General features: G+C 39.0%; 2 protein-coding genes and 1 long non-coding RNA gene across 3 annotated transcripts; 1 reads left to right on the top strand and 2 right to left on the bottom strand.

The window, feature by feature from the left end:
* Window positions 1–17,308: 17,308 nt before the first annotated feature.
* Window positions 17,309–29,881, bottom strand: LOC116252808 (kinesin-like protein KIN-4A). The gene is made up of 26 exons (XM_031627356.2): window positions 29,308–29,881; window positions 28,746–28,892; window positions 28,475–28,624; window positions 27,677–27,927; window positions 26,435–26,622; window positions 26,218–26,342; window positions 26,028–26,064; window positions 25,362–25,453; window positions 25,137–25,247; window positions 24,907–25,020; window positions 24,316–24,520; window positions 24,092–24,207; window positions 23,254–23,352; window positions 23,067–23,180; window positions 22,868–22,984; window positions 22,677–22,757; window positions 21,505–21,576; window positions 20,693–20,786; window positions 20,271–20,302; window positions 19,817–19,920; window positions 19,606–19,707; window positions 19,273–19,494; window positions 18,893–19,058; window positions 18,468–18,623; window positions 18,082–18,367; window positions 17,309–17,622 (listed from the first exon to the last, which is right to left on the bottom strand). Exons 1-25 carry the CDS (start codon window positions 29,425–29,427, stop codon window positions 18,152–18,154), a joined length of 3,231 nt encoding a protein of 1,076 aa, XP_031483216.1. The 5' UTR covers window positions 29,428–29,881; the 3' UTR covers window positions 17,309–17,622; window positions 18,082–18,151.
* A 15,426-nt stretch (window positions 29,882–45,307) lies between these two features.
* On the top strand, window positions 45,308–48,859 carry LOC116253663 (SUMO-conjugating enzyme SCE1). The gene is made up of 5 exons (XM_031628598.2): window positions 45,308–45,479; window positions 45,605–45,688; window positions 47,871–48,023; window positions 48,303–48,416; window positions 48,498–48,859. Exons 1-5 carry the CDS (start codon window positions 45,411–45,413, stop codon window positions 48,558–48,560), a joined length of 483 nt encoding a protein of 160 aa, XP_031484458.1. The 5' UTR covers window positions 45,308–45,410; the 3' UTR covers window positions 48,561–48,859.
* A 1,390-nt stretch (window positions 48,860–50,249) lies between these two features.
* Window positions 50,250–51,909, bottom strand: LOC116253071 (uncharacterized). The gene is made up of 2 exons (XR_004172388.2): window positions 51,743–51,909; window positions 50,250–50,779 (listed from the first exon to the last, which is right to left on the bottom strand). It is a non-coding gene; the product is annotated as an uncharacterized LOC116253071 (long non-coding RNA).
* Window positions 51,910–52,124: the final 215 nt, after the last annotated feature.

Below are 52,124 nucleotides of genomic sequence, written 5' to 3'. Positions count from 1 at the left end.
ATTTTTTCTTTTTTGAATAAAAGAAATATTTCATCCTACCACCCAACAAAAGAGCTGAAACCCACACTTCTGTAATGTCTCAAATGTTTGGTCTCGTATCAAAGATTGTGAGAAAACTTCAAGAGATTATAAAGGAGGTCATTGATGAGAAGATTGTTTGATTTATAGCCTTTTTGAGGTTGGAGCCGAAATTGTTAGGAGGCGGGTTGGGATCCCCCGAACCAGGGGCCTGAGCCCGAAAGTGGGTCGGGTTGTTATACATTCTCTTTATCCCTGCCCCCATAGTATCAGGTCTGTTTCCGATGCTTCGAAGTGATGCCCTCACTTTACATCACAAAGAGTTGATGCCATAAGAGTTTTAAATTGATACTAACCACTACCAATCCTTGCCTCATCCGTTACACCAACCCACTTGGGGCTGGGTAACTGCCCAAACATGTGCCACTGTCCTAACCAAAGAAATTGGCTTTCATTTATGAAATGTTAGGAACGAGGCATACCAACCAATGTTTATTCTTGGGCACTCATTCACCTCCGATTGCTGGAAATCCCACTTTATCGTTGGCTTCCAGCCATGGATTGAATAAGACATATAGGTGCATGACTTACCAATGCCGATCGAGCGCCAACCCAGAAAAATCTGAACACCATACTTACGACACCAACTGCTTGATTGGCTCATCAAGAGAAGCCAAAGCTTGAGGACAAATGGCCTAAAGTAATAGATGATAGAAAGAAAGATAACAAGTAGGCTAATCGCCCATAGACTTGGAGGGTAAGACAGAAAATGACCTTCAAGTAGAAGAAAATGGCAACCAAAGCTACTGCAATTGAGGCCTAACCATCCACTACAGAACTTCACTTGCAGGTACAACAAAGGTAACCATTTATCATATAAATGTTTGAATGGGGGGGGGGGGAGGGGGGAGCATTAATCAAACAAGTGATTCCAGCTAAGCTGACGATATCTTAGCCGTCAATGAGAAATAGGAAGATCGGAAGAAGGGAGCACATCAAATACTTAATACCTTGAAAGATTGGTAAAGGGCCTAAAGGCAACCTTTGCGCCTTCAAGGGATTGATGTACATTGAACGGCGAGTCTCGCGAAGGCCATAGCTGTAGCTGTTATATGCTACTCTCTCTCATGAAGGCAATTACGAGATTTTGCTTCAACTTTGAGAGAAGCTAGAGGCTCCTGCATGAGGGTGATGAACTCACAAGATCTTCGTCTGTTGCATTATGTTTTCTTTTGTGCCGTCCAAATTTCGAGCATATAAATTTTGTTTCATAGATCCACGTTATTATTCAAGAAATGCGGAAAAGTTTTCAGAAGTTAATGGCCTTAACTTGCTTAACCTACAACATTCAATCTAAAACCTGAGCGCGACAAACTGCCAACTGTTATGGATGTTTACAGCATAATAATTATGGACTAAATTTCTACCATCCATCCTGCCTACATGACTGGACTTCTATATCTTCAATCCAAGCCATGAAATTCTAATAATGGGTATCAGGCCATTTGGCAACTTCCACTTACGCCACAAGAGACCGATACGAACATTGAAATACCATTTTCTACTTCAAATGAATCATCAAACTCGAAACCCAAAAAAAAGTGACTAAAGATGCTGCAACACGAGAAACTCAAATCCAACCTCAAGCATTGACCTCCATGGATCCGAATTCTAGCGCCAAGAAAACGATCTATATTCACAGGCACACTTACAGAGAGAGAGAGAGGGAGGGAGGGAGGGAGAGAGAGAGCAGCCAATCAGAGGGTGATGGTGGAGAGGGTATGCAAGGCTTCACTTTGAAGATGCAAAGCGGCAGGTGGCAGTGTTCTTCTGGTAGAGCTGCTTGGTGCCAACCTCAGCTCCTGCAGCAGCAAGCGGATGGCCCTCTCCCACCGGCTGATGCCGCTGCTGCTTCTGCCACCAGCACCTACCGGCGGATCGAGCATGATCCTGCGGAGGCGGAAGGCGAGGGTGGTGGTGGTGGAGGTGACAGCGGTGCACACGCTGGGAAGATGGCGGGCCAGTGGCAGGTAGAGGTTGAAGGGCCAGAACAGTGGAGACAACCCAAATAGCTGCAGCAGTAGCACCTTTGACATTGCAGCTCCCAAATGTACCACCACCATCTTTTGCTCTGATGATGCCAAATGAACACACACACACACACACACACACAGAGAGAGAGAGAGAGAGAGAGAGAGAGAGAGGAGTCCGTTGATTCTGATTGAGGGGAGTCCATTGATTCTGATTTATCAACGAGAAAGAAAGAGAATGAAAAAGATTGACATGGTTTTGATAGGACAAAGTAGGAAAGAGAGAAGGACGAGGGTAGGCAGAGAAGCACGGTAGATTGGTGGTTGGCGGGTTCTTTTCCTCTCAAATTGGCTTTCTCTCCAATGTAAGAATCAGAAATTTGAAAGGAGAATTACAGAATTTTGATTGTGTAATGGCTGCAAGGCGAAACGTGCTCCCATTTACTAAAATGACTTCCTGTGTCTTTTGGGTGGATCAAAATACCTAGGTTCATGTTCCATTGTTTGATAGTCGTGGAGGAAAAAATGTTGGGGTTTTTGGAATCTTAACCTATTTTAGAATTTATTAAAAAAAAGTGGGCTGACAACATAATTCTTTTAAAATCAGAAACCATCATTTCAAAAATTTATCTACAGTAATGGGTCAGAGTGAAAATGTTCCAAAATGTATGCCCGATTTTTCTTTCATTTCCGGCTTCTTTTTCGCTTTCTTCCTTCACCCTTTCCTGGTTTGAGTTCGCCTCTTATCTTTTTTGTCAACCCTCCGAGTATGAGGCTTTCTGTCATTCACCCAGACCCAGCTACTACCCTTGTCGCTAAGGCCTGCTTTAACTGCAAATCTTTTAGCCTTACTTTTGATTATTTTGGCCTTCTCATCTCTCCCTCCTCCCTACGCCCTCGAAGAGCACATGCTGGCCCATCCCCAAGGTTCGCAGAGCAAGCTGGTTTTCTTTTCGGCAATATCACTTCAGCTAAGCATTTCATGCCCTTCATTAATATGCATGCTCTTGCTCTTTATAAGTCTCTAACTCCCACTTTTCGCTGGCAAGATTGCATTTTCTACTAATTCCTTTGAAGCGGAGACCGTCCTTCCAACTGCCTTGTTCGATGGAAAGTTGTCACTTACCATCAATGAATATGAGATGTTGAGATTCCTGACCTTTGTGGTAGCAATTTAGCTCTGTGAACCTCTTGGTTGTGGCCTTTGATTACTATGATTCCCCTTTATTTGCCTCCATTTACTTCAAGTATGACATCTTCAAGTATGACATCCCCGCCCAATATAACTGATCTCACCTACCCTTACACCCATCAACTTTCAATTTTTTGACTGGCATTATTGACGTCCTCCCTTTCTTTCTTTTCTTTCTTTACCTCCTTTTAAGTGCCCTTAAGTGGCTTACCTTTTGTTACTTTGCTTTTTTTTTGGTCCTTTTGTTCATTGGCTTTCTTGTCGAGCTCTTTAGTTTGTTGGTCCTTTCTGTGCTGCTACTGCCTTTGCCTGTTTTCTTCTTGTAAGTCATATCATTGACTATCTCGAGAACCTGGACTCAGGGACAGAACCAAGATTTTTTTTAAGAACGGGCCGACAGCTCAACCTCTGGATCCGAGTAGAACCAAATTGAATTCAAATCCAAAAAATACATGGCGCAATTAAAAAAATTTATTTTTTTCAATGTAATTTTTTTTTTCCATTGTCATTCTTCAATTATCATTTCAACGATCAACTTCTGCCTGGACCTTTTTTTTTACCCATTGTCACTCTACCTTCCACCTTTCCACCTTTGGTCGTGTATTGGTGAAAGCTGATGTACATCTTACATTCTGTCTTGCGCGCAATTGCATTCAGCCACAACTTAGGCTTTAATTACACATGCACTCTGGGCTGCCATTTTTTGAGACTGGAAGAAAACCATCGGTCGTCGGCCTCTCCCTCCTTTCCTTTCTCTCTTCTGCCTCTGTCCCTCCTTTCCTTTCTCTCTTCTGCCTCTGTCTCCCTTTCTGGTTAGGTGGGCAATTGTCTGGTTCATTGATGCGCTAGAAGCAACAGCTAAATTTTTGGTTTAGAATTTTCATTCTGCCCCATGATAAAACAAAATTTCTAAAACATACTTCAGGAATTAGGCTCAACGGTGATTTTTTTTTTCATTCCCTTTGGAAAACGGACGGTTTCAAAATTTTGAATATTATTTTCAGTCTACAGTGAGATCAAACGTGCCCAAGAATAAAAAAAAGAGGAGGAGAATGTGTAGGACAAATGACCATTCAATTGATGTCCCCAACTCTTTATAATGCACAAGATGATGAGACCCTCCAAATCACATGATTTACGCTCAAGATGTTGACCCTTTGTCATGTTGATCGATATTGTTCATATAAAGACAGATAATGGAGATTGCAAATGTCTCCAAATCGGGTTGCTTATGTGATGTTTATTATTTAAACATGAATTTTACAAAGTACGGGGCGTTAGGTTTTCAACAGCAAAAACATCGGACGTCAAATCATCATTTTGGAGACATCCGTTACAAAAAAAGGGATAAAAATTAATAACCTAGACCTTGAAAAAATCTAAAAAAACGCCCAAGGTTTGAGCATATTACAAAACACAGCTTATGTTTCAAAGTTTTCCAAATCACCTGCCTAACGTTTTCATATATATATATATATATATATATATATATATATATATATATATATAGATACCTTTTTCCAATACACTTAACCACAAGATAACCACAAGATGCTCAATTGAAGTTGAAGTGCAATAGAAGGGACACTATAGTATCAAAAGCAAACCATACTCTTTGATAAAAGTAACCGTCTGCTAAAAAATGTAGTAAATTCATAAGATGCCACAACAAGTGTTTCATGCTTTATTTTTTTAGACAAATTCATGAAACATTTATTTTTTTAGACAAATTCATGAAAAAGTAACAGTACTGGAATTAATGGATTAGCCTAACCACACCTTCGTTGATGTCAGTTGTTCTCAAGCTCCACGCCAATTGTTGTCTGCAAGGAACAGAATGAAAAACAGAAGAAAGCTGACAGCTGCTTTGCTACTGCCTTTTCTGTCTTGTTCTTATTGGGCAGTAACAAAGTTTTGCTGGTCGTCGCTTGAGATGTCCAACATTGGGTTCCTGTGGCAGCTTCATAAGCAAATAGGACCGAAGAAGTATCAGCTTAGGCAAGAGTCCCCATTCAAGTCCATCACGAGCCCTGTTTAACCAGATGTACTCTGACTGGGAGCAGGAGCTACAAATTGCAGTTGCGTTGATCATGACTGACTTATTCCACTATCTGGCACAAGATATGGACGTGATGAATTGCTAAACGCGTCAAAGAGTAGACGGGACCGTCCTTTTGATATCATCCACTAATCACTGCTTTGATGTAAAGGACAATTGAAACGCTTTGATGACCTCCAGACGAGCACATTCGCAAGCTCCAAACTATGGAGTTGCAGCTCTCTGTCTCTGCCAAACTTTTCTCGATTCCACTTTGTAATCTGTGTAGGATAAAAGACATGAAAATCAATCAATTCCGTAGCATCGTCGGCGCCGGCGACTGTATGCTCTGTGAGAATGTGTGTGAGAGAGAGTGGGGTCATCCGATCGCCGGCGCTTCTACCCGGAGTTGCATCTGCTGGCCACCATATACCCTCTCCGTCTCCCTCATCATGCAATGCAGCACCAACCCAGTTGACGACGGAGAATTACTCTTTAGGTGAGATTATAAATTTGCTTTTATGGTTAACAACAATCCCCATTTTTCTCGGCAAATGCTGAAGAAGGTTATGTGTTCGCCTTCCAGCGCCAAAGGGAAAGAGTTCGGGTGCCTGAAATGGCTCATATGCCTCTCTTAAAGAGAAAAGAAAAAAAAAAAACTAACAAAAGAAAAATGCAATCTCATCTCCGTGTTCGTCATACACATCCACATAAAAACATGCCTTCTGGACACGTACAATGAGTCCTAAATGCAATAAAAATTTAACCCATTTATTTTCAAAATTTATCTAAACATCTAAAACGAAATCTTTAATGTTTTAGATGTAAAGATCACATTTATAAAGTAAAATGTAAAGAAGTAGAAAAAAATGGACTGATTGTACTAGTCAAATTTGTTGAACATAAACCTTTATATATATATATATATATATATATATATATATATATATATATATATATATATATATATATATATATATATATATATGTGTGTGTGTGTGTGTGTGTATGAACTTGATACGTGAAGTGGTCAGCAAGAATAGTTCTAAAGCACTATTCGCGTGGTAGTACATAAGCTATTCAATTTGATCCGATTCGGCAGCTGGGAGAAGTGCCCATGAGTTCTCATGTTCCAAGAGATCATAATGAGAGAGATCACAAGTGAAATGTAGACAAGACCTTATTACAAGATCACACTTGAGCAACCATGCACACCAAGAAAGCACACCAAGAAAACACTGTTAAGTGAAACCCCTCCGTTGCCCTTTGTTGGATAGTGGCCCTGAGCCCTATCATTCACTTCGTAACTGCAATTGGGCCAAATTGGAGTTACGAGATTAAGTTAAGAAAGAAAACTGATTTCCAAATTAAAGTTTTCATTAAACAAAATTAAAGTCTTATTTATTACCATTCACGAGATTGCCAAGCATTTCTCTGGCCATAACCGACGCTGAGATTTGGGAAATCCTGGGAGGTGGACTATAAAGACCCAGCTCACATCCATGAGAAGGTTGATCATGAGATCGACATTGGAGTGCCTCCCCAAAGTAAACCCAAAAATCCATTGCTCTTTTTGTTTCTTTCTTTCTTCTTCTCTTGTTCACAGGTGCTGTGCGCTTGAATCGCTACTGATGGTGGACTTGCTGCTTCCACGGTTGAACGACTTGCTGAGACGACGATCAGACCCTAAAGAGTCTTCCGCAGGTTTATTTTCCAACATTGGTATCAGAACCACAATTCTTTGTCTCCTAAGTAAGCCTGTTCCGATCTCTCCGCTGCCTCTGTGCATAAGTATATTGACATGAAAGCATGCTAGGTATCAAATAGATTATATGAAGCATGCTAGACGGAACAAATGAATGTTTTTTTGTTTTGATTTACATCGCTGCACTATGTGTACTGTATCTCTAAGTTTGAGAGAACCATAGATCAATATTGTGCTCTAGACGTCTTTCCATGATTTTGACGCTAGAGTTTTGAAAGAAAACACTGAGTATAATAAGAAATCGGAGATGATTACTTTCGAGTTGTCCTCTAGCTAGAAATTGCCTGCTATCTGAGCAACAGATTGCCGGCTCTACCGTGCAGCTGGAGGAGAGGCTCAATATAAAACAAAGATATAGAATATAAAAACGTGTACCTTCCATCTGTCTTAGCAAGAGAAAAGTTTTAATCTTTCGACCCATTTGTTTGCTTTCTTCCTCTGCCGTTTTATTTCATTTTTTGTTCCTAACCAGTAGACCCCTGCCTATCGCTCCGTTAAGGCCGACTGATGGCTCATCCGTTGCTCTGAACTCTAGAAGTTGTCGCTCGACCGGATGAAACTCTGACTTTTTTTATATATTGCTCAACCCAAGTTGTAGATGAAAAGGATTTACCATTCCCTCTTCTGATTGAGCCAGAGGATACACCGCTACAGTTTGGTAATGAACCAACTGAACATGATTCGTATGAAGATCAGTCTGGCAACGAACCGACTGGAGAACAGTTTGACAATGAACCAACTGCACATGATTCATATGAAGATCAGTCTGGCAATGAACCGACTGAGGAACAGTTTGGTAATGAACCAACTAAACATGATTCATATGAAGATCAGTTTGACAATGAACCGACTGAGGAACAGTTTGGTAATGAGCTAACTGAACAAGATTTGTCTGAGAATCAGTCCGGTAATGAACCGACCGAGTACTGAGTTCATTGATCATCTTGTGGATTGATTTATGGATCAGTTAGGGAAATAACCAACTGAGTCCAAATTCTTCTATTCTTTAGACATTGATAATAGTCACGAAAGTCAAGAGCTCCATGGTCATATTTGAAACATTGTTGCATGCAAAAGAACCGATTATTTATTTAATGATCAAGTTTGATCGATTGAATATGCTAATAAACGGTCATGTAATGAACCGACTGAGAATCAGTTTGGTAATGAACCAACTGAAGCTTATTAGTGATCTCAATGATCATCTTGTGAATACTTGAATTGAGATATTTGAATTATTGATGCATGCATTTGTTGGTGGAGCTATGTATATTGATGAAAATTATACAAGATGAAAAGTGCTTGTATAATAGACTATGAGTTAATTGCTCGTTTTGTTATAGTCATAATAAAGATTAGCCGTTGCTAATCAAGTTGATGGTTATGTAAACATTTGAAAAGTGGGAGCACACTTGAATATGCCATTTGCTTTGTTAGAAAACAAATACATGTTTTGTCATATGATTATGTAATGCATGAATTTAGAATGAAAGTTGTGGAACTCCTGTTGTTTAAGGAGTTAAGTAATTGTGGAAAACAATAAAAGAAAAATATACCATGTGCTTTCATGTATATTGGTTTGGGTGTTGGACATGTTACAAGCTATTAATTTGGCTTGTCAGTATATATTTTAAGAAAGTCCAGGTTGGCCTTGTTTTAAGACAATTAAATGTTTTTTAAATATATGATTGAACAAAGATATATTCATATGATTGTTAGCCTTTTTAACAAAAGGAATTCCAAATGATTTATTTGCCAAACATTTAGTTCGTATAGGACTAAGAACATCTTGGTTTGCCTCTTTGTGAGGAGGTTGAAAAGTATTCAGGTTGATTTTCATTTTTGAATAGGAACAAAATATATATGTGCATTTCAAATGCGTACCTGATTGTTAGCTTTATTATCAAGAGAATTCTTGATAATTTTTATGTAAAACTTGTGGTCTACATGTGATTAAGTTACAATGGAAGTACTTGTGCATGAAGAAAACCTCGTAACAACTATAGAATATATTGAGTACTTGAAAGGCTGCAATGGAAAACCGTTGAAAGGAAAGCCTCGCTACAAACATTGAACGAAAATTGAAGTTACAATGGACAAACCAATTATGGAAAACCTCGTAACTAGAAATCAAGGAAACCCACACATAGTGGAAGCAAACTGGCGGTCTCATGGCCAAGTGGGAGATGTTGGATAGTGGCCCTGAGCCCTATCATTCACTTCGTAACTGCAATTGGGCCAAATTGGAGTTACGAGATTAAGTTAAGAAAGAAAACTGATTTCGAAATTAAAGTTTTCATTAAACAGAATTAAAGTCTTATTTATTACCATTCACGAGATTGCCAAGCATTTCTCTGGCCATAACCGATGCTAGGATTTGGGAAATCCTGGGAGGTGGAATATAAAGACCCAGCTCACATCCATGAGAAGGTTGATCATGAGATCGACATTGGAGCGCCTCCCCGAAGTAAACCCGAAAATCCATTGCTCTTTTTGTTTCTTTCTTTCTTCTTCTCTTGTTCACAGGTGCTGTGCGCTTGAATCGCTACTGATGGTGGACTTGCTGCTTCCACGGTGGAACGACTTGCTGAGACGACGATCAGACCCTAAAGAGTCTTCAGCAGGTTTATTTTCCAACACCCTTCTCCCAAAAAAAAAAAGTTAGAGAGGGAGAGAGAGAGAGAGAGACTTTAGCTGCACAAAAACTTGCAGTTAAATATCTGAAAGATGGCTGCACAAGTTATTTTCCAAAAAAATTGCAGCTTTTTGAAAAACACTTTCATAAACTAAAACGAAGGCAGGCCCAAGCTGCTTTGTCTGCCCTGATTATCTCTAATGTAGGAGCAGAGCCATAAATTTTGGCTGCCGGAAACTAATCCAAAGAAATCCTAGGCCCTTCAAATATAGAATGAAATGATTCGGGGACACTAAGCACATGAATGGACATGAAAATAGTAAATGGTTGGAGATCATCAACATGTAAATAAATACATTTTGTAGGGCTGTATAACTGCCCACACATTTCTTTTGAGTAGAAAGAATCTTACGACAACAAAAAGAGCAGAAGCTCCAACCCTTCTTTGCGGCACTGCATAAAGTTTAAGCCAAGAACGCTAAACAAAAACTAGCCACCTACAGCTGCGGCCCTATCCATTGGGCTAATCCCAGAGATGGATAACAGCCCACACCTAATTAAACGTGTCATACCAACCAACGAGCATCGCATGATCGTTCTTGGATACACATTCACCTTCGATTGCTGGAAATCTCATAGCATGAAGATTCAAGTAGAGTGGTGCCGCTTTATGGTGGCTAGCAGCCATGGGTTGAATAAGAGATAGGGGTGCAAGACTTGGCAATCTGGAGCTTGATTAACACATTAAGGCAACCCAAAAAATCTGAACACCAGGCTTACCAACGCCAACTGCTTGATTGGCGTATGCATCAAGGCAAGCCAAACTTGAGTACCAATGGCCTAAAGCAATAATTATAACAAAACAGTTGATGATAGAAAGAAAGATGACTAGTAGGCCGATTGCCCGGAGAATGGGAGAACAAGACCGATAATGATCTTGATTTAGCAGAATATGGCAAACAAAGCTAGTGCAATTGAGGCCCAACATATTCCACTGCAGAACTAGACTTTCTGGTACTACAAAGGGAACCATTTATCAAATAATTGTTTGAATGATGCAGGGAAGCATTGATCAAACAAGTGGTTCTAACTAAGCCGATGATGTCATGCTATTCAACGAGAACAGAAGATCAGAGGATGGGAAATACTTCAAATATTCAATGCCTTAAAGGATTGGTAATGACAACCTTTGTGCCTTCAAGGGAGTTGATGTACAGTGAATGGCGAGTCTAACGAAGGCCATAGTTGTAGCAGTTATATGCTACTTTCTCTCAAGGAGGAGGCAATTACGAGATTTTGCTTCAACTTTGAGAGGAGAGGCTCCTACATGTGGGTGATGAACTCACAAGCTCTTCTTCTCCTACAACCAAGGGAATTAAGGACAATAAATCATATGCCTTTTACATTAGATTTTCTTTTGTGCGTTCCAAATTTCAAGCACTATAAATTTTGTTTTCATATGCCCAAGTAATTGCTTACACGATCCATCCTGCCTACATGGCTGGACTTTTGTTCTTCAATCCACACTATGAAATTTACAGCACAAGAGACCGATATGAATGTTGAAAATATCATGTCAACTTCAAATGGATCATCAAATTCGAAACCCAAAAAACAAAGGTGACAAAATATACTGCCACACAAGAGAAACTCAAATCCAACCATAAGCATCATCTCCAGGGATCAGATTCCAGCGCCAAGAACACGACCTATGTACACACACACACACAATCGAGAGAGAGAGAGAGAGAGCAGCCAATCAGAGGGTGATGGTGGAGAGGCTATGCAACGTTTCACTTTGAAGATGCAAAGCGGCAGGTGGCGGTGTTCTTCTGATAGAGCTGCTTGGTGCCAACCTCAGCAGCTGCAGCAGCAAGCGGATGGCCCTCTCCCACCGGCTGATGCCGCTGCTGCTTCTGCCACCAGCAGCCACCGGCTGGTCTAGCATGATCCTACGGAGGCGGAAGACGAGGATGGTGGTGGTGGAGGAGACAGCGTTGCACACGCTGGGGAGCTGGCGTGCCAATGGCACGTAGAGATTGAATGGCCAGAACAGTGGGGACAGCCCCAGTAGCTGAGGCAGCAGAAACTTTGATATCGCAGGTCCCAAATGTACCACCACCATCTTTTCCTGTTGATGATGCCAAACAGAGAGAGCGAGAGGCAGAGACAGAGACAGAGAAAGGAGAGAAAGAGTTGTACGGTGATGAAATTAATAGGGAGAGAGACAGAGAAGGGGAACGCTCGATGGTTTTGATACAACTAAGTAGGAAAAAGAGAAGAACATGGGAGGGCAGAGAAGCACAGTGGACTGGTAGTTGGCGCGTGTTCCTCACCTGTCAAATTGGCTTTCTCGCCATCGTATGAAGACGAATTTTGGAATGAGGATTTCATGATTTTGATTCTATAATGGCTGGAACCTTTCCATTTTCTAAAATGGCGTCGTATTTGTTTTGGGGGGATCAAAGTAACTGAAACCATATTCCATTATTTAATGGGCGTGAAGAGAAAAATGTTGTCTTGGGGGTTTTTACTTTTTAGAATGTGATCCTTTTTTCGAAATTTGTGAAAAATATATGGGGACTGATGATTTAAAACCATGTACCATCCTTTCAAAAATTTCTCAAAAATAGTGGCGCCGGAATGAAATTGTTGCTAAGCATACAAAGACCGTTGAACAAATTTTTTCCCTTGTTTTTATTTTTTTTTTCCCTCTCTTCCTCCGGCCTTCTCTCTTTCGTAGTTTACCGCGCTCCAGCGACCGGCAAATGCTGATGAGGATCAGTAGAAAAGACCTAACAATGTCGCAGGCGTTTTCTTGGTTTTGTTTTTGGTTCGTTTTTGTTGTTATTTCTATTTTTTAACACTTGATGCTTCCTCCGTGCATTGGTAATTGGCTGATGCTAATTGGAGGCCATGGTGGAAAACTTGGGAGAGAAAACTCAACACTGTTGCAAGTGGGTTTTCCTTTTTTTAAAAAAATTATTTGTTTTTCATTGTTTTAACACCAGAAAAAAGCAACGACCGGCACAACTGGCAGCAGCCGCCCGGCCTTTCGTCTTCCGGCCCTGGTCAGGAGTTGGAATCCCTCTGCCTTCAGTCGCCCTGCGTCCGTCTCCCTTCCGCGCGGCCCCTTACAGTTCGCCCACACTTTTCTCTCCCGTTTTTTTCTCTGTTTCGGTTAGCAGAGCCGCCGTCCCTACTTCCGCCGCTTGCCTTTCCACTGATGTCCCAGCTTGATGCCCCCTCTTCCTGATGGCCAGGCTTGGTGCCACTTCTCGAGTCTGTGGCCATCAGCGGCAAGATGCTCCCTGGTTTAGCCCATGGGGATGTTCCTAGGGAGCATCCTCCCTGTCCAAGAAGCTATTGTTGGTCGTGGAACCTGAATGCAGCTGGGCTACAACATTATTTCAAAGGGTTGGGGTTTCAAACACAATGTAATGCGAGTCTATCTGTTGGATATGTGCTCGAACTTGGCCATTTCCTCGAGCGCAGCAGCAAGGGTGGAATGTTCTCCCTTGCGGATGTCTGCTATTCTGTTTGTCGGGTAACTGCAGACGGCCTGGGCAGGTTTAATCTTTCCGCATCACTAGAACCTTCATTCTTCATTAAGTACGCGTGACGATTTAATTATCGTCTTCAGTACTGCCCTCTGGCCAACAGATTGCTAGATTTTTGCCATTGGCTTTTTTTGAGTTGGTCTTTAGGCTTTTCATTGATCTGGCCAAGTGTCAGCTTTAGCCTTCGTTCTTTCATGCTATCTTGCACCGCACTTTTTGCTGAAGTTGGTTTTAGTTGTAGCGTCTTTCCACTACCGTTTGACTATTATCTTCTGTCTCGCCGCTGCTCTCTTTTTGGGCGAATTTCCAGCTGTGGATGCTCACCCACCTGCAAGATTGGCAGGGCAATGTCTTCTCCCTCGCGGTAGAATCACTCTACTTCTGGTTGCTTCCGTTCAGCTCTATGCCCTTAGTCTTTGCAAGCCACCCACTGTCACTTTCACCCACTTGTAGTGTTTTCTTCAAAGAGGTGACTGCCACTTTAATTGTCATGTGAGGTTTGTTATTCCTAGGCTATGGGAGGTTCTGGTCATTGTCACAAAAAACACAGTTGTTTTTTAGCGTATTTAACATCAAAAACAGTTCTCCCTATTCTCGTTTTTTTTAAAAGAAACGTCAAAAAACAAAAAACACGTATAATACCCATTTAATACTCGTATTATACGTTATTTTCCCATTTTTTACCGTTATTTTTTCGTTTTTTTATTAATTATTATTTTTTATAATTTTTAAGATATATTAAATGTTTAATTTTTTTAAAAAAATTGCCGAACTTTTCCCGTTTTATTCCCAATATATAAAACTTTGCCGTATTATACCCGTTTTTTTCCTCGCCGTTTAATACCCGTCCCCGTTTTTTGTGACAATGGTTCTGGTATCCATGACCTCAAACGTACCAATATTGTATTTCTTTGCTCTTGGTTATTACATCCGACTACTTCTTACCAACCTCCATTCTCTTTTCTTTGTTCTAAATATGTTTTTATTGCTCCTCACACATGACACACCCTTAGACTAAATATGTTCTTTGTTCTAAATATGTCAGTTATGTTAGTCATGGCTCTTGCTGGCCACCAACACTTTAAACCATCTCGAGCGCCGATCTATCTAGCTAACCAGACCAATTTCGTCTTCTGCCTCATTTACCTTTGCCTCGTGTTATCATACTACTTTTGGACCACCTGTTTCATGGCTTTTGTTGGCCACCAACACTTTAAACCATCTCCAACACCTTGAGATCTATTTATCTCCAACTCTTTGGGATCTATCTAGCTAACCAGTGTCTTTTTTGCCTCTCTGTTGTAAAGTGAAGACACTATCTTTTTTTGTCAACTGCCATTTCTTTTATCACTTACTTGCCACCACTTGGTTTTTCCTTTCATACATTCTCCCCTCTTCTGAGGCAACTTGTTCTCTTTTCACCTTTACCTTCAGTCAGTAGTAGTCGACATTTTACAAGAAGAACGCAACAAACACTTGTTCAAGAACACAACAGCGCAGCAGCGAGTGTAGCTTCAGTTGGAGAAGGCAGATGTCCACCTTGCTCTTTGCATTAGCCTCAGGATAACTTCTGCCTCTGACTCGCTCGCTCCTTCTCTTTCTTTCTTCATTCTACTTCTTTTTCTTTCTGTTCATATTTTTGTTTCTTCATGTCCTTTGCCGTTGCTTTCTTACTAATTTTTCTCTCATGCCACTTTTACATTTTTCTTTTCATACGTTTGGTGACATCAATGAATTTCTATTTTGTTGGTGGCTCTTTCTCTCTCTTTTATATATATATATATATATATATACACATACACTCGCACACCTGCATAACCTACTGAAAAGGGTGAGAAGCAACAAATAACTTTTTAAACTTTGTAATTTTTGTCGCACCCCTCCTGATGAAAATTTTGAAAATATATTTTGGAAATGAACTTCAATAACGATTTTTTCATTCTTTATTTATTCATGAATTTGAATTGAAGCTTATTCTTTGGGGCTACGAATCAAACGTGTCCCAATAATTAAAAAAAAGGAAAATATGTTGACGTCAAATGACCATCCAGTTGGTTCCTCCGAGGTCCCCAACTCCTTTATTATGCACATGATGATGAGGCCGTCGAAATCACATTATTTACGCTCAAGATGATGACCCGTTTGTAATGGTGTCTGATATTGTTCATATAAAAATAGATGATGGAGGTCGAAAATCTTTCCAGATCAATCAAACGCATCAAACACATAGCTTACGTGATGTTTATTATTCAAAAAAAAAAACCTACAAAAGGGGCGATTAGGAAAAAATTCCGAAGTGTTCAAAAAACTTCTTAAAAACATCAGACGCCAAATCGTCCCTTCGGAGACATCCGACGGAGAATTTTGGAAAAATCTATAAAAACACGCCAATGATTTGAGCGTATTTCAAAACACAGCTTAAGTTTCAAAATTTTCGATATCACCGCCTAACGTTTTCAAACGTCTCAAGTGGATGTTTCACTTTACCACAGTTGTCGGTTGCTCTCAAGCTCCAAGCTAACTGTTGCTTGAAAGGGAACAGAAAGAAAAACAGAAGAAAACTGATAGCTGTGTTTTCTATCTTGTTCCTATTGGTCAGTACAAAGTTTTGCAGGTCCTCGGTTGTGATGTACAACATCGGGTTCCCGTCGCAGCAAATAGGACAGAAGAAGCATCAGTATGGGCAAGGCTCCCCATGCAAGGCCATCACGAGCCCTGTTAAGCAGATGCACTCTGACTGGAAACAGGAGCTAATCGTGGCTAGAGTTGGTCTTGAAAAGCAGAACTGTAATTGCAGTTGCATTGATCATGGCTGACTTATTCCACGATCTGGTAGAAGATATGGAGGTGCTGAATTGCTAACGTTACGCTTATAAGAGTAAACAGGAGTGTCTGCTTGATATCATCCACTAAGCAGTGCTTTGGTATAGCCGTATAGGGGACAACTTAGTACTCTGAAATGACCTCTCGATGAGCACATTCGCAAGCTCCAAACTGGGCTGCAGCTCTCTGTTAAGCTTTTCTCTATTCCATTTTGTAATCTGTGTAGGATGAAAGACATGAAAATCAATCAACTCCGTAGCATCGTCGGCGCCAGCGACCGTATACTCTGTATGTGTGAGCGAGAGAGGGTGGTCATCCGGTCGCCGGTGCTTCCTCACCAGCACCAACCCGGTTGGCAATGCAATGGAGTTTTACTCTTAAGGTGAAATTATAAATTTGCTTTCATGGTTAACAACAATCCCCACTTGTTATCGGCAAATGCTGAAGAAGGTTACGTGTTCGCCTGCCGGCGCCAAACAAAGGGAAAGAACAGAGTTCGGGTGCCTGAAATATCTCCTATGCCTCTCTTAAAGAAAAAAAAGAAAAAAAAAAGAATAGAAACATGCAATCTCATCCCCTTGTTCGTTACACACATATCCACACAAAAACATGTCTTCTGGACACGAAAAATGAGTCCTAAAAGGCAATAAAAATCCAACCCATTTGTTTTCAAAACTTATCTAAACATCTAAAACGAAATTTATAATGTTTTGGATGTAAAGATCACATTTATAAAGTAAACTGTAGAGAAATAGCAAAAAAATGTTAAGAGCGGGTATATATATATATATATATATATATATATATATGTATATATATATATATATATATATATGAATTTGATGTCATTAATTTGTAAAAGATTGCAATAGCCTATACATGCTTTGAGGACTATGGTGAACCACTCTGAATGTATTCCTTGCAACATCAATCGTACAATAATATTGCAGCCATCAAATTGTTTTGCAGAAGTTGCAAGAATGCTATGGATTCCAGTTTTTTATTCTTATTGCTACTCTAGTTGCCATTAGGTTTCCATTTGGATCAACTGAGCATATTGAACTGTACATGACGTTACGACTATCCGTGAAGTGGTGAAGTGAATGGCAAGAATAGTTCTAAACTCTAAAGCATTATTGGCCTGGTAATACATAAGCTAATTCAATTTGATCCGATTTGACATCTTATAGAAGTGCTCATGAGTTCTCATGTTGCAACTTGCTAGAGAGAATGACAGAGACCACAAGTAAAATAATAAACAAGATTTTATTACAAGATCACACTTGAGCAATCATACACACCAAAGAACACTGTTAAGTAAGTGAAACCCATCCCTTGCCCTTCTCCAAAAAAAAAAAGATGAGAGAGAGAGAGAGAGAGAGAGTAAAAAGTTCAGCTGCACAAAAACTTCCATATGGTGATCAAGGCTTTATCATTCTATCAATAGCTTCCAACATCCTCCCCACTGTACAAAGATGCTTCCACTACTATCGTCTCTTCAACAGGTAAACAAAATATCAAACAGCTTACTCTCTACAAAACCAGCCGATCCTGCACAAGTCTGTTGGTTAAATGAAGTTAGTATGTGTGTGTGTGTATGTGTGTGTGTGTGTGTGTGTGTCTATGTATATATATATATATATATGCAGAGAGAGAGAGAGAGAGAGAGAGAGAAATGTGCAGCAAATAAATATGAGGATCTAATACACTAAATTTGAGTTGGCCATCAACTTACTTGATAGTTCACAAAGTTGTTAATTGTTATATGTGGAATTACTTTTGAAAGTCAAAGAACTAGCTGACAATAATGTTTTCTGAAAAGGTAATTTTCTATGCGGCACCTTAAAAATTCAATCAAATTGATCAGACAGCTCATAATTAGTCCACATAGTTATCATATTTATTTAATCCACATATTTTAAGAATATATGTATATATGTGTGTGTGTGTCCATACACACACACCAAAGAGTGGCCACCCATGAAGTATATATGGAAGTAATGGAGGAAAAATCCCTTACAATTTTCTGTGCCTTGCTGCGGAATATTGCAGGTTTGTGGCTCCATGTGTTGAAGAAAAACAATAACAAATCATATTATCTTGGCCAAAAGTTGTGGACGTGGACGTGCTCTCAGGACAATCTCATTGTGCCTGATCCATTCTGACAGCCGCCATGGTTTCTGCCATTTCCATTTGAACTGAACAAGCCATTGCTGGTGGCTCCTCTTCCATCTCCAAAGTTTTCCGCCCTGTCCAACCATAGTTAACTTCCTCCCACCAGTTAATTGGCCGCCGCCTGTGGCCACCTGATTTTTTATTCGACTGAGCCTCTTAGTAATGGAAAGACATTGAAACAGTAATAATCAGAAAACTGAAGAGAGCAACGTAGCAGCAGGTTTGACATGCCTTTGGTTTCTGCCTTGGGAACAAAACAGTTCTTGAAACTGTGCCGTTTGCTATTCCAGCTGTGTACTTAAGTTGTTTTGTCACTGGTGAACTTGTTGGCGAGGATAATTCATTTGCATCATCTGCAGCGTGTTTTGTTGAACCTTGTTGATTTCCCTATGAATGGCATGATACAACCATTAGTATTTATAATTTTATGTTTTCATTAGAAGTTCATGGTTTTAAAAAGCAGCCACGAAAGCACATCATCTGCTTGTCGATGCTAGCAAAGAAAACTGAACGGAGATGTATATCAGTAACATAAGGACTATATTGGCATTTTATCACACAAAAAATTTGAGGAGCAGCAGCTGTCTTTAACCCAAATTATGTCTGAACTATATAAGAGATTGCATAAAAAGATCGAAACCAACGAAGAGACTCACCAATGACGAAGCAGACAAATTAGTTGTTGCAATAGCATGCTCTCTCAACCTAAGATGCTTTTCAGTTTCCTTTCTCCGTGCTTCACTCTGTCTTAGCAATCCAACAAGTTCATTTATTTGTTCTTTCATGTCTTTGTTCTCAATTTCTTTGTCCCGTAAACGGCATCTGATATGAACATTTTATAAAATAGTTAATAAAATAGGGTAATTGAACAGCTGCTCACAAAAATAATTTCACATGAAACATTAGAATTTAAATTAAGATTGATCTTATACCAGAATAAGTTTCAGGCTTCCTTGAAATGTTTGACATAAAACATGACAGAAAAAAAAAAAAAACCAGATAGATGCAACTTCAATGTCAAGCTCCCTAAGTTTACCTGGCATCAGCAGCAGTGTTAAAGATATACTGAAGTAAGTTCTTTGCATCTCCCATTGTGCGCAGTTGATTCCATCGACCACGCCCTGTAAATGCACGTTCTCTCTCCTCTGCTTCAGACAGTTGTGATGCCATTGCCACAAGTGTATTTGAAGATATATTCAACATATTTTCTAATGTTGTGATTCTTGATGACCTGGCATCTGGTGCCATTGAAGCTAGCCTGGTTCAAGAGGGGCCAAAAAAATTTAATTGTCCAATGAATGAGTATGTCTGGAGCTCCATCTCAAGCTCATACAAAGAGGAAAGTTGAATTTGATGTAGAAGGAGATACCTAATAAATGTTCCATTTTTTCCTTTGGGTGGACTAATACCTTTCGATATATTATCATCTATTTGTTTCAATATAGATAGTTCTTCAGCCATTGCTGCTCGACTGGAATAATGCACAATTAAAACAATTAGTCATATGTGAAGCAACTTTTTCATATGAGATAGATATATATATATATATATATATATAGAGAGAGAGAGAGAGCACATACACTTGACTTTGCTTCTCATATTCGGAACGGACCTCATGAATGTTCACCATCACTTCCAACTCATGATCAAGCCACCGTTGCAATGATTTGTCATTACTCTGAGGCTGCAGAAAATAGTCCATCTGATTTTTGAGGAAGCTAAATGAAATATCTAAGATGATGTGGCTGTGAAACGTCAAAAGCTGCAAATGGAATTCTCAAAGGAGATCTTTGATGCATAGGGATCTAATAGCTTTTGTTCACACTTGGGCATATTAAAAGTAAGTTCAGTCCCATGGACTTTCCAAAGGTCACATTAGTACATACAAAAGAGTCCAGGCATCCAAAAATTGAAGTGCATTCAAGAAATATGAGGCCCATGGCTTTTAGTTATCTGTAGGCCAGGGACTAAATCGACAAGATATAATGAACATCACAAAAGATACAAGCAATATAAACATTACTGATATGTTACCTGGACAGATGGCGCACTCGCATTTGCAAAGACTGGAAAAAAAAAATGAAGACATAAGAAAAAAAGAAGAAAAAAAGTTTAAATATAACTATTTCCTACAGGCATTGCTGAATACTGGACAGTCACTGTCAACAAAGCCAGCTTTTGTGACCCAGCCCAGAGAATGACCAATCAGTGGCTACGCTGCCCAGTCAAACATAGAATCAATTAAAAGGCTGGGTGGCTTCTAGGCTGCTCAGAGCAGAATAAATTTGTGAGTTCCTACTCTAGATCCTTGATCTGCTGCCTGGACTGAGTCAGCCAACCCTAGCAATTGATTTGGGCTGATATGCCCTACTAGAAGCTTCTTGGCAGGTTTCATTGCAGTATCATAGTTACAACAACTGGCGTACGTAAGTTTCACTTCATGTCACAAAAATTACCTGCATTATCCCGTGTTGAGGATTTACGAGCTTCTAGCAGCTCTTTAAGCCTCTTGGTGGCCATTGCAGCTTCTTCAGTCTTTCTCTGCAGTACCTAGAGAGAAGCATTTTTCTTTAGGTCAGTATGGATCTGTCTTAGTACAATGTAAATTACAGTTCAAAATAACTACAAATAGAGGTAATATACTTTACATACAAAGGACTTAATATACACTACCAATCAACCGCTACCACAGCTTGGAAATGTAAGGTTCCTTTATCTTGTCAGAAAAGTCATGAGTGAATGATAGCTCCTTAAGGTACAGAACTAATTCCACTCTATAATCCACTAAAGATTTAATTCTTGACATCTTGGATTCGTCAGTGTTCTGATAGTCAATTGCTCTTATGGAACTAATGAATGAGAGCAACATCAGAAAAATGTCTTAAGCACCGAAAAACGTAAAATTTTCAAACAACCTCACTTTCTCAACCTACTTTTAGCTAAATATTTTAGTGTATCAAAAAAGTTGTAGAAGCTGATGCGCAAGGACATGAAACAGGAACTAAAATGTAATCAAGTAGGCAGAGCAAGCCATCACCACAGACACAAAGGGTATGTCGAACACCTAAGAACTTATTCAGAATAATGAAGTATGACATATGCAAGTACATTTTTATCATATAACAATATGAATCAAAATATCATCATTTGCGAACAAAGTTAGACAAGGAAACAGAGAATTTATACAATTTTCTTATATTTTCTGCCCTTCCTTTAACTGGACCTTTAGCAAAGGAATATTAGGTCAAGGGATGACTTGAAATAGTACCATTTTTTGACGTTGATTTAGCGCTTGTAGCTTATGCCGCTCGTACTCGTTTCTCCTCCCCTCCTTCCTTAGCTGATCACGGCCATGAGATAATTTAGACTCATAAGGTCAGTAAAGGGACACTTATGATAATGAAATTAAGGACTGCAGAGAAACATATTAAGTCTGTAGATTATTGTACACATGTTTTTTTGAAGCAATAAGCATATGTGCTGTTTTATTTCTGCATATCTATCAAGGATGCATGCTCAAGATGGTTACACCAGTCCACAGGCTTGACCTGTTCTCAACCTTTTTCTTATTTAGATGTTCAATTTGCAAATGAAACTTGGGTACCCACATCAAAGTAAGAATTTATCATTCTGGCAGTCGAGAACCTTGTTTTTATTCAGATGTTCGATTTGCAAATGAAACTACATGGGTACCCACATCAAGATTAGATGCTATTGAAAACAGGAAATTTATTTTTCCAAAGGTGCCATATTTCATTGGAAAACAATTGAGATATACATTGGATGTAAGTTTGGTCAAATAGCAGTCGAGCTTACTCTTTTTCTACTAGAAATTTCTTATTACTTCCAATTGATTCTTATAAATGTATAATATTATATGCATGCATTAGGTACATGTAGATACTTCACCTATCACCTATGGGCATTGTGGGACAACCAAATCCCGACTAGGACTTTGTATCATGTGGAAGATATAATGCACAAAGTTCAAGTGGCTCCTGATGAATGTTGACAGTCAATCTTCTCTGTCAAGAGTCCTGGGGCAATGTCGTGCAATAACCAAGAGGCTATTCACTTGGTGCACGTTAATTTATGAATACGTGCATGACTTTGTCAGAGATCTTATTTCTTCTTCTCTAGAGGCAAAATGTCTACAGCTCGAGGCATGCCACAACATATGTAGAGCTTGTGGATGTTACAGTGGGCCTGAAACAGGTAAAAACTGACAGACAACGTGCCAGCCTAAGGAAATCAAATTTATTGGCCAGAGCAATGGTCTAATGGAATTGAATTATATAATTTGCCAATGGTTTCTAACTTTCTACACTATCATTAAGTTTTAATATGCACGTTGAAGTAAGTACCACTAGGAGTATTTTTCTACCAAAAAAGGGTCATGTGATCTTACTTACAAAACCATAAAAAGACTACAGAATTTACCTGCAATAGTTCCTTTTCCCGGGAGGCCTTCCACATGCGAAACTGTTCAGCTTCCTGCTTTATTTTGTTTTGCAGTTGAACCTAGTATTGGAAGATTAATAAGCATAACATAATAAAGCTCTTTTGGTGGTACAAAATGTGAAAAAAAGAATAAGGAATTAATGTGTTTGTACTGTTGCTAGGTTGCCAACCTTCTGGGCCTTTATAGATTGTATTTCTTCTTGTAGCCGTCTGGCTGCTTCATCACTTTTTTGCTTCTGTTTTAAAAGATGGACATGGCTTTCCTGTTTCTTTTTAAGATCTAAAATCTGCACAAGTGTGTGTAACTACCTCTATCATATAATAGGAATCAAAATCCTATACGTTAACAGATCGATAAGACTACTGAACCTGTGCTTCAAGAGCTTTCAGTTTCTGCAAATGCATATCCTGCAATTTTTGTGAATGTCCATCTGAAGAAGCAGAAAGGTTTTCAACTTCAGCAGACAGGCGGTCCCTCTCTTGCTGCCACCAACAAAAGACATGTAAGTAAACCTGGAAGAACATGAGGACCGAGACATAAGTGAAATGATACTACCTCGACTGCCCTTTTTTCATCCTCAAGCTCCATAAGCTTCTTTCCAAAATGCTGCTTCAGGGACTCGGTGTCAAACCCACCGATCATCTTCATCTCCGACTGAAAATGGAACAACAAAATTCAATTAAGGATGAAGTCTTCTAAACAAACAGACCAAATATCTAATGCCACAAATATCTCAACGCTAGTTTCAAGCCACCAGAATTTGTCAATTTACTGGTTGTTATTGCCATAACTATTTGACACAATGCAGAACAGGCTAAACTTGCCCTCAGAGACAAAATTTCTATGTTACTGGAGACCACGGTTTTCTGGTGAATGAAGCAAAGAGAAGTAGTGGGTTTAAGTTAAGAACTTCCAGCTCCCATGTGCAGCTTAAAGTAACATCTAGAAAGGGATAGGGATATTTGGTACTGACAACTTAATATCTATAAAGTTTGATTAGCTTTTTAATATCTTGTTGATTTTTTGTTGTCAATGTCCAATACTTTGTAATCTCCATAGCCAATCTAGCAAGAGAAATGCAACCGTATAAATCATTTGAGTTTTGAGAGATTTTAAAGAAAATGATGTCTGTACTGAGTTTTAACAATTTGAAAAATCAAATGTCCATAAATTCACCAAAACTTATAAACAGAGTTACAAAAACAAGCTAAACTAAAGAACACATCTAGGGTGTAAACAGGGAACTATTACAACTATGATCTGCTGCTAAGTAGCATCACATATAGCAGGTGACCAAGCTTTGACTTATAACAGATCATATGAAACTTTTAGGTCACTTTGTTTCTAGATTCAAAATTTAAACGGAGGTCATCTGTCATGAATGTTAATTTACCTGTTTCTGCTCCAAACGTTTGTTTAGCTCGTTCAACTCTTTGTCCATGGTATCTTGCAGAAGAGCATGTTCCCATTCTTTTGTTGATTCTTCATCCATTTCCTTGGAATTATCAACTGATGAAGATGAAAGGCATAAAAGTGCAACATAAATACTACAATGCTAATATAAATCTTTTGGAGGTAAAATAGAAAATGTAAACAGGATCAGTGTTATTAAGTCACCAGAAGTGATAGTTGCCCTTCCTATTTCCATTGGCACCAAATTGTCGGAATAAGTTCTGATAGATGACTGAAATGTTTTAGAGGGATTATCATGACATGAAAGATGGGTTCCATTAGCAACAGGCTCAACCGTATATTCAGATGAATCTATTCCTTGTACTCCACTCTTGAAACCATCTGGCTTTTCAAAACGGCAGCCACTTTTCTGCAGTGTAGCATATAACTATGTGAGTTTCTAATCTCACTAATAAAACAATTGCTAAAACCATTTCAATAACCTAAGTAAAATAACTCATGCTAAAATGAGTAAAACAGCTTGGTGTAATGACTTCCTTACGGATATTGAGAGTACAATTTAGACCATAAATGATGAATCTACCTAGACTTTCAATATAGATTTACTGAATGTAATTAGTGGAAAACTTCTTTTTAAATATTCGACATGGAAAACTTCATTTTTAATACTCACAGAGTGAAAAAAAAAAAACTTAACTATCATAAAAAACCACCTAAAGCAGAGTCACCATTTATGCTTTAAATTGGAGAAAAATATTTCCACTTTATGGTTCTGAATCTGCTGCAAATATGGACCTGAACATTTGTTGCACTCTGCTCTATAGGCAGGAATCTGCTCCGATACTCATTTAGTGTCCGACAAAGCTCCTCATTGTTTGCCTCAAGCCAAGAGATCCTTTCCTTAAGAGCCTAAAGAAAAACCATATTCAAAATCCAAATTCACTTAAGCAAAGAACTTTCAAATGAAAACAATATAATCTTAACCTGAGAAAGACAAAAGACTTGCTATCAGTAGACAATGTTACCTGTACTTCATCTGATGAAGACCCTGTACGAGCAGAAAGTAGCTCTGCCTGCAAATATTCAAGTTGTTGGCGCATTTTTTGGATTTCATTTGACACTGGATCTCTGTTCACCTGAATAATCAAACAGGTTCACATTTGTGAGAAAATCTAAAATGGAAAAGCACTCTACACCATACACAGAAATTAAAGAATGCCAGCCAAAAGATTAGAATCAACAAATCTTACAATAGGTTTATTTTGAATATTTCTTGCACGATTTGCGTACTTGAGAGTATTTAGACTTTCCTCCGCATTAATATCAGCTGGACTAATGCAAGCTGCAAAAGCATGTATTCAACATCAAGACGACAGAAAATAAAACATGTTATGCAGACAACAAGATCACATGATAAATGAAGCATGATAACTACATCAATAGGGTTCCTGGAACTATATCAGTAGAGGTGACACAATTAAAGAGGAGACAAATGTCTCAAAACAGTCTTAAATGAAACAGAATGAATAGAATCCAGAGTCTTAGGGAAAGGGTTAGATAACTTAGATTTGTATTGAACTTCCTGAAGTGCATGTTTGTTGTTTTTTATGAATGAGTTCACCGTCCTATTTTTCATTTTATCCTCTATTTTTTAACATAGAAAATCTAAGACTTGAAATAGTGTCTCGTGGCTGCTAAAGCAGAACAAATTGAAACACAAATAATTATTGTACTAGAAAAACTTGACACAAACCTAACTGAACTCTATTGTCACAATGAATTATAGAACAACTAAAGGTTGATGATGAATGAAGCATGCATGGATTAAAAAATTATACTAGTTCTGACAAAGTGTTTTATTTGTAATGGATTAATCCTGGGTAATCCTGGGAAAGAGTAGCTTTATGATGCTTTACCTATCATAACAGTTCTGCTGTTTCCTCCAAGAGAATCCTGCAGGCATGTTAAAATCAATATGAGAAAAAAAAAGGAAACTATGACTTTGTGCTAGTGCAGCTGTGAAAATCTAGAACCTGAATGTTAATCAGGTTATCAAGATCAAGAAACTTGCATAGGTTCAGATTACAATCAAAAGCACAACCAAACCTGCAAGAGGCGAGTAAGTTTGCTGTCCCTGTAAGGAACATGTGCACCTTCTTTTCGCTTTTTCTCATCTCCAAGTGCACTTATGACATTGCCAAGGGCAAGAAGCCCTCTGTTTATGTGCACACCTGCAATTGAAAAGTGGAAAGTACATCATAAAGATTCTGTGAATTATCATTAACTCTATGCAAATCTAAATATCAAGCAAGCAGGTATTTACCTTCCTTAAAACGAAGGCCATCAGAGCCTGTCCTTTTAGCACGTTCTGAACCAGCAAGATCCACCAAGTGGAGTTTTGCACAAAGATAATCTTCACCAGTCTCCTCTCCTTGCTGTCCTTCAGCAGAAAATGCTAGATCTACTTTACGGATCTGCTCCATGGTGATTGTGAAAATGGCATGTGAACGACTGTTAAAAATATGGCAAAAGAGGGGAAAAAAGGAAAACGTAAGCAACAGAGGGTGAAAATTGACTGATCACAGCACTTAAATTGAAATCATTGCATGTGACAAATTAAAGTGAGAATATCCTATGTCTGTTGCAATTGCGAAACAGAGAAACTCACATCACTGAGTACAACTAAACCTACAGGAATACACAGAAGAGGAAAGTATAGAACATTAGTTACCGAGTAGTGACACATATATAGTATCTGACAAGGAAAGTTATGATATATTTGATGTCTCTACTTGAATGAAGGAATTTTAACTGGCAATGAGAAGAGGTGACAAATAGAAAAGGAAAATGCATTTTACCAGAAGTTATTCTTCTGTTAACATCTATGGCAATCAAATTCTAAATTATGTGCCTGTGGAACGGTGCTATTCCAAGATAGCAGCACAAGTATTAAGAAAGGATTCAGAATTGCTAAAGTACGGAACTATATTCCGGTCTGTACTTTCACGTAATGACACACATATGTACAGTACTGAACACACATAAATATTTATTTACATCGGTATGTATTGTGTAATTATGCATGTAATCTTACATTTATATGCAAATTCTTCTGCATGCTTATACATGAATTGCATTCTGAGAATGCTTTATCTTAGAGTTTGTTTTTGAATTTCAAAGAAACACCTCAAATGGGACAATACCATGACAAAGTTAAGTCGTCGGATAAAAAATGGCTGTTTTTTTAAGTTTCTTAAATTCTTAGTTGTGTTACTATTTCTTAGTGTATAAATCTCTGAGATTGCTTCAAGCAAATCACCTAGTTCTAAGGAAAAACCTAGCAAAGGCATTGCCAAGAATTATACTGGTGATGATAAATAACATATACAATTCCATAGTCCACACAAACAAGTATAGGTCTGGAGTGCCTACATACTTTCTGAGAGGGATTGAGATTAAAATATGCTGACTACGGTTGTGTAAGTGTATAAGACAGCTATATGCGTATAGATAAAGATGGGGAAGAAAGACTGGATTAGTCAACAGACTTAACACATAATTGTACCTTGATTGATTGTTCATATTTGTGCTCCCAGTTGCTCGGCTCAATGAACCTTGTTCCAGACATGCAGCCATTTCCGTTTTTGAGGTAACACCAATTTCTGTGGACCCTGCAAGCGTTATCACTCCACTTGAGTTTTCACGTATCTGTATGGGTGGCTTCCCATGAGCTGCTGCCTTCCCTGTTCCATTCAGAGCATCTGACTTCCCCAGGGTTCCAGGATCAAGCAAGTCAAGCACTTCCTCTTTTAAGATCTTCATATCAAAAAGTGACCATAGTTTCAAGCCGTTGTAGGCATACAAATATAAATTTCGAAAACGAGAAGCACATTATAAAAACTATCAAAACAGCATATGAAAGTGGAACAATATGTTTGTACACTTTTAGACAATCACTGATCAACTATGTCATTGTTGAATTAGGAACCGATAACAGATTGAGATTGCGCAGAGAGAGAGAGAGAGAGAGAGGACTAATTTCTCTTGGCTGTATTTACCATAATGAGTTACAAAACAGTTGTAGCTCTATTTTCCCATTTCTCTGCACTTGAAAAATAGAGGCACTTTATTTTCAGTATTTCAAGTATTTTGCTTCAACTATCTAAAATTTACCGCAAGACGAAGGGATGCTGTTATGTATTCCAAAACACAGCGTGCTACTTTACACATTTAAAATTTCGTATGATCATGCCGTCTTCCGGATGATCTGCAATTCAGCGGCTCAAAAAGAACCCAAAAACCGAACACCGAAGTTTTTAATTTTTATGCACAGGTAAAAGAAAGGCAAGGACAACCGACAAACCTCGATAAAGGAAACACGCAATTGGAATTCGACTTTCTGCGAGAAGGATTCGATCTTATCGAATAGTGCATCCATTACTTGAGGTATGATCCCAATTTGGCAGTCGTCCCTGTAACCAGTCCCCATCGTGTACGTCTTCCCTGATCCCGTCTGCCTCAAAGTTCCAGGAAGAAAATTAGAATTAAGCGGCATTCTTAACAGCCAAAACCTACAAATTAAGCGTGAATTTTATCAAGAATCCAGAAAGAACAACTCTAACGAATAAACTCACCTGCCCATAAGCAAGAACCGTCGCATTGTACCCCTGGAACAGGCCATCAACGAGAGGGGAGATGCATTCCTCGAAAATAGCGGAAGATGGGGAAGCACTGCTTCCATAGACATGATCAAACGTAAAAGAATGCGTACCAATTTGCACCTGAATAAGCAGAAAGAAAGATCTCAGTCAGAACTGTAACCTCCAAAAATGTCCAAAAATTAAGACCAACTGACCAAGCACAATTCACCTTCCATAAAAGGACCAACATCGTCAATTATAGAAAATGAGAAAGAACACTCCTCTAAACCAAACCAAATGCGCTCCACTCTCCACTTAAACTCCAAAACAAAGCTAAAATTAAGAGCTACCACACATATCCGAAATTACCAAAAGCACGATTTTGCGTGCGAAAATAAAGAAACATAGCAACAATGGAGATCCAGTAGACGGCAAGCCAAAGATCCATAATTTCCCATCAACCAAACTAAACCAAATCAAGGAAACCAAACACAAAAAACACAAAATTCAGAACTACAGATGGAAGGGAAGGAATGGCGAAGGAGGGGAGCAGTGCCTGAGGCGTGCCAGGGATGACTGTGACGCAATCCTTGCAGCCTTGAGCTCGCTCATCGGGGATGAGAGGACGAATATGCACTGCGACCTTCACACAGCAATCGTCCCCCCCAGACTCCATTCGAGCAGAAAACTACCACAACTGACTCTCCTCAATTCTCACATCACAATTCCACAGATCACATCCAAGAGAGAAAGAGAGAGAGAGAGAGCTAAAGGAAGTAGGGGGGAGGCTGACGGAGAGTGAATTGTGTTGTACGAGGGGAGAAGATGGGAGAGAGTAAAAAAGGGAGGAGGAGGCGTCTTCAAGAAGAGAGAGACTAGTGTGGGAGGTGAATGGGGTAATTAGAGAGAAAGAGGAGTAAAGCCAACAGCGGCAACAGCAACAACCACCACCACTCCTCTCTCCTCTTTTTGGTTTATAGTTGGGATTTTCAGATACGTTGGTGTTGCGATACGATGTTCCTCGGTGTACAGACCATCGTCCTTTAGCGAAGGGCGGGTGCTGCTGCTGCTGCTGGTGCTGCGCAACGAGGGCTATTTTGGGCATATAAAAAAAATCGATGATCGATCGAGAGAGGAGTTGCAGCAGCCTTGCACTTTCGCTGCTGTCTTAGGCTCCACGTAGTCCAGGGAAAGCAGCGTTGGCCCACCACCACATGGCCTCCAGTTCACTCCCTCAGACCACCACCGGTGGGCTCCTCCTCCTTTTCACAGTGAGAGGAGAGAGAAAAATTGAGGTTGACGAAATTACCTTCACGAAAACGGTCGCCTTAGAAATCTCTCTGAGGAGACAACAGTCGATAAATAAGACTCCAGTCGCATCTTGAGCCGCAGAATTAGACCTCCCGCTGATCAAACTCTCATAGTTCTCATGGCAGCTAAATCTGACTCACTAGACTAGTTTTTAGAGAAAGAGAAGCGTTGAATATGAAGAATGCTGTAGCTCTTATAGATTTCCAAAAATAAATTACAGGTGCGTTTCAAGATGTGCAGATCATTTTCTTTGGCAAATTTTCTGAGTTCAACCTTCAAATACAGTTTTCAGCTAAAAATAATCTTTCAGATGACAACAATTTTAGCTACTTCTGTGGAGAAGATCCCCAAGTTCAGACCCAGATCGTGGGGATGACTTGTACTCCTGTCAGTAGATGCACGATATATCAATATCGATTAAAAATGGTTTCCGATCTATTATGTCCGTCACATGTGCTTACATAGTTACATTCCAATTTAATTACGAGCCAAAAACTTACTGGAGCTTGGGTACGCGAAATGGCACATAAAGATTCGATATCAATGATTTAAATGCTGAAATTAATACTTCATTCATTCTTATGTGCAGCTCGATTTAGATGAATCAAAGAGGTTGAAACAAAATATATTAGAGGCTTGAGCAGATCGTTCTTCGTCTGCTCTCCTTGTTAAGAAAGCAGAACGCTCAGCAACAGGGCCCCTTCTGAGAGTGACTACCCTCTCTTACAGAACTCGACTCGATGGGTCCTTTTCTTTTTGTAGAAAAGAAAAGCAAGGGTCTTTCACTGTCATTTCCGTTCCGTTAAATTTGTAAGAAGAATATTGGAAGGCGAAAAGGGAAAATCTCCCGCAGCTACCAACGTTTCGTTCAATCGAGAAAACGAAATCGGTGAACTTGACAGACGAAGAAGTCTCTTTCAGTTGCTGACACCCAACTTTCCTGTTGGCGTGAAAGAAAGGCTGTAGCTCTTTTACAAACTTTACTGATTCCAATCTCATAAACATGACTGGTTCCCATAAAACAAAGTTTGAAGTAGCTTTTTCCGGTGCCAAGAATGAGAACATTATGTTCCGGATAGTTTTCTTCTGCATTTTACAGAGATTTGCTTTGGGCTGGTGCGGTTTCAACTTTCAATTACCCTGAAATGGAAGCGGGAAACCGACTGTTTCTAATTAAATTCTAGAAAACAGAGTGAAGTCGGAAGCAAATCGAATTTTGGCATTAAAAATATGAAAGTTGGTTCCCGGATTTCATTCGAGCTTTCGTTTTCCAAGTGGATTGTTTTTTTTTTTGTTTAAGAGAAATTTTGTCGTCTTCAACGGGAGTTTGTGGACGGCATGTGAACGAGGTACTTTCGTTCAATTGTCAACAAATCCAAGTCTTAAGATATGTTCAAGTCGCAACTATCTGCTCAAGAAACGCCAGCTGCTTTGTCGTGTTAAATTTCTCGTGACAAAACATGTTTCGAGTATTTATGAAAGTTCTGAACCATTAAGTTCATAACAGCGGTCAAAGCTCAGTCTGATTCTCTTCAGCTACGGACTTCTCTCTCTCTCAGAGAGGCTGACAGCATTCTGACTTATGCGTGAAGACGAAGAGTCCGAAGACAGAGGTGCCATCTAAGGGATCCCGTCTTCTTTCTAACGTGGGCTGTACGAGACGTTACACGAGGCAAACTGAAAATTTGGTGTGTGTGTGTGTGTGCGTGCGTGCGTGAGAGAATTGTTCCAACAGAACCAAGCAAGCAGCTTTGCTTGGGGATAGCATACAAGACAAGCAACCTAAGAAAGAGAGATCTGAAGTTTAATTTTCACGCACTTCCTTTGATAGAAAAAGGAAAAACTCACTGTTTTTCTTCTTTAATACTCCACTGCGGATGGTGAATGGGGTTAGATGGGATCTGTCAAACTGGTAATCAAAGCATGGTTGTTTTATGGAGCTCGGAACTTTTTTTTTTTTTTGTGGGGTTTTACATCCAAATCAAATCGGGTATTTGTGTGAAGTCGGTTGATCGATTGGGGATTGTTCTTTCCCTTTACAATAATTTGAATCTGCTAAAAATCCGGCTACCCAATTGCCCATTTAGCCGGATTTAGCAAAGTCTCTTCCAAAACTTAGGAATAAAAATGCACAGTACTCATTTGCTTTGATAGAAGGAAACGAGACCGATTGTTCTTTTCTTTTTAACATATTGAACTCCCCAATTTAAGAGTCTCAAATTCTCAATATTGTGTTTGTCCCGATGCCTTGTGAGCACATTTCCGACGTCTCGTTCTGTTTGTTTTCCAGTGCAAAGATCCACGGACACTCGTCTCTTGCTTGCCATGTGCAAGTATGCAACACCTGAACTGCCACAAAAAAGTATATATTTACGATTCTTTTTATACAAGTGGCAGTAAAGACAAGTTCTTTTACTTTTTTTTTTTCATATATATTTAAGTTTATTTGGAAGGCCTTCATATACCATCAATTGCATTCTGAAAGTAATTTAATATGTTGTTTGATAAGCGGAGACATTATATTTATGAAAAGAAGGAAAGACTCTTGCCCCTCTTAAACGTATGGATAAAAGATTTAATTGCAATAAACTTGTCTGATGTCATCAATCAAACACGCCTTCAGAAAAGCCAGTCCAACCTCAGGCTAAATTGTTTTTGTTGAACTGAAAATTGTAAAATGATGAAAAGGGGAATGGATTTCACGGATTCAGGTAAAAAAATGGGTGGGGAATTGAAATTTGATCTGCATAAGAATATAGGATTTAGGACCGTTAAATTCCCATCGAAAAGGACAAAAATGTCCTCAACCGACGGGAGCCAACGGAGAGGGTATGGCGGCCGTTGAGCTAGGATACGGATATGGATCCGGATCCGGACTCTCTGTTTCTTTACCAGTTACCGCCCCGTTACGCTTGCTTTTTGTTCCGTTAGGGGAGGGAGGGGACAGTTGCCGCCTCCGAGTGCGGGCCGGGATGTGGGAGGTGGGACCCGGCGCTTCTTCACCGGTGGCCGGCTTCAGCCTCACTCCCCAACAACCAGCTCTCCGATTGACATCTTGACGTCTCCGGCGTCCTCCCTCCCCGATGTCCACTTCTGGAGCTTCACTGAAAAAATTAAAACTTTGGATACAGCCACAGAGGAATTAGTTGATAGTTTCATGGTACTACTATTTTCTTTTTCTTTTTTTCAGTGATAGTTTTAAATTTTGTTAGTTATTATATATATATATATATATAAAACTGAAATAGTTGTATGCTAGATGTTGCCGAATGACACCCTTTATGACAGGGTTTAGCTATACAAAATAAAAAAATAATTATATGGCTACAGAGAATATATATATACAGTTGATTTCAATTCCTCTTAGGCTATTACAGACCTTTCTTTTTCTGCCGATAAAGGTTTGGCAGACCTTGACGGAATTGAGGCCTCTGAGTTAAATTAAAGTGAAGCGTCAAATTCCTTCTTTGAGCCTACAATCGCTAGAAGTGCAACTAAGAACGCTTCCCCTCTCAAAGTAAAATACATCAATACGTGACCAATGCCTTTTCCCTGCAAAACATTAGATCCGCGAAGGGAAGCTGGTTCTTGTGTGGGGCAATTAAGAAACGAAGATCAACTGAAACTTTCAAGATTCGAGTGGAACTTTTATAATCACGAAGAGGGCATGCAATTTTCTCTGGTAATAAACTTTTTAACTCGATCGGATAAATTTCACTTTACCAATTCAACAAACGTGTTGATCGACTAGGCTTTTGTACTTAGAAAGGTTTTTAATGAGATTGAATGCAAAAATGTTGATACTCCAAAGCACATAGCATAGCTGGCTGAGTAAGTGGTCACATGTAAGGCATGTCATCGGTTTGATTTTCATGAGATGCTATTATCCTGTAGTGTATATGGTGGGATCGCGACACTCAAGTTGACAAGAACACCATACCTCACAGAGGCCCCAACACAATATAGGTCCCTACGAGTAGAGAAAATAAGGGGTCTTCAAGCTTTTTTATGACCAGTTGCTCACCAGAAATTCAAAATGTGAGTGACCCAAAAAATTGCACGGTTGTATTTGTAGAATTGAACAGTTTTAATTTTTTTCGAATCGATCATGTAAATCAGATCTACGGGGTTAGATTTATGTAGCAAAACAATATATTGAGATTCAAAAGGTCATGTTATGTGTTGCAACCTGTTACTGGACCCCCCGAATGACGCCGAGATAAATGAACCTCATAAGAAACTCCTCAGCTCTCCCTGCCATGCAACAGAGACTTCCTAAAAGTGCTTGCCGGCTCCAATGGCTAATGCACAAATGTTTGCTACGGATGCCTGACATATTCATCCTTAACTATTTTCCACAAAGTTGTAACAAAATATACAGGTTTTACATGAGCATGCAAACTTGGAATCGAGACTCGGAAGGACAGCAATCTTACTTGTTAGGCCTTGGAGACATAGCCTATTTTAAGGGAGAAGAAACTAATACGGCCCTTCTTAGACCTCCATAGACACTAGCCCAGACCAGGGTTGGAGAAGGTAGAATTTGGGCTACTGCAACTATGGCGGAAGCAAATTAGGCCAATAAAAGAGCCATTCAAGACATCTCTCTCTCTCTCTCTCTCTCTCTCTCTCTCTATATATATATATATATATATATATATATATTACACGCACATACTTACTTTCTTCTCTACTTCCATGTTTTTCTTTGGCTGCAAGGCTTCGTGCCGGCTTTTGCCGAATGGGCACGATGGCATGTGGAACTTTGCCTCACATGCTGGCACATGCTTTTGAGCTACCACTTTATTCCATTCTTTCTTTCTGGACGATGCCTTTTTCTATCATCACCTTTTATTCCATCACTTCCACAGTTTTGCATTTGGATTATTATAACTGCATGCATTGACTAAACCCCCTAGAATCCCGTCCTCTCTAATTAGAAAGAATATTATTACCTATGCTTGGAAAGAGGTTATGCTAATACTTAGATAAAGTATATTTGGTGATCCCTTCTGTGCCAATTACGCCAAAGTAACGTGCATTGAATTTCATTAAGTACTCTTAAGGCACCCATCAAAAGAAGAAATGTAGTCATCCTCGGCTCGATAAGAATTTGCTAGTTAATTAATCCTTCCCTGAAAAGTATCCAATTTTGTCCTCATAAGGGTCTCCCTTTTATTTATTCATTTATTTTTCATTCTCTTCATTTTTTGGTCATTTAGCCCCCAAGCATTGACTTGAACTCTTGAGGCGGAACATTCGGGTTTCTTTCTAACGCATACCTGTTACATGGCACAACAAAGTTGGCAAACCCATAACTTGGACTCGGATCGGTTAATGACTAGGTCAGCGAGTTGACTTGTTGACTTGAACTCGTTGGCTCAATCCAGTTTTAAGATAATGAGTCAAGATGAGTCCAGGCCGAGTCAGGGGTGAGTTGGGCCGAACCAACCTTGACTTGTGGCCAGGTTGACTGGGGTGATTCCTGAGCCAACTCGGTGAGTCAGCCAACTATGTGGCACATGGAGCAAGCATACAAGAGTACAGACATGTTCGCTTGTACTCCACCCATTTTGCGGAATGGAAAAGCAAAACTCCCCCATCTATTCTTACCAAACATGCTCGAAGAATCACAAGATCATGATATGCCTATTTGAAGCTATAAATAATTTGTATTATTTGGCTTTTGCTGGTGACCACCTTGTCCGGGCAGTGTGGTCCGTTCATGGACCCCAAAGCTATGGACCATGGACCATGGTGCACGGTGGTCCTGAAGTTTGGATCGGTTCAGGCAAGCTGCACGAGGGATCCTCAGATCATCTGTCTTCTTTAGAGCAGAAGCGACTGTTAACAGTGGTACTGATGTACCAGATCATCTCTCTCATCCTTAGAGAATGGGACTCGTGCAAAGGAAGAACAAAAATGTTGCTTTTAGAAAGAGAGAAAGAAAGGGAGGAAGAGATTATTTATGTTCATGCATTCATAATGAATGAATGGGAGCATGCAACATGTTGGATTGTGTGAGCTGGATTTTTGTACTCTAATCGATCTCATGATATTATGGATCAAAAGGACCACATGCTCTTCACTTGTGAAGACTTTTATGCACATAGATTCTTCATGTACATACAATGTGTTTCCTTTCATTTATATCAAGGAATAATCAAACACAAGCTTCCAGACACAAAAAACTTTTGGGTAATGCCCAGCTATGCATCTAAACATGCGGAAATGTGCACCCCCACAACTCCATAAATTGTTCAACGGCACTCTCTCTCTTCTCTCTCACATCACATCGGCAGTCACATGCAGCAGAATATTAGCTTTGATGAAGTCCTTTCGCATAAAAATAAAAGAAAAGTCTCTTTCAACCACGACTTCTAGCTACCAAGTGGTTTTGTTAGCTTCGATAAGACATTTCGCTCCAGAACGCAGATTCAATTAATGGTCGTGTAAATTTTGGTTGGTTTGAGATCTTATAGCACCATGCACTGATATGCGGGTCAGTGAGCGGGAGAATTAATTCCACCACCCTGGCGATAGCCAAAGCTATATCAGTATTGAGCGAGATCTCCACATGCTTCAATTTACACGTAGGACTCACCCGGCCATGCATAGATATCGTTGATGATTTTATCAAGACTTTTCAAGTGCTAAACGTTCTCGACAATCAAGATGCTTTGCAGTATTTTACGTCTCGTTGATGATATTGTTGCACTAAACAGACGCATATATATCTTTTGCTTAGGGACGTAAGGTGCACATACTTTGTTTATGTATATTAAACTAAACTAGCTTTCAATGTTTCAGGAACTTCGTTCTAGGTGACTTGTTTTCTTTTAGTTGTACAAGTTGATCCCAATTAAGGGGCATTTGAAATCTTTTAGCTTAAAGATCCTATAACAATATATTTCTCTAGGTGTATGAGGGACTTGTTGGACTAATCACCAACTTTGGGGATCGAACTAAGACGGCTGCCGAGATGATAGTCAATAATTTTGCATATACAAGCACATACATACAGTGGTGCACACAAAGCACATGTATGCATACATGCAGTGGCGGAGCCATACATCAGCTGGTGTAGGCAGTTGCCCACACCAGTCCTATAATTTTTGTTTATCTTCATACATGTGCCTACAAATAATTGCTTATTTATGTATACTGGTGCCACCCCCTTAGGAAACAATTAAAATTTCTAAAATAATGTCCTTTAACTAAAAATTTCTGGCTTCACCATTGCATACACGTGCATTTGTGTGATCATGCACCCATAGAAAAAGAAAAGCTTCAGTGATGGCGGGGCAAGTCTTTTTCATGGCGGATTAATTGGCAACAGCTATTCATGGCTTGGCAAGCACATATCGTGGACCTCCACAGTTGCTTTACGGAGAAACACACACACATATATATATAATGCTCATAAATTGAATTGTTTATACTATACCGTTACATATATATTATAGTGTCTTTAGTTAACCAGAAAGTTACTGATCATAAAAATAGGCAGAAAATCTGCTGTTTGAACACAAAGATGATTTCCTCCTAATTAGATGATAACAAGCTGCCTCCAGCATTAATAATAGAACTAATCGAATTGATCAATGAACTTTCTCTATCAAATATTTTATAGTCTACAAACGACCTATGGACGGGCCCGGTGCGTTCATCATGGAAGCTCGCAATTGTTTCCACTTGCAAATTATTTGAGTAGCTTTATATCACAGCTAGGTGGGCCTTTTCTCATTAATATCACTTTTTTTTCCTTTTGAACTTAAAATGAGAACATATACATAGCTCCAATATTTAATCAGTTCACGAGCAATGTTGAGCATCAGATTTGGGCGGTCAGATTAAGGCTTTCCATGTGATGACAGTTGAAAGGTTCCAGAATTGGCGTCTACGCCTCTTATCACAAAGTTGAAGCAACATTATAGTTTTCCAGCCAGCAAGTAGGAACGTCGATGGATTATATTCAGATAGGATATCTAACTGAATCTGCTTGAGTCAAAAAAGTCCGATAAGGAAAGAAAATTTAAGATTAGATCGAGAAAAGATTGATTTTGGATTTAAGAAATACCATTAACATCCAACTGGTTTCGTTTTTAAATCTCCGACCATATTCAAATTCAGATCAAGATTCAGGTTCTGTTATAAAAATATCAAATCTGTACATTCTGAAAGTCGGTCTTAACGTGTCAAAATACAGTTTGGATTCAATTGTGTATTTAAAAGTTAGATTCAGATTTGGATGTGAATCTAAAAGATGGATTTGGATCATATTTGGATTGTGACTTTAACATTAATTAAATTTGATATAATATAAACTTTGTTAATTGATTTCTGAATTTTAATTCAGATATGAACGTGAACACCCGATGGTTCCAACGAACAGTTTGCTAGGAGATAGCCTCTGCACCTTTATTGCAAAGAAATTGGTATGTGCAGGCATGAACAATCAAATAAGCTGGATATGGTAAAGAATATGTCAGATTTGAATCCTATAAGTAATTGACATCCCTAAGCAATTGGAATAAGACAACTGAAGTGGACACCGGACGCGATTGGTGTTTCTAATAATTGTCATATAAAACTAAGAGTATTTTATCCGCATGATTGATTTTGCAATACTTTCTAAAGACTTGAGAAAGCTTTTGTATAATAGAGTTAGTTGGTTAACTAAGAAAGGTCAACAGCCAAACGGCCAATCCATGCATCCTTCATCGGAAAGTTAACAAGGAAACTTTCTTAGCAGGCATTGGGTAACAGTTGAAGGCTATAACACTAAGAAATGAGTATAACAGGCAATGATGACCACATTAAAGTGGGGGAAAAAAAAAGGAAAGAAAATGGTTTCTTTCTCTCATCATTTACAGAGAAAAAGTTTGATGCAATAAAAAGAGTAAATCCCCACATGGCGCTTTCATATCTACTTTATATTCCGCTGTTGCAGGCTATTTTATTTTACTGTTGCAGAGTGCAGGCTATTTTATTTTACTGTTGCAGACTATGTACCAAACACTGTTCATATTGGAGGACTCTTTGCTTTGAAGCCAAAGGAGAAGGACGTGAAAGCCAGCTAGGAAGTGGCATTAGGTTGATCCAACTAATCCACCCATGTGCCCCTCCCTTAAATGTCAATATTTAAAAGGACTGTTGATTAGAAGCCTAATCAGTTGATGAAGTTTAGAAGGATCAACTATTATAACAATCTAGTTAACAACTACTATATATGCATTAACAACAACAAAAATTTATGTTGTTGGTTAAACAGTTGTCAACCATGCCGATGGTTCCTTTGCATCTTAAGCGGTGAGAGATGGAACCTAAGTTGAAGGATATACTAATACCATAGATGACACCGGAGCAGCTTAGTACCCTAGAGGCACGAGGAATTTGGGTTGGAGAGAGATGGGGGGCCTTCGAGCATCTTTTTTAAGCAGTGGATTGTTGACCTTTCGCTCACCCAAAACCACGCCGACGGCATTAATCAGTTTGTCACGGCATGATAAGTCATGATGCGGAAAGAAGTTTCATTGCATTTTGGGAAAACTAATTAAGGATGAACCTGCTTGATGCAGTTAGCTCAAGTGATCGTCCAATTGTAAAGCTTGTCATTAATTAAGTAACGCTAAATAAATGTTAGTAAAGATGAAAAAATGCCAATAAAAGCTTTACTGTCCGGCTGCACCAAGACAATCTGGCATGGAGTTGGAGTTTCTTATGTCTTAATTAGCTGATTCTAAACTGACCTGTTCACACTTGAAGCCCCGAAAAGAAGAAGAAGAAGAAGATGTGAAAGGAAGGAGCAGTTTATACTTTCGACTTAATTAATTTATGGGGATCCAACATCCGAAAGAATGGTACAGAATTTCTTTTCTTTCTTTCATGTCCTCGTACAGGCCTAAGCAAGTGCCATTTGAGAGAATAGAAAATTGATCAACGAATATAATGTATTTACTTTTACACAGATTGCAGAATAAGTGGAAGAACTTGATAAAGGTGGCTCGATGGCCTGTAGTTTTTAATTACTGAATCCATCTTGTCTAATAATTCATCTATGAAGCTATCGTGTTTTCACATTTGGATACAAAGTTAATCCATCTTGTCTAATAATTCATCTACGAAGTTATCGTGTTTTCACATTTGCCTACAAAATCATACAAGGAGTTTTCCTGCAAGTACCAGTTGGCTGTAGAGGGTCTCACTTAGGCGCGAGACAAAGGAGACAGAGTTGCATGCGCCGCTCGGTGCACGCAACATACATATGCCAAAAGAAAAAGGGAGACAATTTTGAAATTATTGAAAAAGAAATATCCTTTTGAGTCTTTCACTCTTTTTTATTTCCTTTAAATTTAAATAGGAACATTTTCATTATTAACAGTGCAGGTGCATGAAATTTTGTGCACCAGCACGGCTTACATAACCAGCTTCCGAGACATAGTGGGGTGACTTAATTTGAGTATTAAAAACATAAATACCTAATGACAATAAGGCTGCATTGTATTTTAAATTGATAAAAATTATGTGAGCTGAAACATGCATTAGCAAATTGGATTGAGAATTTGAAAGCTGAGATTCAATCCATTAATGGTGATATATTGAAATTGGAGCGAGTTGGGATCTAGGGCATCAGACAAAGAATTCAACTCTGATAAAGCCCATTTAAGCCCTGGCCCATACATAAATGGGCTGGGGCCAGTCCGAGTTCAGCCCAACCATAATGGGCTTTTCTGGCCCTTAGGGGCTCAAGGCTGGCTTGCAGCTTTGAGGAGGTTTAATTAGACAACTTCCTTGATTAAAGCTAAGCTAAGGAGATTTAATTAGACAACTTCGTTGATTAATTTCAGTTTGAAAATTTGGTGCTCATAATATAGTACAAATCCAGTCTGGTAGAGAAAAAAGTTCATTCGCGTACCCAAACTTGGATCCACTTTTTAGCGAGACCGAGTTTCAGACCACAACTCAGATCATGAGTCTAGAAATGGAATTAGATCCAGCCCATGCAATTTAGTTCCTCTATATTTCGGGCATGGTTTATCGGACCTGTATTCTAATCCTTGTGCTCTTGAGTGCATAGACCCAGGCGTCCAGCACAGGTTAACGATGGGTTCTGATTTGATTCGAGATCTATTCACAGTGAGCCAGATATATAGATTGAAAGTTAATACCTTGATGTCATATAGAAATTGAATGTTTGAAGAACTTGTAGGTAGTCAGTCTCTATTTCAAATATCACGAGGGACATCAAGTTCTTGTGTTACAAAAAGAAGACACTCATATACAAGTTGAAGCATGGTGGAGGAAGCACTCTTGAGACGCCAAAAGCAAGCCAGGAGCCATTTGGAAACATTAACGTTATGTTCCATGAATCTTCTTCACTTTTAAGGCAGATGCATGGAGCAATAACGTATTGTTACTACTTAGAAACAATTCTTGAGGTGACAATGAGTTGGGTAAGAAGTTTTGCACTTTGCCAGGCAGTGAGTCTTCCCCACTCGCCTCCAGACAAATGCTAAACTTTACTATTGTGTATAATCATATATGACCAAAATGTCAGGTTTGAGGTTCGGTTTTGGGAAGTGGGGATATGAGATCATGAAAGGTTTCAGATCACTTTGAACAGTAAATGAAAATGCTCTTAGTCATCATCAGAACTTTAGGGGTAGTTTGGTAGAAAATGCCCTATAAAGCTGTTCAAAGGTTGGGGCAGATTAATGAAACATTAGTTCTAATATTTTACGAATCGGCCTTAATATTTGGGCGCATTCATAAGACACCCACAGAGTGTCCTTGCAAAGGACCTCTTAGATGAACACCAACCCATGCTAAATTTTACAGTTCGAACAGTGTTAGTCTCTTAGATCCAGATCAAATGAAAGAGGTGCTTCCATCAACCGCCCAATGTTCATCTGCAGTCAATGTTTATCCGAGCTGGATATCTCATCCATATATGTATGTCCAGGTGAAATGTTTGTCTACATACATGAAGCCATCTAGATGGGATGAAGAACAATGGATGGAAGCAAGTCTTGTAGAATGAATAACTACAGCTTCAGGGAGAAGTTCTCCCAGGTAAATGGGTTTGAATTTAACGGTGCTTTCTCGGGCGAGTTGAAGCCTGCTCTTTCTGTGAAGAACTCGTCCCAGTCAAGCTTTAAAAGCTACTTATTGGACTCGTGTTTCTGCTGCATTCTGAGATATGAACTTGTATCTCTTGTGATTTTAGTATTTCCTAGCAAGCAAGCAGCAGCGAGAAGAGTGCAAAAGTAAAGGCACAGTCACTTCACTTGAAAAGAAAACAATTGCCCCGTTTTTGCAGCTCTAATGGTAGAGACACCAAGAGAGAGAGCAAGAGTCGATAAAACGAGAATATATAACAAAATCTGGAGACAAGAGATCCCCTAAGTACAAAAACAATCCGCAAAAAATAAACCGTAAAAACAAAAGCAGGAAGAAGAAATATACAATACAATGTATAGAAAAATAAGAGAAAGAGAAAAGACGGAGCGGCACAGTCACCCAGCCGCAGACGGACAGCGGCGCTTCAACCGAATGGCAAACTGGACATCTCCTTGCACAAGACGAGCCATAGAATCTAGCGAAGAGAAAGTGTCCCTAAAGACTTTGCGCTCCTCTCAAATACGCCACCAAGCTGAAATGAGCCACGGCCTCCAAACATGACCCCAGGAAGCAGTCAGGTGGGGGGAAGGACAAAAGAGGAAAAGAAGACGAATGGATTGTGGGTTTGGAAGACTACTAACAAGAAAAAGCCAGGCAGAAGCAAAGACACTAGAGAAAAAAGGGCACGAAATAAAAAGGTGAACCCGGTACTCAGTCGCGACAAGACATAGGGGACAAATAAAGAAAGAGAAAAAAAAAGTTTTTGGGCGACAAGATGGTTCAGATGAGCTGTCTTAGGGATACAAATATATCTAGACTCATGGTTTATTTTCTTATATACATATACATAAAAGTATAATTTTTTTGTAAATTTTTGTTAAAAAGTATTTTAAACAAAATATGAACATCCTTTATAAAACACTACTTAACGTAGCTGTGGACCGTCGCCTAAGATGCTACCAAGGTTTGGTTTTAATTGAATAGAAAAACTGGAAATTAATCTGATCAGAGTTCCAACGGTTTGTGAATGGGATTGAATAGAAACAGATTTTTAAAAATGTGACGGAAATAAGGACAACGAGAACAACCATAAAACCGAACGCAGACAAAATTTACAAAAAATAAAGAATATAGAGAGTATCGAATAAGAAGAAGAAATCGAGCAACAATGTATCCTGGCATTCTCGGGTTCTCTGATTCTCACGGACTTTGATTTTCGTGAGTTCATCGGCGCTCGAGCACGGCAGCTGAGGCAGTTTGGTTCCTCTTCTTCTTCTTTTTTTTAGAAGAAGAAGAAGAAGAATGGAGTAAATTGGTTCCTTGATTTTCAATTGGCGCTTGATAGCTGTAGAAAACATGTCATTTAGTAAGGTAGCGTTTGGACGATACCTTGAAAATGGTTTCTCAAAAACCTGGTTTTGTAAAATTGATTTTCTTAATGAGTCTAGTAAAACATTGTTTGTTGCTATTATTCTTTCACTTTTAAGAAATAATTGTTTGTTGCTGTTATTATTTCACTTTTAAGAAATAAAAAAAGTCCAGCGAGGGGTTGGCTGACAAAGGAGGCAGAGACTGGTAGGTGGGTAATCTTTGTTTCAACGTCTTGTAGCGCTAATTTTCTGTAATACCGAAATGCGAATTGATATATAGTGGGTGCATCACTTTGAAACACCAAAAGCAGATTTGATATTATAAATCAATAGATGAAAAAAATGAGAGATTCTGATTTGAATGTGATGAAATACTCCTCTTACTCATTTAAATATATAATAAGACTCATTTAAAAGTTGATCCTAATGATTCACAGGATTCAAATTAGGGGCCGTTTGTTGATTGCAGATCTCAAATCTGTAGTGAGATCATCAAACCATTTGTTTAAACATACAAAAACTAAATTTCATGAAAGCCTTAGGTACGTATAACCCTTTACCAAAAATACAATGTGTTTCACTTGATAATAGAAGAATACCACATTATCACACACTATTCATTCTCTTAGCTATTTTAAAAGTATTTTTACTTTTTTATTTTTAGTTATTATATATGCTTTATTTATTATTCAAATTTAGCGTATGCAAGGGCGAACACAAGAGAGCTGGTAGGGGCAATGGAGATTTGTAAAAAAAAATAAAAATTTTATTTGTAAATTGAAAAAATCATTTAATTTATATAAAAATATGGAAAAATTGTATTTCAACTCCTACTTTTCTACCTATTTAGGCAATCAACCAACGCTGAGTGGGCAACTGCCCAATTTGATTCGCTTTTTCAGTTTTTCATACAACTCCAAGATACTCCACTCCGAGCAATGCATTTTTTTTTTTACTCAGTGAAAATCCACATTTCAGCATAAGTGGACCTATTTTTTCCACAAAAGGAAGAAAGTTGATCCGTTGCGAAGCAGACAGAAATATTGTTGCCGCAAACTGCGATGAAAAAAATATAAATAGAAGTGCGTGGACCAGTAAGTCACGATTTTCTTAAAAAATAATAAAAGAGAGAAACATCGCGTAATTTTAACGCTACTTGTAAAAGGAAGTAAAATTACAAGGCAAAGCATATTCTTTTAGGTATTTGCAGATGGGGTATCAGTTTGCGTTTAAAACACAAAAGATAAAACTCAAAATTGCAAGGTTGGTTGAGCAAGGTTGGTTGAGGGTAAAGTTGCATTGCCCCGCTAGCTCTGCGAGTTACTGTCTAACTGGTGTAGACCATTATCTACTTGAGTTCTTGAAATCTTTTATTAATTGAATGGGATTTGAGTCTGATCATTTTCATGTGGTGGTGCACACTAAACCTAGATTGTCTACTGTTGCGCTAACACTCGTTCTACTAAGCGAGAGATTTATTAGTGCCGCCAAAACTTTTTGACATTCATTGAGTCCACTGCATCGATAATGAGAGTAAATATTAAAAAGATTGATGTTGTGCATCACCAGAGATCGAAGAATTTTACGACACCTTTTACTCATGGTCAATAACTCTTTGTTTTCGTATAACAATTAGCACCACTTTGTAAGTATATAAAAAGTCGAGGTGGATAGATCGAATTATGAGGAAATTTAGCACCACATCTAAATAAAGATGATAAATATTTTATTCCGTCAAAATTTTCGAATAGAAGGAAGACTGAGGCGAAGAATGTCGTGATCTTCTTCTCCTCCTCCGCTTCCTCTCTCTCTCTCTCCCTCTTTCCTGCAGAAGAAGAAGAACAAGAAGGCGAAGATGTCGGGAGGAATTGCTCGTGCGCGACTCGCCGAGGAGCGGAAGGCGTGGCGTAAGAACCATCCCCATGTCCGTCCCTGTCTTTCTTTCTCTCTCTCTCTCTCTCTGGTTCTGTTTCTGATACTTGATGGTCCATGGTTTTCTTTCTTTGGTTCCGTTTCTGTTTCTTGATGGTTTTGTTTTTCTGTTATTAGGGTTTTGTAGCGAAGCCGGAGACGCTGCAAGATGGTACTGTCAATTTGATGGTTTGGCACTGCACCATCCCTGGGAAAGCTGGGGTTAGTTGTCTCTCCTGAACATGAGTATAGATCTTTCTTTTGTTTCCCGTTTGGTTAACTTCTTGGTTGTTTTTACTTCGATTCAAGATAGTGGTTTGCTCCTGTGCCCTAATTTTTTCAGTCTTGGAGGACGAGGGCACATCATGGAGCTATAGCTTTTGCGTTTAGGGGCGTTCTGCCTAAAGTTCATGATCTATTTGCCTCATTTCTTATTGGAAATCGATGGCTGCGTACTGTTTCATTAACTTGTTTTTTTCATTCAGAATGTTTTTCCCTAAATTTCTTCTAATTTGCCCTCCGAAAGAAGTGCCTCTCTTTTCTTAGCTGCGTTTTGTAAATTTGTATAATTAGGTAGTTCATATCCATTTGGTAGTTGTTTTATACTCTTCCAGAAAATGGAAATGTGGAAGAAATGCATCTAACCCATGCAAAATGGTTTCTATCTAGGCGAATTGAGCTAATGCTGTAATGCAGTACGTATAGTCCACCAGGGAGGTGGACTTTGGTGGATGGAATTCAGTATTCATTTGAGAACATTATTTTTCTATGTAACTGAGTTCTGGACTAATGAATGTTCATGATGAATATGAAGCAGGCATGTATTCATCTGTTCGAAAATAGATAGATTAACCGTCCCATGTAAAAGTTTGGTGGATTTAGCAGCTGAGAGTATTGTACTCTTGATTAGAAGGTGAAGACTGATGCTTAGGTCTAAGGACTTTTTACCAGTTTTTCTCTTTAGTTTCAGGACTGGAATAAATATGGTTGCTCCAATTGGGCCGCTAACTTAATACATTTGTCATAATAAATATGCCTGCAGTATGTAATGGGCATTTTAAATTAGGATGTGCACCACATAGATATGATTAAGACCTCTAAATGACCTGAATTTTCTTTTATGCTTGACAAGACTTTCGTAAGTGTCTTCCTCCAAATGTCTATTCTATGAGTCATCTGTTTGTTTATTTTCGTGGTTGTAAAATTGCATTAGCTTTTGGCTCTACTTTGATAGTTAGCAATTTAGCATATTATAATTTAGAAAAACCAGGTTATCGAAGTAATGGAACCACGTGATCATCAATAAATGGATGGTTAACAATAAATGAAATTAACCATGACAGAAAGGATAGTCAAAATCCATTCACCAGTCAGTTATACGATTGTGACAATAAATTTATGTCAACCTACTTAGTGTGCTTGATAAATCAGTTGGAGAATGTAATTTTGGGCTAAACATGAACTGTTTTTTATGACAGGTACATATAGCATAAACCCATAAATGTTTACGTGATTGAACAAATATGCATATGCACTATGCACAAGTCGGCATACATGTGTGCAATATTATGGCCTTTAACTTGTCAACATTCAATACTTGGTTATGCTTGGATCTGGTTAAAAAAGTATGTCGCATGTAGCTCATCTCTGTCCATGTATTACATGTAGCCAAATTGGTGTACGTGTCTTAGCACCTGTCCCTGCAATATATTGCATCATATAATACTGTTGAATGCAGTATGCTGTTTGTGGCATTGTTACCTATAACTAGATATACTCATATCACCTGAATCAGGCCCAGGCGAGAATCTTGCTTCTTATGACAGTCACCTAATGTTGCTCAATGAGTGCATACTGCATGTACACTGATAGAGCTGGTGAGTTTTGATTTACAGTTGCAAGAGGTTTGTCCCTTACACCATTGAGGATGACCAACAAGTATGTTCATGATCAGATGCATAAGTTTTGGTTCTTCTTGTGCATGCAATCATTTCAGTGAAGGAACAGAATTGTTTTTGTCATACAGTGGTATTGAAATGAAGGGCATGGCCTTTTAGTTTAGCATAGTGATATTACAAAAAATGCAGCCGTGGATTATCTCTTGCGACTCTGACAAGACAACATCTGAGATAAGTCCATCTGCAAAATTGTGGAAGCCTGCAATACATCCTTACCAGCTGGCAGCTGCACTATGGCTAAGTAGCTTGATCACCAAGCAAGAGAAGATTATCACATATGCTTTTACCAGAGGATAGTCTATATTGATATGAGTATCATCCACACACTTGTAGTATTTAGATAGGCTGTTTAACTGAATATCAGTGTAATTTCTGTGAAGAGGTCCTCTCGAAGTTCCTAAAATCTGTTGGCATTTCGAAATAACCATTGTCTCTTGATTTTGCAGACTGATTGGGAGGGGGGTTTTTTCCCTCTAACTCTCCACTTCAGTGAGGATTATCCAAGCAAACCACCAAAGTGCAAGTTTCCGCCAGGTTTTTTCCATCCCAATGTCTACCCATCCGGAACTGTGTGCCTCTCCATTCTTAATGAGGACTATGTAAGTGAAATCATTCCATGTTTCATGATTCTCAGTCTCTTGGTTTTTACCTATGTTTTTCAAAAGCTCAGGTGCTTAGTTTGTTGATTACAATCATTACCTCTCCATCTCGTTGGTGGCATGGGTCTTTTGACTGATTTTGGTGTGGTGTTGCTGATGAAACCAGTAATTTCTAGAATAAGATAAATACTCTTCAACTGCAATTCTGGTCGCAGCTTTCATAAAATCTTGAAAGCTAGATATTTACTAATGCTTTGTCTTTTACTTGCTTCTACACAGGGATGGAGGCCAGCTATCACAGTGAAGCAAATACTTGTTGGGATACAAGATTTACTGGATCAACCAAATCCTGCAGATCCTGCTCAGACTGATGGTTATCATCTCTTTATCCAGGTTTGTACTCTTCACTTGGGGTTGGTTTTGATATGTTAGCTCGAATCATCTGATGACTCTCAGGTGATCTTTAACATGCAGGATCCGACAGAATACAAGAGACGAGTTAGGCTCCAGGCCAAGCAATACCCATCACTTGTGTGATCCATGTGTGAATCTTGTTTAACTCTTTCCGTTCTTGACATGGATATTAGTCAAACAGTGATGTATGCAAAGTTCCGTGTGTCCAGGAAGTCGTGCCACTGAAGTTTGTTTTGTTCTATCCCGGACTTGACCAATATGGTTTATGGGTGACGTCTCTATATTGTTCTCTTGCCTTTGTTCCATGACTCTGTTCTAGACAAAAGCCATGACCAATGTACATTTATATATACACAGCCATTGGGTAGCTTCTGGATCTCCATTTTGGAGCTCTTGATTTTATCAACTAGCAACTTCTAGTCCTTGTGAGTTCTCCCATCTCTTCTGCTGATGTGTTGCACGTTCATGATTTGCCATATAAGTAGTTTTGTCCACTGCTTCAATTTCCGAAAAGTGGCAGGTGATGTTTTTGGCAAGATGAAATGGGGGCACCGAAAGCTAATTTTCTAGCATCGCTGGTTGGATTAGGGCCGCATGAAGTGCTTTTCTAGTTCGATTTCCATGGATCTTATACTTTTGCAGGCCTTTGGGCTGGTTGTTTGGGCGATGGGCTGTAGTCCACTTATTCGCCCAGAACCGGAAAGGTGAATTAAATTTCTTGCTAAAAGAATGACTTGCTGTGTTGGGCACTTTCGTCGATGAACTTCTGCCCTACTATTATTGTCTTAACTTGAAGTGATTAAGATGAAGGGATTTCATTTCTATAAAAAGCGTGTGAATTTTCTTTTTCAACAAATTCAGTGGCAAGAAAGATGACAAGCTTTTAGATGTTTGATATTTACATTATTCAGTAAGTTTTTATCGCGTGGGTGATTTCACTCGCTTGTGTGCGCTATAATATGGTGAAAGTCTTGACGGGTCAGGCTTAAAAGCCTCTGAGTTGAAACACGACAAGCATTCGGTACCTGCGACGGTGTTTTCTCAGAACGGCCCCTCCACACAAACGGGCTATGCGTGGTAAAAATTTGAAAACAAAAAAATGCATATTTAAATGAAGTATCTCAGGAATTTATGTCCCATTTATTTAAAAAAGAATCATAATATTTTAGATTCATCTTTTATGTTAAAGTGGAAAAATATACATGTAAAACATTACTATATCTTCAAACTTATTTATATTTAACCTAACACTATTTCATCAAAATTTAAATTACGTGCCTACTTATGTTTATGGTCATTTTAAATTTCAAAATGTATTTGGAATATCTTACCTTATCAGAGTTCTACCTGACAAACTAGCGACGGCGATGCCTCTGTACATTCTTGCAGTGGATTGCCATACTTATAGGTATTGATGGGAAGAGGGTGTTGCGCATTGACAATGCTTTATGATTTCTGCAATAAGGTTGCAAAAAAAAATAAAAATGAGACAACCAGAAACCAATTTAACGTGGTGGTTCCGTAATGAAGCCTCAAACAGGACGATGATAATTGCAACTTTAGCATGTTTAACTTTGCCCATTTGATCTATCAACAGTTAATAGATCTATTGCCATCATCTATCTTGCTGTTGTTAAGTTTATCTGGATCACCAGTGCGTTTATTTGCCCTGATCTTCTTCTTAATACTAGCAGAAACTGTTGCAGGGTTGAAGCTCTCCCGACTTACAGAAGTTGGTGCTTAGGAGCACAAACATCAATGTTACTGCATCATCCGAACAGTAGTCAAACATCAACCTGAAAAGATGTTCACTTGACAAAATAACGACCTCAATGTGGCTCGAGCATTGGTGCTTGTTCTGGGATGCATCATTATTAGTTCGAGTTTTGATCACAGGAGCCTAAGATACCAACATTTGGGCTCATCAAAATGTTCTTCTTTGCAAAACAAGAAAAAAACAAAAATATGGATCTGATTGGAATCTGATGTTTTTGCGGGTTCTTGGGTGCAATTGTCTGTTTGGAGCCAGATTTACCGGACTAATGTGGTCACTCTCAATCCAGCTATTTCTTTGATTTTATTCCATTTCTGAAAACAGATTTCAAATTCGGGACAGCACATCAACTCAACTGGTAGATCTCTCAACGTGGAATACCTATTAAGCTGCAATATGGATCCTGATTGGGTGCAGATTCATCCGTTTAGGATCAATCCCATTGTGTCCGTATTCGGGTGAGCGAGAGGTTCATCCCACCGTCCGAAGCAAGGCCCGAAAGCTCCCTCACTCCCCTTGTCTTTGGGTTCCTGAGCTGCGTCGCTGTACGCGATAGTAACGGTGCATCCTTCAATAAAACAGAAATATAACACCCATAGGAATCAAATTAGAGACATGCCTTTATACAGACAACTAACAACCCCTAATCAGCAGCTTCAAATAAATACAATTCCACAACCAAATCCAACAAAAGGTACCTAGAAAAATATAGAAATGCCAAAGTGGTAATACACATGTATCATTCACAAGGCAAATCAGCAATGAGATTATATTTTGAGATTACAATTTGCAACAATCTCAAATTCCAACCAGTTGTCCAAATTTGCCTAGACCTGGCTTCTAAGATCTGAATTCAGTTTAAAATGTATGAGCATTCTATTTAAACAATCCGAATTGGAGAATAACTGATCAGTTTCAGATTTAACATCTGATTAAAACTCATTCACCTTCACCTTTTATCTATTCTGGATTTCAGACTTCTATAGATGGGAGGGGGGCAAGATGTATAACTGGTTTTGTTTCACCTTCACACAGTTACCTTCTGAATATATCCAACTCTAAATCCAACGTCAATGGTGCAAGTCATTCTTGTCTGGGTCTAAAGAGGGTTGGCCCATGACCTATGTCACAATATTAAGGGGTGCGGGTACGGATACTGGTAAGGTGTTTTCGTAAATCTTGGTACGGGTAAGGTGACTACTAGATATATTATAATTAGTCATTATTATATATTTTTAATTCAAAAAATTGAACTTGTAAGTGTAAAAAATTGAACTATGAAACAGGAAATAAACTAAAATGAACACCAGTATTTACGCAGAAAATAGAAACATGATATTGGACACCGTAGGCATCAAGAGACAAAATAATGAAGAATAAGAAGAACGAATCGGGCATTAAGAGACAAAATCGGGCATCAATGCAATCAACCGAAACATGTATTTACTATTTGATCAAAAAATCAGCCATCAATCAAGGGTTCAAAGAGACAAAATCAGTAAATCACAATATTGGGCATCAAGAACAAAACCCTAAACATTGCCGCCGTCATCCGTCGCCGTCCAGTGGCCGTCCGTCGGCCGTTGCCGGTCACCGTCCATCCGCCGTCGCCGTCCGCTGCCTCTGCCCAAGGTTGCTGCAAGATGCCACCAACACATTGACGATGGAAGGAAAGGAACAACAAAGTCGAGGAGAAGGAGGTCAGCCCTTTGCGACTAGAGGTTTTACGTTATTATGATATGGTTTGGATCTAGTTTTGACCCGAAACCAGATCCAAACGTACCCGGCGTGCCGGTATTGCCATACCGGCGTACGCCACCAAAACTTGCGTACCACTGTGACATAGCACTTGACTAAGACAGTAGACACTGTTGGTGGCCTGAACAAGACATGTACGCCACTAGTAAGGGCGG

The sequence above is a fragment of the Nymphaea colorata genome, chromosome 4 (assembly GCF_008831285.2).
Source record: "Nymphaea colorata isolate Beijing-Zhang1983 chromosome 4, ASM883128v2, whole genome shotgun sequence".
Classification (NCBI taxonomy): domain Eukaryota; kingdom Viridiplantae; phylum Streptophyta; class Magnoliopsida; order Nymphaeales; family Nymphaeaceae; genus Nymphaea; species Nymphaea colorata.
Note: the sequence above shows the minus strand (reverse complement) of the source record. Positions and strands in the feature narration are given on the sequence as shown.

Coding starts and splice junctions, on each gene's coding strand:
- LOC116252808 (XM_031627356.2), bottom strand. CDS start 29,427: ATGGAGTCTGGGGGGGACGATTGCTGTGTGAAGGTCGCAGTGCATATT. Junction 23,353..24,091: donor AACGTTTGGAGCAGAAACAG/GTAAATTAACAT, acceptor TTCCATTTTCAG/TCGGAGATGAAGATGATCGG. Junction 23,181..23,253: donor ATGAAAAAAGGGCAGTCGAG/GTAGTATCATTT, acceptor TGTTGGTGGCAG/CAAGAGAGGGACCGCCTGTC.
- LOC116253663 (XM_031628598.2), top strand. CDS start 45,411: ATGTCGGGAGGAATTGCTCGTGCGCGACTCGCCGAGGAGCGGAAGGCG. Junction 45,480..45,604: donor GGCGTAAGAACCATCCCCAT/GTCCGTCCCTGT, acceptor TTCTGTTATTAG/GGTTTTGTAGCGAAGCCGGA. Junction 48,417..48,497: donor GTTATCATCTCTTTATCCAG/GTTTGTACTCTT, acceptor TTTAACATGCAG/GATCCGACAGAATACAAGAG.